General features: G+C 40.9%; 4 protein-coding genes across 8 annotated transcripts in view; 1 reads left to right on the top strand and 3 right to left on the bottom strand.

Moving 5' to 3' along the window:
* Positions 1-18,117, bottom strand: part of LOC112266488 (ubiquitin-conjugating enzyme E2 Q2) — a 19,273-nt gene extending 1,156 nt beyond the window's left edge. Inside the window, exons 1-14 of one of the 4 annotated variants that reach the window (XM_042325089.1) lie at positions 17,891-18,117; positions 15,501-15,605; positions 8,511-8,633; positions 8,143-8,199; positions 5,632-5,718; positions 3,626-3,682; positions 3,228-3,312; positions 2,230-2,290; positions 2,037-2,127; positions 1,849-1,907; positions 561-609; positions 297-392; positions 133-199; positions 1-29 (exon numbers count right to left, since the gene is read on the bottom strand). The exon at positions 1-29 is cut by the window's left edge and continues 1,156 nt beyond it. In XM_042325089.1, coding sequence (XP_042181023.1) covers positions 1-29; positions 133-199; positions 297-392; positions 561-609; positions 1,849-1,907; positions 2,037-2,127; positions 2,230-2,290; positions 3,228-3,312; positions 3,626-3,682; positions 5,632-5,718; positions 8,143-8,199; positions 8,511-8,633; positions 15,501-15,605; positions 17,891-18,049 — 1,125 coding nt within the window. In that variant the 5' untranslated portion in view covers positions 18,050-18,117. Of the gene's footprint in view, positions 30-132; positions 200-296; positions 393-560; positions 610-1,848; positions 1,908-2,036; positions 2,128-2,229; positions 2,291-3,227; positions 3,313-3,610; positions 3,683-5,631; positions 5,719-8,142; positions 8,200-8,510; positions 8,634-15,500; positions 15,606-17,890 lie in introns of all 4 variants that reach the window. The other 3 variants (XM_042325031.1, XM_042325036.1, XM_042325151.1) reach the window with 3 other exon arrangements.
* Positions 18,118-38,494: 20,377 nt separating this feature from the next.
* LOC112266374 (secretory carrier-associated membrane protein 5) lies at positions 38,495-50,004 on the bottom strand. Of its 2 annotated transcripts, XM_024443906.2 has the most exons (8): positions 49,320-50,004; positions 48,508-48,615; positions 48,293-48,371; positions 47,850-47,969; positions 46,238-46,394; positions 45,685-45,786; positions 45,101-45,218; positions 38,495-38,984 (listed from the first exon to the last, which is right to left on the bottom strand). In XM_024443906.2, the coding sequence occupies exons 3-8, from the start codon at positions 48,297-48,299 to the stop codon at positions 38,787-38,789; spliced, it is 702 nt and encodes a 233-aa protein (XP_024299674.1). In that variant the 5' UTR covers positions 48,300-48,371; positions 48,508-48,615; positions 49,320-50,004; the 3' UTR covers positions 38,495-38,786. The 2 variants fall into 2 exon arrangements, with proteins under 2 accessions (XP_024299674.1, XP_024299598.1); XM_024443830.2 differs by lacking the exon at positions 48,508-48,615.
* A 3,666-nt stretch (positions 50,005-53,670) lies between these two features.
* On the top strand, positions 53,671-57,823 carry LOC112266290 (protein mono-ADP-ribosyltransferase PARP16). The gene is made up of 7 exons (XM_024443710.2): positions 53,671-54,083; positions 54,745-54,944; positions 55,196-55,333; positions 55,575-55,781; positions 56,019-56,190; positions 56,458-56,602; positions 57,477-57,823. Exons 2-7 carry the CDS (start codon positions 54,753-54,755, stop codon positions 57,610-57,612), a joined length of 990 nt encoding a protein of 329 aa, XP_024299478.1. The 5' UTR covers positions 53,671-54,083; positions 54,745-54,752; the 3' UTR covers positions 57,613-57,823.
* Positions 57,824-67,151: 9,328 nt separating this feature from the next.
* si:ch73-330k17.3 (IGFBP domain-containing protein) lies at positions 67,152-71,492 on the bottom strand. The gene is made up of 4 exons (XM_024418449.1): positions 71,091-71,492; positions 68,096-68,183; positions 67,640-67,856; positions 67,152-67,414 (listed from the first exon to the last, which is right to left on the bottom strand). The coding sequence occupies exons 1-4, from the start codon at positions 71,464-71,466 to the stop codon at positions 67,364-67,366; spliced, it is 732 nt and encodes a 243-aa protein (XP_024274217.1). The 5' UTR covers positions 71,467-71,492; the 3' UTR covers positions 67,152-67,363.
* Positions 71,493-72,089: the final 597 nt, after the last annotated feature.

Raw genomic sequence — 72,089 nt, 5'->3', positions numbered from 1 at the left:
GCCGTCTTCTTTAGGAGGTGTGTACCAGCCTGAACAAAAATAACACAGGAGGTTGCCATAGTACCCACTGGTGTATATATTATCCATATTATACATCATTTAACCTCCTATGGATTGATAGTTGGGACTTACCATTCTTTTCGTGAATCTGGACCAGGGATTTGTATGACTGTTGTGCTCTGGCAAGGTTGTACTGGTTCTGAAAGGAAATTAATTCATTAAAGCAGATCAGACTCATCTTCAACAACCTCATAACTCTGGTACCAATTAGCAGGATGTTGAATGCATTAGCCTACCTTATTGGCTCCAAACTGCACTCTGGCTTTTCCTTTGACTAAAGTGGCATTGATCTGCATGATCACAGACTCTATGGAATAGGCACTGCTCCAGCCCTGAAACAACGTATAGAAATACATCATTAGGCCGACTTTCACCTGGTCACTTCTGTCAGAAGAGAGCAACAAAGGAGAGAAGACAATTGAGCTAAGAGAAAGAGCCAACTTCCTCAACCACTTGGGTTAGGGATGAACATTGTGTGAATGGTTAAATATAATCCAGACCTGTTTTGTGAGAAGTTCCATACACAAGGCCCCTCCGCCAAGAACGTAACTGAAACAGAATGAATGAAGAGAAGTATTAGCTCAGTACCCGTTCAAGATGGAGAAGTACCAGGACCGGTCCACGTAACCAGATAACGATTAGGCCCATCTCATCCTTGTCATTTAGCAGACACTCAACGTACCAGTGTATTCAACATAAAGTAGCTATGTACGACAACTACATATCACAGTAGGTATAATAATTTGTTCTTAACTGACTTGCCTTGTTAAATAAAAAGGTTAAAAAAAATATATATATATATATTTTTTTTTAAAGTTGTTTTTAAAAAAAGGTCATGTTCCTTTTATCATCAAACTATTCTCATTGGTTAAAACAGTAGTTCAGAATGATTTGCATTTGTGATGGATAATGACACAATGAACCGATCCCTCCAAAGACATAAATGAACCGATCCCGCCAAGGACACAATGAACCGATCCCGCCAAGGACACAATGAACCGATCCCGCCAAGGACACAATGAACCGATCCCGCCAAGGACACAATGAACCGATCCCGCCAAGGACACAATGAACAGATCCCGCCAAGGACACAATGAACCCGATCCCGCCAAGGACACAATGAACCGATCCCGCCAAGGACACAATGAACCCCGATCCCGCCAAGGACACAATGAACCGATCCCGCCAAGGACACAACGAACCGATCCCGCCAAGGACACAACGAACCGATCCCGCCAAGGACACAACGAACCGATCCCGCCAAGGACACAACGGAACCGATCCCGCCAAGGACACAACGAACCGATCCCGCCAAGGACACAACGAACCGATCCCGCCAAGGACACAACGAACCGATCCCACCAAGGACACAACGAACCGATCCCGCCAAGGACACAACGAACCGATCCCGCCAAGGACACAATGAACCGATCCCTCTAAAGACACAATGAACCGATCCCTCCAAAGACACAATGAACCGATCCCTCCAAAGACACAATGAACCGATCCCTCCAAGGACACAATGAACCGATCCCTCCAAGGACACAATGAACCGATCCCTCCAAGGACACAATGAACCGATCCCGCCATGGATACAATGAACAGATCCCGCCAAGGACACAATGAACCGATCCCGCCAAGGACACAATGAACCGATCCCACCAAGGACACAATGAACCGATCCCGCCATGGACACAATGAACCGATCCCGCCAAGGACACAATGAACCGATCCCGCCAAGGACACAATGAACAGATTCCTCCAAGGACGTCACTGAGCAGCACTCACCCGCCAGACAGCACAGGAGAGACGACCCGTACGAACGGTGGGTCAAAAGGAAAGTTATCCTGCAAGAGTCAAACAAGAAGAAATATTTTTAGCTCAAAACCTCTTTCACGTCAAATAAAAGACAAATTAACATATAAAATAATAATAATAAATATATTTTTTTTAATCGATCAACAAATGAAACTTACTTTATATGAGAAACTGAGCAGAATGTAGTCCACCCCTTCCTTCTCCTTCATAACTTGCAAGTCACTATGTAACGGACTATCTGGATCTACCCTGTTAAAATAAATGACCGAATGATTAGACTATATTATCCAGACTTGGACAGCTAGGAAACTACACATCTCTATGAAATAATACCCGGATCGGAATACTTACGTTCTTATTTTGACGTGCCATTCATAAAGGCTGTCATTGACTAGCTCCACTGAATAAATACCTGGAAATAAATAACAAGATATATACAGGTGAACATCACTGTAAAAAAACAGGCGGATTTTGATGGGGATTTTTTTCTCTCCCAATTATGCCAATTAAATTTTCCAAGGAGCGTGGACATGGACCCTAAGGAGTTAATAAACATGTTATGATTGTTTTCATCAGCCCAGATCTACAAGCACTGAAGGGTTTGAACCAATGGGGAGGAGTAGACAATGAACAGTTTGAACCAATGGGGAGGAGTAGACACTGAACAGTTTGAACCAATGGGGAAGGGTAGACAAAATCCAGCTATTTTTATACAGCACATTTCAGGAATGCAACACAATGTGCTTCACAGGAGAAAACTAACACAAAAACAATGAAAATAAAAGCTGAAATCTTGACTACACAACAAACTAAATCATTACAAAAACTGAATGACTAAAAAAAAAAGGTGAGGGCCAACTGGGGAGGCCCAGACACTAAAGGGGGAGGCCCAGACACTAAAGGGGGAGGCCCAGACACTAAAGGGGGAGGCCCAGACACTAAAGGGGGAGGCCCAGACACTAAAGGGGAGGGCCAACTGGGGAGGGGTAGACACTAAAGGGGGAGGGCCAACTGGGGAGGGGTAGACACTAAAGGAATGGAGTATCTTAGTAGTGTCTGATCTGCATGCAATTTGACGAGTTGAGACATAAAAAGGGTATTGATAGAGAAGTGAACTCCTCTATTACAGTAAAATAATGTCTCAATGTGTTTGTGTCCATAACACCAATTATTTTGGACCAAACCTCAAATGTAAATAGTGAGTTGAAACCGCTTGTCAGAGGAAGGTATGATCTCTCAACTTAGTTGGCGTGAGGTTAAAACAAAAAGGGGAAAAAAGAAAAATCACACAAAAAACGAATTAATTCGATATATCGCGCCGTCCTAAACTGAACCAGGCCAGGACTCACCTGTCTTGTAACTCTGTGATCTGTAGATCTCCCTGAGTTCCTTCATGAGACGATCGGAGGCCTGAACGGAACCAGAGACGGCACCCTGAAACAGGCATCACAACATCACTGGGATCAGAACCAGGCTAACAGAGGACCATTTCTCAATCCAGTCCTCCGGGACCACACCTACTTTTAATCTATTCCAAAACACTCAACACACCTGATTTAGCCAATCATGGGCTTTATGATTAGTGAACTTGTTGAATCAGGCGAGCTAGTTTTTGGAATGGATTAAATTTTGCTGGTGGTCCCCAAGGACTAGGTTAAGAAAAAAAACAGAGACACTATATAACTGTAGAAATGTTCCCGTCCCCCCCTGAAAAAGAAGAAAGAAACCTTACCGAATGAGCACTTACGTTCAAGTGGTCCTGCCTCTGGTTCTTACGGATCTTCTCAAGGATGGCCAGGTTCTCCTTCAAATCAAATTGTATTTATATAGCACATTTCGTACCAAAAAAAGAAATGCAGTAGGAAGTGCTTAATTTAATAATAAAAAGTTAGATGAAAAAAATAATTTGTAAATATATATATATATATAAATAAGATAGTAAAACAATAGTAAAATATGTATGTATAATGTATAATGAAATGGTTACTTGCAAAAGGTATTGTGTAAAAAAACGTAAGGCATAAAAAAATAACATGTAGGGAAGACTAACACGCCTAACAGTCTAACACGCCACTGCATGTCATTTTCCAAAGAGACTAGCCTTTTCGTCAATCTCAACATTCAATATGCAACTGGGATTTATGGCTGAGTTGGTCATTGGTGGTTGGAAATAACATTTTGACAGGTTTCCACTGAAGCAATTGTAATGACAAGTCCACCACAACACACCCAAGAGTTTCCTGGGTAGTCTGTGTTCATTTTCATTGAGTATTTAAAACAGTTTGAGATCATTGTGAGGGGTCTTCGGCAGTGGTTGAATGGGAAAATAGGGACTTCCCAGGAAAAGGCAACAGTAACCAAGGGTGGCGGGGCTTAGCGAAGGGTCACAATTGCATTACGTATTTAGTTAGCGAATTTAGTTAGCGAATTTAAAGACATTAGCTAACAACTTTTGACAGACTGGTTTCGACAGGACAATATCAGCTACTTTTTAAAAACTGAAAAGGTTGCGAGCTGCTATTTTTGTATAGCTTTCAAATAAGCACATTCTTCTCCTCTACCCTGCAACACTTCACCAGGTCATTGGTGTACAAGAGATGTGTCCTGTAAATATACCTGGCAAAATAATGGTTAATAAATTATCAGGGGGGATTCCATAAAATTAGATTTTGTATTTCCTGAACTCTGTTTTCTCTTTTTTACATTTCCTGGTTAGGGATTTTTCCCAGTTTTTTTTAAACTATCAATATTACAATTATTTACAGAGAAACAGAGTATTCATAATGCCAAAGCCGTTTGTGTTCGTTTCCATTAATTCTACAATATAGCTAAAAGGTAAATCACTCAGTTCTGCTAACACTAGCTAGTCCTCTTGCACCATTGCGTCTTGTCTGAGCTCGTAGGTCTCGCAGCGTCCGTTTCCTGAAAAGGGCATCTGCTGGAACCAGACGCTATTGGCCTCTTTGGTAAACGACACGAAGTACAAGGAGTGGAACGTAATAGCTGAACAGACGCAACCAGGCTAGGGAAGACGGTAAAAAGAAAAGCGTTCCACAGGGCTGGTGGCCCATGTTGAGTCCAATGCTTCCCACAGTATGGTCAAGTTGGCTGAATGTCCTTTGGGTGGTTGGATTATCCTTGATACACAGATTTTTTTTGTTGGCATCCCCCCCCCTTCTCCCCAATTTTGTGGTATCCAATTGGTAGTTACAGTCTTGTCCCATCGCTGCTACTCTTGTACGGACTCGGGAGAGGCGAAGGTCAAGAGCCGTGCGTCCTCCGAAACACAACACAACCAGCCGAGCCGTGCTGCTTCTTGACACAATGCTCACCCGGAAGCCAGCCGCACCAAAGTATCGGGAGGAAACACCGCACACCTGGTGACCGTGTCAGCGTGCATGCTCCAGGCCCGCCACAGGAGTAGCTGGGGCACAATGGTACAAGGACATCTCGGGTGGCCAAACCCTCACCTAACCTGGACAACACTGGGCCAATTGTACGGCGCCTCATGGGTCTCCCGGTCGCAGCCGGCTGCAACACAGCCCGGGATAAAACCCGGGTCTGTAGTGACACCTCAAGCACTCAATGGCGCACATACACAATCCATGTCTCAAGGCATAAAAATCATTCTTTCACCTGTCTCCCCCTCTACAACTACACTTAAGTGGATTGAACAAGTGACATCAATAAGTCTGTCATGGAAAGAGCAAGTGTTCTTAATGTTTTGTAGACAGATGCATGCAGGGTAATTACCTTCTCTATTCCGTCATCCTCTGACTTCTTCCCGTCCACTGGCTCCTCTTCCTTCATCTCATAGTGGTCCAAGTCTTCAATGTCCTGCTGAACATAATCTACAGTTTTATTGCATATTGTATAGAAACACAAGAGAATGTATATACAGCACAAGAAGTTAATGATGAATGTGGACATTATCGGTCTCCATATCATTACACATAGTAGGGTTGGGCGGTCTTAAAATGACAGATCGTCCAATCCAAACATGGCAGGAATAGACGATAGGGGTCAATTGGCGGGAAGAAGGCAATATACAAGGACACATTGCTAGGCCTAAACAGTGTTAGACCTTGTTATTTTGGCAAGTCTAGGCGAAAGAATGATTTACGAATTGATAGGGCCTTTTATCTTTTGTCCATAAAAATACTTATATCACTTATTAAAAACAATTATATCCATGTCAAATTATTATTTTTTAATAGGAATTTATTTAACTTTCATTTAAAGGCATGTCAGTTAAGAAAAAAAAAAAATCTGATTTACAATGACGGCCTACCCCAGACAAACCCGGACCACGCTGAGCCAATTGTGCACCGCCCTAGGGGACTCCCAATCACGGCCCGGATGTGATGCAGCCTGGAGTCGAACCAGGGACTACAGTGACGCCACTAGCACTGAGATAGCGGTGCCTTTAGACCGCTGCGCCACTCGGGAGCGCAAGTCATGTGTCAAGCTACATTATTAATAACATAACGCAAGACAACAGCCTAACCATCTAATAGATTGTACTCAGAAAATATTCACACCCCTCGACTTCTTCCACATGTTGTTGTATTACAGACAGAATATAAAATTGATTACATTGAGATTGTGTCACTGGCCTACACACACACACACACACACACACACACACACACACACACACACACACACCCCCATAACGTCAAAAGTGGATTTATGTTTTGCAGCATTTTTACAAAAGAAATACAAATAAAAAGCTGAGTGAATAAGTATTCAACCCTTTTGTTATGACAAGCCTAAATAAGTTCAGGAGTAAACATTTGCTTAACAAGTCACATAAGTTGCCTGGACTCCCTCTGTGAACAATAAGTGGTTAGCATGATTTCTGAATGTCTACCTCATCTCTACACATGGGTAAAACATTTTAAAAAGACATTGAATATCCATTTGAGCATGGTGAAGTTATTAATTACACTATGGCTGGTGTATCAATACACCCAGTCACTAGAACACAGATAGACGTCCTTCTTAACTCAGTTGCCAGAGAGGAAGGAAACAGCTCAGGGATTTCACCATGAAGCCAATGGTGATTTTAAAACAGAGTTTAATGGCTGCGATAGGAGAAAACTCAAGATGGATCAACAACATTGTAGTTACTCCACAATACTAACCTAAATCACAGAGCAATTTTTTTTGCCTGTACAGAAAAATAGTCCAAAACATGTTTGCAATGTTCCAAAGTAAAACTGCAAAAAATTTGGCAAAGAAATGTACTTTTTGACCTGAATACAATGTGTTATGTTTGTGGCAAATCCAACACATCACTGAGTACAGCTCTTCAAGATGTTCAAGCATGGTGGAAGCTGCATCATGTTATGGGTATGCTTGTTTTTGGCAAAGACTATGGAGTTTTTTGGGCTAAAAAATAAAAATAGAGCTAAACACATGCAAAAAAAACGTGAGGAAAAATCTGGTTCAGTCTGCTTTCCAACAGATACTGGGAGACAAAATACACCTTTTTAGAAGGACAATCGGCTTCATAATGTACAGTAAGACAAATACACACTGGAGTTGAATACCAAGACGTCATTGATTGTTCCTGAGTGGCCTAGTTACAGTTTTGACTTAAATTGGCTTGAAAAGACTTGAATATGGCCGTTTAGAAATGATCAACCACCAACTTGATAGAACGTGAAGAATTTTTTTAAAGAATAATATACAAATATTGTACAATCCATGTGTGCAAAGCTCTTAGAGAATTTACCCGGAAAGACTCACAGCTGTAATCGCTGCCAATGGTGCTCCTACAAAGTATTGACTCAGGGGTGTGAAAACCTATGTAAATTAGATATTTCTGTATTTAATTTTCTATAAATTTGCAAAAATGTCTAAAAACATGTTTTCACTTCATCATTATAGGGTATTGTGTAGATGGGTCAGAAATATTTTGATTATATTCATTTAGAGTTCAGGATGTAACAACAAAATGAGGAATAAGTCAAGGCTTATGAAATACTTTCTGAAGGCAGTGCTTGCATTGAAAATGTAAGCTACGGCAAATAGGCCATTTGAAAACATCACCCTGCTGTGTGCAGAACAGCGCTGTGCTATTGTGCTGCCAGACTCCGGAGGTGCAGTCAAATTCCAATATGCTAAACCCTGTTTGTGACATCACGATGGCCGTCACCATCGACGATGGCTGTCAAGCGTCCGTCGATCGATGACGCAACCGTAAAACCGCCCAACCCTGGTACATACGTAGGTAAACATGTACAGACACACACACACCTCGCCCATTTCTTCTTCATCCTCCTCCTCGGATGTCACTTCATCCGCTGGTCCATGCTATACGGGAGAGTGGGAAAAAGAATATACAAAAAAAGAAGACTGTTTGTATCAATGGAGTATGGAATGTTTCCCAGGCCCAGAATACGAGGCTTGCCTTGTTACGGCTGTCGCCATCCACAAATCACTATATTTCGATTTAAATCTGATGCAAATAATGTTAGCCAGAAATATGTATCTAAAAATGTGATTCAAAACCAACTGAATATCGTCTGGCTTCAAAACTGTGGGTTCCACCAATTCTAGATTATTTTTTATGAGGTTGTCAGGCTTACCATAGAAATATATTTGAATTCTAAAATGAGCCCTACCTTGCGCTCTGGGTTGATGGGCCCAGCAGGGAGTGGCTGATCTAGCATCTCAACATCTGGGTGCTGTGGCAGGTTGTACAGCCGACACAGGTCACAGATGAGACGCTTTAGCTGCTGTAGGAGCTGGGAGAGAGAGCGAAAGAAAAATAATAAACAGGTCAACTATCATTCTACAGCAGCTACAATATCTCTGAACCCTTTTTCACAATAATACAATACCAACAACATTTACTGTAAATAATCAAACACTTTTGAAGGAGGTATTATGATTTCCATGAGAGTCAGAGCAACTTAGTCAGTGTTCTTTGTGGCTCAGTCGGTAGAGTAACTTGTAACGCCATGGGTCATTAGTTTACATTCCCGCTGGGGGACACCCATACGGGGGGGAAAAATGATGCACATATGACTAAGTCGCTATGGATAAAAGCATCTGCTAAATGGTACGTACTGTGCCTTTGGAAAGTATTTCATACCCCTAGACTTTATCCACACTGTGTTGTGTTACAAATTGGGATATCATTTTCTTTTCTAAAAAAAAAAAAAAAAAAAAAAAAAAAAAGATCTACACAAAATATTCTAAATGGCAAAGCCTGAGAAAAATTCATTTTTAAATTATAATTTTTTTTAAATGTATACATCTTGATTAGATAAGAATTCAACCCCAAGTCAATACACGTTATAATCACCATAGTCAACGAGGACAACTGAGGTTATTATATTTGCACATTATTATTTTTTTTTTTACTCTTCAAGCTCTGTCAAGTTGGTGGTTGATCAAATCAAATGTGATTGGTCACATACACATATTTATTTATGTTCCTGGCCCCAACAGTGCAGTCGTATCTAACAATTCACACTAATCTATCTATCTATCTATCTATATCTATATATATTAAAATGATTAAAACAGTACGTAAACTTTACACATACAAAACATTATGAACATCTTCCTAATATTGAGTTTATTGAAGGAACTCTGGAGCTCTGTCAGAGTGACCATCGTTTTCTTGGTTACCTCCATGTCCAAGGCCTTTCTCCCCCGATTGCTCAGTTTGGCGGGGCGGCCAGCTCTAGGAAGAGTCTTGGTGGTTCCAAACGTCTTCTATTTAAGAATGATGGGATGCCACTGTGTTCTTGGGGACCTTCAATGCTGCAGAAATGTTTTGGTACCCTTCCCGAGATCTGTGCCTTCGACACATCCTGTTTTGGAGCTGTATGGACAATTCCTTCGACCTCATGGCTTGGTTTTTGCTCTGAGATGCAGTCAAATGTGGGACATTATATAGACAGGTGTGTGCTTTTCCAAATCATGTCCAATCAATTGAATTTACCACAGGTGGACTCCAATCAAGTTGTAGAAACATCAAGGATGATCAATGGAAACAGGATGGACCTGAGCTCAATTTCGAGTCTCATAGCAAAGGGTCTGAATACTTATATATAAGGTGTTTTAAAAAAAGTTACCACCCTCTGGAGAGCCCTGCGGTTGCGGGCGGTGCAGGTTGCTCTCCATGGTTCATCTGTACAAGTTTGTGAGGGTCTTAGGGGCTAAGCCGAATTTCTTCAGCCGCCCGATGTTGAAGAGGCGCCGTTGCACCTTCTTCACCACACTGTGTGGGTGGACTATTTCAGGAGGTCAGTGATGGGTACGCAGAGGAACTTGAAGATTTCACCTTCTCCATGTGTTGTTTCCTACCTTCACCACATGGGGACAGCCCATCAGGAAGTCCAGGACCTAGTTGTACAGAGCGGGGTTCAGACCAAGGGCCCTGAGCTTAGTGATGAACTTGGAGGATACTATGGTGTCGAAGGCTGAGCTGTAGTCAATTAACAGCATTCTTACATAGGTATTTTTCTTGTCGAGATGGGATAGGGCAGTGTGATGGCGATTGCATCGTAAGTTGATCTATTCGGGCGGTATGCAAAAGTAGGTGTAGGGTGTCAGGTAAGGTGGAGGTGATATGATCCCTAACTAGCCTCTCAAAGCACTGCGTGATGACAGAAGTGCATGCTACTGGGCGATAGCAAAGGTAAATTAAATGACTTTCTTGGGTACAAGAACAATGATGGACATCTTGAAGCAAGCGTGGACAGCAGACTGGGATAAAGAGAGATTGAATATATCCGTAAACACTCCAGCCATCTGGTCCGCGCAGGCTCTGACTACGTGGCTAGGCATGTCGTAGGGCCGGCAGCCTTGCGAGGGTTAACGAGCTTAAATGTCTTACTCAAGTCGGACACGGAGAACAAGAGCCCACAGTCCTCGAGAGCGGGCCAGGTCGGTGGCACTGTGTTATCCTCAAAGCGGGTGAAGGTATTTAGCTTGTCCGAGAGCAAGACCTCAGTGTACACGACGTGGCTGGTTTTCCCTTTGTTATCTGTGATTGTCTAGAGTCCCTGCCACATACATCTTGAGTCTGAGCCGTTGAATTGCGACTCCACTGTCTCTGTACTGACGTTTTGCACAACCAGTGTTGAATAGACCTTAGCATGGGTACTTCCTGTTTGAGTTTCCTATAGGGAGGAGCAGAACGAAGTCGTGATCTGATTGTCCGAAGCGAGGGTGGGGGTAGGACCTTGTAGCCATCCCGGAAAGGAGAGTGGTCCAGAGTTTTTGAAGCACCAATACTACAGGCAAATGTGTTGATAGAACTTCGGTAGCGTTTTCCTCATTTTCTTTGTTAAAGTCCCCTGCTACAATAAATGCAGACTCGGGATGTGGTATCCAGTCTGCACAAAGTCCAGTGATGTTCCTTGAGGGCCATTGTGGTATCGGCTTGAGGGGGAAAAAATACACGGCTGTGACTATTGTCGAGGTATTCTAGGTTGGGTGAACAAAAGGACTTAAGTTCCTGTACGATATCACAATCACAGCACGAGTAATTATTCAACATACACCTTCGCCTTTCTTCTTCGCAGAGAGTTCTTTATATCTGTCTGCGCGATGTACTGAGAACCCAGCTGGCTGTATGGACAGGAACAGCATATCCGGAGTGAGCCATGATTCTGTGAAACAGAGTATGTTACAATACCTGATGTCTCTCTGGAAGGAGATCCTCGCCCTGAGCTCGTCTACTTTATTGTCCAGAGACTGAACATTAGTGAGTAATATACTCGGAAGCGGTGGATGGTGTGCACGCCTCCCGTGTCGGACTAGAAGTCCACTCAGAATAGTTCTCCGCTGGTGGTGTCATGGAGCAGCCTCTGGGATGAGTTAAATTGCCTTGGGGGGTACGAACAAAGGATCCAATTCGGGAAAGTAGTATTTCTGGTCGGAATTCTGGCGATTTACTGCCACTCTGATATCCAAAGGTTATTTCCGGCTGTACGTATTAACACAAAAACATTCTGGGCTAATGTCAGAATTAACACACAAAACAAAAATACTGCAAAGTTGACATTTTCAAGCCGATTTATGTCAAAACTAACTAAGCCACCCGGGAATATTTAACATTTGCCTTGATAAGCACCTCTAGTGTACAAAACATTAGGAACACCTGCTCTTTCCATGATATTGACTGACCAGGTGAATCCAGATGAAAGAGGGGGATTCTAAGTTGACTTTGTTTTAAGAACGTCATACCGCGGATCATTTAGCTATTTGATGTTGAATTGTAGTACCGCTTTAGCTATTTTTTAAAAAAAATATTAAAAAAATAATAATAATAATAATTTTTTTTAAGAGTTCATAAAATATTGAATTTGTACTTTACTACTGTAGCCCATAGAAATGCATTAAATAACAAACACCTAATTAGAAAAAAAACGACATCGTAAGGATTACATTTTTGAAGTGTCTGTCCAATATCTAAGAGAACCTGTATAAGAAAATTCAGGAAAGATTTGTTAAAAAAAAAAAAAATGTATCCCTTATTTTAGTTGGCAAAAAACTACCTCCATTCGTCATTTTTTCCCCCCTTCACTACCTCCATTTATGGGGATCTTTGTTACTTAGATTAACGCACCAACTCTTGACTAGAGGGTCTGAATGTCACCTGTTAAATTCACTTTAATCCGTGTAGATGAAGGGTAGGAAACAGGTTAAGGAAGGATGTTTAATCCTTCAAAACAATTAAGACATGGATTGTGCATGTGCGCCATTCAGAGGTTGAATGGGAAAGACCAAAGATTGAAGTGCCATTGAACGGGGTATGATAGTAGGTGCCAGGATGCATCGGTTTGAGTGTGTTAAGAACTGCAACGCTGCTGGGTTTTTCATGCTGAACAGTTTCCCGTGTGTATCAAGAATGGTCCACCATCCAAAGGACATCCAGCCAAGTTGACAACTGTGGGAAGCATTGTAGTCAACATGGGCCAGCATCCCTGTGGAACACTTGACACCTTGTAGAGTCCAAGCCCCGACAAATTGAGGCTGTTCTGAGAGACAGGGGGGTGCAACTCAATATTAGGAAGGTGTTCTTAATGTTTTGTACACTCAGTATATTTTTAGCAATAAGGCCCGAGGGGTAGTGTTATACGGCCAATATAGACGGCTAAGGGCTGTTCTTAGTCAAAGCCCTTAGCTGTGGTATATTGGCCATATCGTGCCTTATTGCTATTATAAACTGGTTACCAATGTAATTAGAACAGTAAAAATGCATGTTTTGTCCTACCTGTGGTATACGGTATGATATACCACGGCTGTCAGCCAATCAGCATTCAGGGCTCTAACAACAGTATATAATTGGACTCAAGTTTTAGGTTATTGTCCTGCTGACAGGTGAATTTGTCTCCCGATGTCTGTTGAAAGCAGACTGAGCCAAGTTCTGTTAGGATTTTGCCTGTGCTTAACGCTATTCAGTTTCTTTTATGCTGAAACTCCTTAGTCCTTGCCAATGACAAGCATATACATAACATGATACAGCCACTACCATGCTTCAAAATACGAAGCGTGGTACTCAGTGATGTGTTGTATTCTGTATAGGGCAAATCCAACACATTGTAAACAGGACAAAAAGTTTATTTATTTGACTTGTTGCAAACGGGATGCATGTTTTGGAATATTTTTATTCTGTACAGACTTCCTTCTTTACACTATAATTTAGGTTAGTATTGTGGAGTAACTACAATGTTGTTGATCCATCCTCAGTTTTCTCCTATCACAGCCATTAAACTTACTTTTTGAAAGTCACCATTGGCCTCATGGTGACTAAGCTTTCAGATTAGCAAATCATGTCACGATGACTTGGTTATTAGTACAGGCGAGCGAGAATGATTTCTCTTTGTCATGGAAATAGTTGCAGTGTTCAGCTGTATATAGTCAGCTACCTAAAATCCTTTTTTTGTGTGTGTGTGTGGGGGGGTGGGGGGCATGTTTCTGCCGATGTAATTCATATGGAAACAGCCCAAGCTGCTTGCTATAGCTAGCTAACTAGTCAGTCAAGAAAAGTTGTATGTTGCTGTAAATTAGGGTTGTGCACACTAAGCATCAACCTTCACTAGCTTGCTAATACAGACAACCAGCTATCTAGCCACCGAAATGAAGGCTAGAGTCATTTGTTTTTATCTTTTTGGTGTAGGTTATGGTTTGTCATGTTTGCTAAGGTGAAGATATCCATAGGCTATACATTGACTTGGTTTCCTATTATTTGTCAGCATAGCTGTTAGGGTAGTAGAGACCCGTGCAGTGGAGCTCATATGATCAGTTGGATATTTATTTACAGCTAACAAGTTGCTTGTTTTGTCCCGTTTCTACCGACACAATTCATTTGGAAACTGTCCCAGATGAGTAACTACTCAGCTAACATTGGTGAACTCTGTAGTTAGTCTGTCAGTCAAGAAAATGTGAATTAACTGGAGGAGAGAGGGAGAGAGAGGGGGAAATGGGAGGCGTGTAACGATCACAATATTATTATTATTACATTAATGGTTGAGAAAAAGAATGAGGAAGGAAGACCGTGTAAGAGGGAGAGATTATGTTCCTGACCACAACTGTATCCTAATTATCGCTTCTCTCCTCTCCCCCGTTACTCTGTTCCTCCAGGTCAGTGGAAGTCAGGGAAACTGATGTGGAGAGTCAGCAAAAGGCAGCGAGGAAGAGGAGTTAGAGATGACTGAATGCACCTCTAATATGTGTTGCATTCACTGAATTGTCAAAGTAGGCTATTTCAAAAAAAAAATTGTGTCAGGCCTGGTCTGTACTAAATCTTATTGAGAGGTTCCCTACATTTTGAAATAGTCTGAATTTTTACAGAAGTAAGAATTGTTGTCAATCAAATAGGCTACTTTGTGTGGGTTTTGAAATACTTTGAACAGTCACATTTTGGATAATTATACTTCTAAATATTAATTACATGTAAATAAGTATAATATATTATACTTGGTGCATTCTGACTGTAATTTCGGCAAATTTACTACATTTTAAATACGGTAGTTTTGTTGAGTAAATTGTTTTTTTGATAGTGTCTTTACACAATGTAAGACAAAATGAGTGTTATTCCTATTGACAAGAATGTGGTGTCATTAAAGACGAGGTCGTGCTCTTTAAAAGTAAGTTAACTTGGAATTGTCATTTGTTTTTGAGCCATGTCTGTTTGAAATGTGTGAGAAAATGAGCTTTATCTTAAATTCTCAGTAATCTGCAGCACACATAGTCCATGCAACTTAAGCACATTTTTACTCCTGAACTTATTTAGGCTTGCCATAACAAAGGGGTTGAATACTTAAGACATTCATTTTTTTTATTTTATTAATTTCTAAAAACAACATTCCACTTTGATCAGTGGCACAAAATCTCAATTTAATAAATGTTATATTCAGGCTGTGAAAAAGTCCAGGGGTGTGAATACTTTCTGAAGGCCCTGTAGTGTCAACTGACCCTATTTACAGTAACTTAGCAACCAATTTTGTACGTGCTATTAGGGCCTATGCCTTCCAAGAGAGCTGGTAGCTACACCCTGCAGCACATTTTATGTTGGTGTAAAGAGGGAGGTCCAGAGTCTACACACACACACACACACACACACACACACACACAGGTGAGTGACTTACCAGAGAGGTGCCCTTTCTGACATCTTCCAGGCGCTCCAACACCTCTGTCAGACTTGGGTCATCAGAGTCAACAAACCAGATTGGGGGTATAGAGGGGTATGACTCCTGGGAATGAGAGGTTGAGAGAAAAAAAACAGGAGAGAGGTGGTGACCAGTTGATCACATTACTAGGAAAAGCTGTAATGGAGCAGTGCTGAACTGACACACCATCTAGCCATCTATCTACACTGAACGAAAATATAAAAAAACACAACAACTTCAAAGATTTTAAATTGAGATACAGTTCATAAGGAAATCAGTCAATTTAAATAAATGAATTAGGCCCTAATCTATGGATTTCACATGACTGGGAATACAGACTTGAATCTGTTGGTTACTGATACCTTAAAAAAAAAAAAATGCTCGACAGGTCACATCTGGTGAGTATGCATGCCATAGAAGAAATGGGACATTTTCAGCTTCCAAGAACCGTGTAAAGATCCTTGTAACATGCTGCCGTGCATTATCAAGCTGAAACATAAAGTGATGGCGGGTGGATGAATGGCACGACAATGGGCCTCAGGATCTCGTCACGGTATCTCTGTGCATTCAAATTGCCATCAATAAAATACAATTGTGTTCGTTGTCCGTAGCTTGTACCTGCCCATACCATAACACCATCACTACCATGGGGTACTCTGTTCACAACGTTGACATCAGTAAACCGCTTGTCCACAGAACGCGGTCTCCCCGGTACAGTTGAAACTGGGATTCTTCTGTAAAGAGCACACTCCTCCAGTGTGCCATTTTGCCATCGAAGGTGATCATTTGCCCACTGAAATCGGTTAAGACCCTGGTGAGGACGACGAGCATGCAGATGAGCTTCTCTGAGACGGTTTCTGACAGTTTGTGCAGAAATTCTTCGGTTGTGCAAACCTACAGTTTTATCAGCTGTCAGGGTAGCTGGTCTCAGACGATCCCGCAGATGAAGAAGTCGGATGTGGAGGTCCTGGGCTGGTTACATGTGGTCCTGTGGTTGTGAGGTCAGTTAGACATACTGTCAAATTCTCTAAAATGACGTTGAGGTGGCTTATGGAAAAGAAATTAACATTAAATTCTCTCAACTGCTCTGGTGGAATTTCCTGCAGTCGGCATGCCAATTGCACGCTCCCTCAAAACTTGAGACATCTGTGGCATTGTGTTGTGTGAAAACTACACATTTTAGGGTGGCCATTATTGCCCCCTGCATAAGGTGCACCTGTGTAATGATCCTGCTGTTTAATCACCTTCTTGATATGCAACACCTGTCAGGTGGATGTATTATCTTGGAAAAGGATAAATGCTCACTAAAAGGGATGTAAACAAATTTGTGCATAACATTTAAGACAAATAACCTTCTTTGAGTATGAAAAATGTCTGGGATCTTAATTCAACTCATGAAACATGGGACCGTCACTTGACATGTTGCATTTATATTTTTGTTCGGTGTAGCGAGATCTACAAAACATAAATAACTGGTTAACTGACATTTCTTAATGTATTTATTTATTATTCTTTGGATTGGTATTTGTATTGTGAGGTATTGCTACACTGTTGGGAGATAGAAACAAACCATTTCGCTACACCTGCAATAACATCTGCCAAATATGTATACACGGGTCAATACTATTTGATTTGATTAGCTAGATAGCTGTAGCTACTTCAGAATAAATAAATGCTAGATCACATTCGGGGAAAACATCCATAGCTACACAACACGCACTAACCAGCTAGTCACGAAGTCACGTGCGCTGACTTGTAAACGTTACGTCCTGATGTTTTATTTGTTGGCCGTTAAAAGCCGTTAAAAGCTCATCCGAGTTGTTACGACATCAATTAGCTAAACCCAAAGCTCATACTAAAAACAACCATTTTCACACGGGGACTATTATTCCGCATTAGTCAGCAATTGCGTGTTCACATGTCACGTTACCTTGTCTTATTGTATAAGCAACAACAAAAATATATATATATATATATTTTAAAAAATAAGCTACAATTAACAGCTAGCTTTCATTTTATAGGTTGGTTGAGGGTCAAATGTATTTTAGTTGGGGTTTGTTTTTTTTCTCAGACGTATTAGCCAACAAGCTAACATTAGCTAGCTAGTCTATAACAACCAACTAACTAAACGTTTACCACATATGAGCTTGTTTGTTGTTTGCTAAATAGCATAGCTAGCTATAGCTGAACATATGACCCGTTATTAAAGTATAAACAAACTGAATTCTGAACACATTCGTAATTTAATTATCTAGTTAGCTAGCTGATTTGTGACACAAATTATGTGTTCGCGTTGAAAATGCCAAATTCGTCATGTTTATCCTCTCGTCCTGTGCTAACAGGCTAGCTAACGTTAGCTTATTTCTTACCGTGATGTTGCAATGTATAATCAGGAGTTTTTCACCGGTTACATTAAACTGACAACTAAGCTCATCAGGCTTCCAATCGATAATTCTGAAACGTTCGTGGTTTGGGTCAAAAATTGACTCCAAAAACTTCAATTCGGCCTTCAGACCCGAAACCGACATCTTCCACTCATCTCAAGCCAGGCAGTCCGCGGGGGAGGGGACAAGTTGAGGCATATTGCGACCGCGCAGTCGGGACTGGATCTCGCACCGTAGCGTGAGGGCACAACAAAAGGGTGCAGTGCTGGTTGGGAAATGGAATATCATAAAATCCTATGTTTCTGAATACATAGCAAGTCAAATAGATATCTATGTATGGTCACTATTGATTATAGATATCAAATTATGTAAACAAATAAAATACATTTAAAAAACATTGTCGAATGTGTGTGTGTGTGTGTGTGTATTTTTTTTTTTTTTGCCCAATGCTGAGGCAGTGCAGAACACAAACATATTGAGAAGACATAGCTCCACACCATCCTGAAAGAGCATCAGGTTCACAGTCCTATCCGATAAACCAAATTCCTCTGCTAAGTATTTTCATCATACCAGTATTGTGACTATTCACAAAACTGCCGATGACACAACAGTGTCATCACCGACAACAATGAGACAGTTTATAGGGAGGAGGTCAGAGACCTGGCCGTGTAGTGCCAGGACAACAACAACCTCTCCCTCAACGTGATCAAGATAAAGGAAATAATTGTGGACTACAGGAAAAAGAGGACCAAGCACGCCCCCATTCCATTCGACGGGGCTGCAGGGGAGCAGATTGAGAGCTTCAAGTGCCTTGGTGTCCACATCACCAACAAACGAACATGGTGCAAGCACACAATGACAGTCGTGAAGCGGGCACAACAAAACCTATTCCCCTTCAGGAGACTGAAAATGGGTCCTCAGATCCTCAAAAGGTTCTACAGCTGCACCATCGAGAGCATCCTGACTGGTTGCATCACTGCCTGGTATGGCAACTGCTCGGCCTCCGATTGCTAGGCACTACAGTGGGTAGTGCAAACGGCCTAGTACATCACTGGGGCCAAGCTTCCTGCCATCCAGGACCTCTATACCAGGCGGTGTCAGAAGAAGGCCCTAAAAATTGTCAAAGACTCCAGCCACCCTAGTTATAGACTGTTCTCTCTGCTACCACACGGCAAGCGGTACCGGAGCGCCAAGTCTTGGTCCAAGAGGCTTCTAAACAGCTTCTACCCCCAAGCCATAAGACTAGTGAACATCTAATCAAATGGCTACCTAGACTATTCACATTGCCCCCCCTCCACACCACTGCCACTCTCTGTTGTCATCTATGCATTGTCACTTTAATTAACTCTACCTACATGTACATACTACCTCAACTAACCCGTACCCCCACACATTGACTCTATACAGGCAACCCCCTGTATATATTATTTTTTACTGCTGCTCTTACTTGTTACTTTTATCTCTTATTCCTATCTGTATTTTTTTCCAACTGCACTGTAAGGTCACTGTAAGTGTGAATACGATACCTGTTGTATTCGGCACATGTGACTAATAAAACTAGATTTGATTCAGCAAGACAGACCCTAGATAGAATCAGAAATATAGGCCTACGCTAGCACCTTGATCAATACTCAGTTCCATAACATTACACATAAGAATCTACGGGGAAGACTTATTTTGTACAGGGCAGATTTGTTAAGAGGCCTGACACTCGATCCGAACATTAACACGCATCACTGGAAATATGGGTTTGGAAGTATAAAGACGACAAAAAAATAAATACATGGTGATACATTTGTACACACCTTGATAGGGTTAGGCATCTATAACTGCTACAGTGTAGTTTAGTAGGATGGAGTCATCTGTAACTGCTACAGTGTAGTTTAGTAGGATGGAGGCATCTGTAACGGCTACAGTGTAGTTTAGTAGGATGGAGGCATCTGTAACTGCTACAGTGTAGTTTAGTAGGATGGAGACTTCTGTAACTGCTACAGTGTAGTTTAGTAGGATGGAGGCATCTGTAACTGCTACAGTGTCGTTTAGTAGGATGGAGACTTCATATCTGTATGGATCTGTAACTGCTACAGTGTAGTTTAGTAGGATGGAGGCTCCATAGCTGTATGGGTCTATAACTGCTACAGTGTAGTTTAGTAGGATGGAGGCATCTGTAACTGCTACAGTGTAGTTTAGTAGGATGGAGGCATCTGTAACTGCTACAGTGTAGTTTAGTAGGATGGAGGCATCTGTAACTGCTACAGTGTAGTTTAGTAGGATGGAGGCTCCATAGCTGTATGGGTCTTTACCAGCTACAGTGTAGTTTAGTAGGATGGAGGCATCTGTAACTGCTACAGTGTAGTTTAGTAGGATGGAGGCTCCATAGCTGTATGGGTCTTTACCGGCTACAGTGTAGTTTAGTAGGATGGAGGCATCTATAACTGCTACAGTGTAGTTTAGTAGGATGGAGGCATCTGTAACTGCTACAGTGTAGTTTAGTAGGATGGAGGCATCTGTAACGGCTACAGTGTAGTTTAGTAGGATGGAGGCTCCATAGCTGTATGGATCTGTAACTGCTACAGTGTAGTTCAGTAGGATGGAGGCATCTGTAACTGCTACAGTGTAGTTTAGTAGGATGGAGGCATCTGTAACTGCTACAGTGTAGTTTAGTAGGATGGAGACTTCTGTAACTGCTACAGTGTAGTTTAGTAGGATGGAGGCATCTGTAACTGCTACAGTGTCGTTTAGTAGGATGGAGACTTCTGTAACTGCTACAGTGTAGTTTAGTAGGATGGAGGCTCCATATCTGTATGGATCTGTAACTGCTACAGTGTAGTTTAGTAGGATGGAGGCTCCATAGCTGTATGGGTCTTTACCGGCTACAGTGTAGTTTAGTAGGATGGAGGCATCTATAACTGCTACAGTGTAGTTTAGTAGGATGGAGGCATCTGTAACTGCTACAGTGTAGTTTAGTAGGATGGAGGCATCTGTAACTGCTACAGTGTAGTTTAGTAGGATGGAGGCTCCATAGCTGTATGGATCTGTAACTGCTACAGTGTAGTTTAGTAGGATGGCGGCATCTGTAACCGCTACAGTGTAGTTTAGTAGGATGGAGGCATCTGTAACTGCTACAGTGTAGTTTAGTAGGATGGAGGCATCTGTACCTGCTACAGTGTAGTTTAGTAGGATGGAGGCATCTGTAACTGCTACAGTGTAGTTTAGTAGGATGGAGGCATCTGTAACTGCTACAGTGTAGTTTAGTAGGATGGAGGCTGTATGGATCTGTAACAACTACAGTGTAGTTTAGTAGGATGGAGGCTCCATAGCTGTATGGGTCTGTAACTGCTACAGTGTAGTTTAGTAGGATGGAGGCATCTGTAACTGCTACAGTGTAGTTTAGTAGGATGGAGGCATCTGTAACTGCTACAGTGTAGTTTAGTAGGATGGAGACTTCTGTAACTGCTACAGTGTAGTTTAGTAGGATGGAGGCATCTGTAACTGCTACAGTGTAGTTTAGTAGGATGGAGGCATCTGTAACTGCTACAGTGTAGTTTAGTAGGATGGAGACTTCTGTAACTGCTACAGTGTAGTTTAGTAGGATGGAGGCATCTGTAACTGCTACAGTGTAGTTTAGTAGGATGGAGGCTCCATATCTGCATGGATCTGTAACTGCTACAGTGTAGTTTAGTAGGATGGAGGCATCTGTAACTGCTACAGTGTAGTTTAGTAGGATGGAGGCTCCATATCTGAATGGATCTGTAACTGCTACAGTGTAGTTTAGTAGGATGGAGGGATCTGTAACTGCTACAGTGTAGTTTAGTAGGATGGAGGCATCTGTAACTGCTACAGTGTAGTTTAGTAGGATGGAGGCATCTGTAACTGCTACAGTGTAGTTTAGTAGGATGGAGACTTCTGTAACTGCTACAGTGTAGTTTAGTAGGATGGAGGCTCCATATCTCTATGGATCTGTAACTGCTACAGTGTAGTTTAGTAGGGTGGAGGCATCTGTAACTGCTACAGTGTAGTTTAGTAGGATGGAGGCATCTGTAACTGCTACAGTGTAGTTTAGTAGGATGGAGGCATATGTAACTGCTACAGTGTAGTTTAGTAGGATGGAGGCTCTATAGCTGTATGGATCTGTAACTGCTACAGTGTAGTTTAGTAGGGTGGAGGCATATGTAACTGCTACAGTGTAGTTTAGTAGGATGGAGGCTCTGAAACTCAGAACTGAGAAATCTCAGACTCCAGTGATTTCAGACAACTGGGAACTCAGAAAAAAAAGAGCTCCAACGGGGAAAATAAGTTTTGAACGGTCATCCAACTCAGAATTCCAGGTCAGGAACTCAGTTGGGCATCTATCTAGAGCTCCGACCTGAAGATCACTGATGTCATGAATCAACCTTGTTTTTTCTGAGTTCCCAGTTGTCTTGAAAGAACCATAAATCCAGAGAATGTCAGACTTTGACAAAGCTTGATGACAAAATTTGCCCACAGGAAGGACCGTCACGCCACCATCCTATTCAAGTGAGCACAGCACAACAACTTGAGTCCAAAAACGTCTGGTATGCATGCTGGTGCATAAATAATGTAATATGCCAGGGAGATATGTAAACTGGAGCTAAGAAAGTAAAAGTAAATGTACAGTGCATTCGGAAAGTTTTCAGAACCCTGGCATTTTCAATATTTTGTTACGTTACAGACTTATTCTAAAATGTATTAAATACATTTTTTCCTCATCAATCTACACACAATACCTTAAGGACAAAGCTAAAACTGCTTTTTAGAACTCTGTGCTAATTTACTACAAATAAAAACAGAAACATCTTAATTACATAATTATTCAGACCGTTTGCTATGAGACTCGAAATTGAGCTCAGGTGCATCCTGTTTCCATTGATCATCCTTCAGATGTTTCTACAAGATCTCAAGGACCACCTGCGGTAAATTCAATTGATTGGACATGATTTGGGAAGGCACAAACCTATTTATATAATGTCCCACAGTTGACAGTGCATGTCAGAGCAAAAAGCAAGCCATGAGGTGGAAGGAATTGTCCATAGAGCTCCGAGACAGGATTGTGTCAAGGCACAGATCTGGGGAAGGGTAGCAAAACATTTATGCAGCATTGAAGTTCCCCAAGAACACAGTGGACTCCATCATCCTTAAATGGAAGAAGTTTGGAACCACCAAGACTCTTCCTAGAGCTGGCCGCCTGGATAAACTGAGCAATTGGGAGGGAAGGGCATTGATCAGGGAGGTGACCAAGAACCTGATGGACACTCTGACAGAGCTCCAGAGTTCCTCTGTGGAGATGGGAGAATCTTACAGAAGGACAACCATCTCTGCAGCACTCCACCAATTGGCATTCATGGTAGAGTGGCCAGACGGAAGCCACTCTACAGTAAAAGGCACATGACAGCACGCTTGGAGTTTGCCAAAAGGCACCTAAAGGACTCTGACCATGAGAAACAAGATTCTCTTGTCTGACGAAACCAAGATTAAACTCTTTAACCTGAATGCCAAGTGCCACATCTGTAGGAAATCTGGCACCATCCCTACGGTGAAGCATGGTGATGGCAGCATTATACTGTGGGGGTGTTTTTCAGCAGCAGGGACAGGGAGAACAGCCCGGATCGAGGGAAAGATAAATGGAGCAAAGTACGGAGAGATCCTTGATGAAAACCTGCTCCAGAGTGATCAGTACTTCAGACTGGGCGAAGGTTCATCTTCCAACAGGACAACAACCCTAAGCACATAGCCAAGACAAAGCAGGAGTGGCTTCGAGACAAGTCTCTAAATGTCCTTGAGTGACCCAGCCAGAGCCCGGGCTTGAACCCGATCGAACATCTCTGGAGAGACCTGAAAATAGCTGTGCAGTGATGCTCCCTATCCAACCTGACAGAGTTGAAAGGATCTGCAGAGAAGAATGGGAGAAACTCCCCAAATACATGTGTGCCAAGCTTGTAGCATCATACCCAAGAAGACTCAAGGCTGTAATCGCTGCCAAAGGTGCTTCAACGAAGTACTGAGAAAAGAGCTGGAATACTTGTGTAAATGTGATATTTTTGTTTTTTCCATTTCTAATAAACTGTTTTTTCTTTCTCATTATTGATTATTGTGTGTAGATTGATAAGGGGGAAAACAATTTAATACATTTTAGAATTTGTATTTATTTTACCTTTATTTAACCAGGCAAGTCAGTTAAGAACAAATTCTTATTTTCAATGACGGCCTAGGAACAGTGGGTTAACTGCCTGTTCAGGGGCAGAACGACCGATTTGTACCTTGTCAGCTCAAGTCATTTTTCCAACAATTGTTTACAGACAGATGATTTCACTTATAACTCACTATATCACAATCCAGTGGGTCAGAAGTTTACATACACTAAGTTGAATGTGCCTTTAAACAGCTTGGAAAATTCCATCAAATTCACAGGCAGGTTATTTCACTTATAATTCACTGTATCACAATTCCAGTGAGGCAGAAATTAACATACACTAAGTTGACTGTGCCTTTAAACAGCTTGGAAAAGTCCAGAAAATTATGTCATGGCTTTAGAAGCTTCTGATAGGCTAATTGACATCATTTGAGTCAATTAGAGGTGTACCTGTGGATGCATTTCAAGGCCTACCTTCAAACTCAGTGCCTCTTCGCTTGACATCATGGGAAAATCAAAAGAAATCAGCCAAGACCTCAGAAAAGAAATTGTAGACCTCCACAAGTCTAGTTCATCCTTGGGAGCAATTTCCAAACGCTCAAAGGTACCACGTTCATCTGTACAAACAATAGTATGCAAGTATAAACACCATGGGACCACGCAGCCGCCATACCGCTCAGGAAGGAGACGCGTTCTGTCTCCTAGAAATGAACGTACCTTAGTACGAAAAGTGCAAATCAATCCCAGAACAACAGCAAAGGACCTTGTGAAGATGCTGGAGGAAACCTGTACAAAAGTATCTATATCCACAGTAAAACGAGTCCTATATCGACGTAACCTGAAAGGCCGCAGAGCAAGGAAGAAGCCACTGCTCCAAAACCGCCGTAAAAAAGCCAGACTACGTTTTGCAACTGCACATGGGAACAAAGATCGTACTTTTGGGGGAAATGTCCTCTGGTCTGATGAAACAAAAATAGAACTGTTTGGCCATCGTTATGTTTGGAGGAAAAAAGGGGAGGCTTGCAAGTCAAAGAACACCATCCCACCCGTGAAGCACGGGGGTGGCAGCATCATGTTGTGGGGGTGTTTTGCTGCAGGAGGGACTGGTGCATTTCACAAAATAGGTGGCATCATTAGCAAGGAAAATTATGTGGATATATTGAAGCAACATCTCAAGACATCAGTCAAGAAATTAAAGCTTGGCCGCAAATGGGTCTTCTAAATGGACAATGACCCCAAGCATACTTCCAAAGTTGTGGCAAAATGGCTTAAGGACAACAAAGTCAAGGTATTGGAGTGGCCATCACAAAGTCCTGACCTCAATCCTATAGAAAATATGTGGGCAGAACTGAAAAAGCGTGTGTGAGGAAGGAGGCCTACAAACCTGACTCAGTTACACCAGCTCTGTCAGGAGGAATGGGCCAAAATTCACCCAACTTATTGTGGGAAGCTTGTGGAAGGCTACCCAGAATGTTTGACAAGTTAGACAGTTAGACAATTTAAAGGCAATGCTACCAAATACTAATTGAGTGTATGTAAACTTCTGACCCACTGGGAATGTGATGAAAGAAATAAAAGCTGAAATAAATCATTCTCTCTACTATTATTCTGACATTTCAGTGGTGATCCTAACTGACCTAAGACAGGAAGTATAAAGTATAAATGTCAAGAATTGTGAAGAACTGAGTTTAAATGTAGTTGGCTAAGGTGTATGTAAACTTCCGACTTCAACTGTATATTGACTACGTCCGTCCTAGCTTGCTTATTAATGTCTTAATCGAAATGACAGGATTGCCTTTCATCCGCTTGCCATCCCCATATGCCACAGTTTGTACATCTCAATTGTCAGTAGAAACCACATTTGTCACACAAGTCTGCCAAATCAGCTACTTTTTTTTCTAAAAGGCAGTAAATTAGACTGAATTAACTGTGTTACTGCCTGACAAGGCTCTGCTGAGTGTGGAGGTGGTAGCAGTGGTAAGGATTCACTCCATAGTGCTGAAAAGAAAGCTCTGCTGTTGGGGCACCGTTTGTCACTGTTTTAGTGCAATTCATGTATTGTTTTGTGTTGTGTTGTGTAATGGCTTTGCTGGCATGCATCTAAGAAAAAGGGGGAATTTGAAACACAAAGATTAACATGCTAAAATTGCCACTGATAAAAATGTTTTAAATGCCATTAATCGTATTGTTGTTTCTAAGTACCATGGTTGTATTTTTATCTTTTAATGTGACAACTGGTTTAGCATATATTGTATTTTTTGCTGTGAGATATTTACCAGGATTATTTGTCATTAAGTAGTATGTTTTATTTGAGTTTAACCTGTAGTTGTTGGCTCTCTTTCTAATTTGACTAGGCAAGTCAGTTAAGAACAAATTCTTATTTACAATGATAGCATTGGAACAGTCGGTTAACTGTCTTGTTCAGGGGCAGAACGACTGATTTTTACCTTGTCAGCTCGGGGATCCGAGCTTGCAACCTTTCGGTTACTAGTCCAACGCTCTAACCACTAGGCTACCTGCCACCCAATAGTAAAAGATTGTATTCCTGCTTAAATTCCTCAAAGAATTCTCCCTCCTTTACTTTGTAAATTTCTTATGGGCTTTTTCTAATAGTTTCTTTAATTTAAATTTTATAAATCAGATTGAATTTTTGCAGAGTATGAGATTATCATTCCCCCTAATGCGTGCCTTAAAGACATCCAAAATTATATCGGGTTTGTCCACTATGTATACATTTCTTTTGGTAAAGGTTATAATTTTTTTGTTTTAGTATTTAATAACATTCGGGTCCATTCTCCAAATTCTGTCACAAAATGTATTTTCTGTAGGTGTAATTAAGCATGATACTGGAGAATGATCCAATACCACTATATCATTCTCATTGTTTAAACCCAGTAAAATGTTGAGCGCATTTTGGGAAATAAAAATGTAATCAATTATTGAATAGCTTTTCTTAATTTGAGGGGGAAAAAAGGAATAGTATTTTGTAGTTGGAAATAATAATCTCCAGGTGTCCAGTAAATGATTTGTTGAGATTAACATTTTCAGCCTCTTTGGAGGCTTCATAAATTTGAATGTATTTGTTACTACATCTGTCAATCTTATCAAATGTATGATTTAGGACACTTAAATCATACATTTAGGCTAGAATAATAGTTCCTGTCTGGATTTAATCTAATATAGCTTGAATTCTATCTAAAAACACTACATTTTGCACCTAGTGGGAATTGCAATGAAATCAATGTGTATTTTTCACCATGTAAGGTACAATTCAACATTAGAAATCAGCCTTCTTGGTCCATATGCTGGAATATACGGGAAAATTGTGTATTCTTATTTTACCAATTGTCCATTCATTCTAAAGGAATCAGTCTAGGCCATCTCTTCCTCTTATGTCTTAATTATATTAAATTATAACTTTTCCTTCCAATAAGTCTCACGTGTTCTTTCACTAGAGTGGTGAGTTTGACAAATGATCATAGTCGCCAACCTTATAATATATACATGAAGGGGAGATAAATCAAGTCTGCTCAGACGACTCCCTCAACTACAGTGAGACTGGAAACACGTGTCCTTTCATGACACAAATGTCGGTAAATGTGGAGAGATAGTTTGTGTATGAGGAGGACTTGACTCCAATTGCAAGCTGTCCTTATAGCCCCTCACATATGCCCAAATCTATGGCGCAAACCTATTTGTCTGCCATCAAAGATAGTATAAAACTAATATAAAACCTTCAACAGATACTAAAAGGAGTAAGTGCCAGTCAAACGTTGTAAAAGTAGTTGTCATACAGTGCAGTTTTTAAGTCTCACCACCAGATGTCACTATAATCCCTTCATTACAATATAATAAGGTGTCATCATGGGAAATTGTGTGCCTTTCTCTCTCTCTCTACCTCGTTATCTCATCATTGACATAACTTCTCTCTCTCCCTCTTGTTATCCCACCATTCGCTGCTCTCAGGAGTAGACGAGGAGATAAAACATTAGCATGTCATTCAAACAAACTTTTTTGTTGTTGCTGACACTGCATGTAAATGTGTTTTTTTTGTTCAGTGTAGTAAAGTGCTTTACAGTTTATCTCAATTGCTTGAGTACAAATTTCGTCCATATAGAATTTACTTTTTCAAAACAAACACATTGACCAAAATGACACATTTCCTTTTGTAAAATGCATTTAAGAGTCTCAAAACTGTCCAGATGTGACACTTGGCATTCAGGCCAAAGAGTTCAATCTTTGTTTCATCAGACCAGAGAATCTTGTTTCCTCATGGTTTTGAGATTTCTATAGGTGCCTTTTGGCAAACTCCAAGAGGGCTATCATGTGCCTTTTACTGAGGAGTGGCTTCCGTCTGGCCACTCGGCCATAAAGGCCTGATTAGGGAAGTGCTATAGAGATGGTTGTCCTTCTGGAAGGTTCTCCCATCTCCACAGAGGAACTCTGGAGCTCTGTCAGAGTGACCATCAGGTTCTAAGTCACCTCCCTAACCAAGGCCCTTCTCCCCCGATTGCTCAGTTTGTCCGGGTGGCCAGCTCTAGGAAGAGTCTTGGTGGTTCCAAATTTCTTCCACTTAAGAAAGATGGAGGCCACTGTGTTCCTGGGGACCTTCAATACTGCAGAAATGTTTTGGTACCCTTCCCCAGATCTGTGCCTCAACACAATCCTGTCTCGTAGCTCTATGGACAATTCCTTTTAACCTCACGGCTTGGTTTTTGCTCTGACATGCACTGCCAACTGTGGGACCTTATATAGACAGGTGTGTGCCTTTCCAAATCATGTCCAATCAATTGAATTTACCACATGTGGACTTCGATCAAGTTGTAGAAACATCTCAAGGATGATCAATGGAAACAGAATGGGCCTGCTCTCAATTTCGAATCTTATAGTAAAGGATCTGAATACTTATGTAAATAAGGTATTTCTGTTTAACATTTTTTATAAACTTACAAACATTTCTAAAAAACAGTTTTCGCGTTGTTATTATGGGGCAGTTGTGTGTTGATTCATGAGATAAAATAAGAATTTCATCAGTTTTTAGAAAATAAGGCTGTAAAGTAACAAAATGTTGAAAAAGTCAAGGGATCTGAATACACTGTATTATCACAGCATGGGCTGTATACTTCTTCCCAAAAAACTATTCTACCAAAGGTGACCAATGCAGAAATAATGTAAAGCAAGACCATGAATATGCAGAAATATAAGGCTTTATTTGACTTTTTTCTCCATTTTGTCCTTCACACATTCTCTGACGTTGCACAGTATACACAGAGAATACAAAATACACCAAGCTAACAAATCATCGCAAAAAAACACAGCAATGTCAAACAGGCAACACAAATACAGTATACGTCACATTCAATCCATTTGTTGTTGTCGATCAGGCCACATGTTTTCATCAACATCACATTTCCTCGATTGCAATGCCGCGAGGAAAGAAATGTCCTAACATGTTGCATCCACGTTTGGCAGCCCTCTGCGGGGATTTCCAAACAACCCGGCAATCATTGCGTCTTGGAGGGGCATATTAGCGAGACATATTTCCCTCAGATTACACAGATCCACAAAGAATTCAAAAACAAATCCAATTTTGATAAACTCCCATATCTACTGGGTGAAATTCCACAGTGTGCCGTCACAGCAGCAAGATTTGTGACCTGTTGCCACAAGAAAAGGGCAACCAGTTGTTGAACAAACACCATTGTAAATACAACCCATACTTATGCTTATTTATTTTCCCTTGTGTACTTTAACCATTTGTACATTGTTACAACACTGTATATATATATATATATATATATAATATGACATTTGTAATGTCTTTATTGTTTTTGAAACGTCTGAATGTGTAATGTTTACTGTTCATTTTTATTGTTTATTTCACTTTTGTATATTATCCACCTCACTTGCTTTGGCAATGTTAACACATGTTTCCCATGCCAATAAAGCCCCTTGAATTGAATTGCTAGTTTTCCCCCGATATCCCAGTTGTCTTAAAACGCTTTGAAGCCGGAAGTCGGAGATTTACGAGTTCCCAGTTGTTTTGAACGCTGCATTATACAGGGACACACTGGGCGCGTTCGAGCGGATCACTTTTGTCAAGTCGGTGACAAAGTGTGTTGCTTTCTGGGGATATTGCCCGACTAACTACATGGACTTTACAAAAAACGTGATCAAAGGTCATAACGTTTAGACGGCGTACCATTGCAAGTTTCTGCAGTTGCTCTTCACCAACTTCATCCTGCATTGTGGGAGGTTCTATTGTCAACCAATTATGGTTGTTTGACCAAACAGGAACCAGTTTGTCGCGATTTACATGTACTGTGGATATATACAAATTTTGGTGCGTCGCCCCGCGGACCTCCCGCGCCGGTTACGACAGAGCCTAGACGCGAACCCAGGGACTCTGATTGCACAGCTGGCGCTGCAGTACAGCGCCCTTAACCACTGCGCTACCCGGGAGGCCAACATTTTTGTTTCTTGAAATACATTTTCGATTTCTACCTCAAATGGAGCACACTGTTAATAATAATAGTATTCAATCATAAATTAAATAATGTCATGCCTGATGCACATGTATCAACTAAATAGCATGTTTTTATTTGTTTGGGCTAATGCCTTTTACCTGAGTACATAAATCGGTGATCATTGAGCAGCTTCGCTGTGTGAGCGAGCAACTAACGCGGCGCAATTCGCGGCCATTTGCGCAGATGCAGGGGGTGCGGGTGACTCCACCTCATGACTAGAAGGGATCCAGCTTTTGTCAAAATAATATTGACATTTTAGTTAACCCTTACCCCTTTCCTAACCTTAACCTAATTCTCCTAACCTGCTGCATAAACTCTCCTAACCTGCTACGAAAAGTCAAATCTGACATTATTTTGACAAAAGCTGTACCCCTTCTAGCCATGACCGTCAGTCCACTACCGTTGACGGCGTCATTTATGTTGACAGTTGGGACCACTGGCCGTAGTGGGAAAAGTACCTAGTTGTCATAAAAGTAAAGATTTCTTAATCGAAAATGATTCAAGTAAACGTGAAAGTCACCCAGTAAAATACTACTTGTGTCCAAAAGTATTTGGTTTGACATATACTTAAATATCAAAGTGTAAATGTAATTGCTAAAATATACTTAAGTATCAAAAGTAAACATAGGAAAAATAAAACATTCCTTATATTAAGCAAAGCACCATTTTCTTGTATTTCTTTAATTTACGGATAGAAAGAGGCACATTCCAACACCCAGACATAATTGACAAATGAATAATTTGTGTTTAGTGAGTCAGCCAGATCAAAGTCAGTAGGTATGTCCAGGGACATAGCCACGGGAAGTAGTTTGGGGGTGAGGCTGCTGCGGGTGAGGCGGATGCAGGAAACAAATTGCCCACGCTGAAGATATCGGTCCGCTAATACAGGACTAGTGCCCAGTGCACTACAGACTCAGTGCACTATTTTTGTGAAAATGTTTGAACTAAATGTGTTAGAGTGTTTACCAGTATTTGTAACTTGAGTTTGATCATTGTCTGCACAAAATAGTTAATCTGATAATACTTGTGGAATATAAAAATACATGCTTGATATATGTTTTCCAATTTCTTGAAATACTTATTTCTATGTGAAAACTGAAATGGTCTATTCATTCCTTTTCCATCTTAGTAGACACCCTTATCCAGAGCAACTTACAGTAGTGAGTGCATTCATCCATGTGACTTACTTGTTGTGTGTAAGTACTGACATGTATGTGTACCTGATACACACACAAACACACACACACACACACACACACACACACACACACACACACACACACACACACACACACACACACACACACATTTAAAACATTAACATGTAGTGTATGTCAATTGTAAAGTATTTTTAGTTATGTGTCGGCCCCCTGTAAGACTAGCAGTCGCTATTGGCGTCGGATAACAGGGATCCTAATAAATAAAATAAAATAAATGTTTGTACTTTTCCCCATGGGAATTAAACCCACAACAAGCCTAGCATTGCACACGTCATTCTCTACCAACTGAGCCATATCATTACAAACCACTTGATGTCTCCATGTACTCAATTACTGTACATTGTAGGTTAACCCATTGTTTTATCGTCATGGTGATGAAAAGTCTACAGGTAGAAAACTAGATGACCAGCCTATGTACAATACACTAATGTACATTTAAATTAAGTGGTTTGAAAGGATGATAAATTAATACTGCACAAAAAAATTGGTTGTTTTCCCATGTTATTTGATCAAGAAAAATATTTAATTTGATGTGGATGTTTGATGACAGAGTTTTGTTATTTCTAGATTCCATTAGAATGACATCACAGAGAAAGGAACAGGGCAACAACTCTCACAATTCCAACTATTGAATCCTGCTAAATTCTGTTTTTAATTATACAACTACCTTTTTTTGCCAAAGCAGAGATGCTACAGACGTCTATATCGGTCGGATAGTACTAGTAAAGGCCCAGTGCACTACATTTGTGAAAATGCAGCACACTCAGCACCCCTACTTTGCACGGCTATGACCAAGGATGTTCTCTTCATAAGTGCGTGAATTTGACTATTTTCCCGTCCGTATTCAACATTTTATGAGTAGGACTACTTTTGGGTGTCAGCGAAAGTGTTTCTTTAGGAATGTAGTAAAGTAAAAGTTGTCAAAAAATATAAATAGTAAAGTACAGATACCCAAAAAAACGACTTAAGTAGTACATTAAAGTATTTTTTTTACTTAAGTAGATTACACCACTGACCACTGTTTGGGACACTCTTCAGCTATGAACCCAGCATACGGTTAGTTCTCCAAACCTGCCACATTATGGATGATCAGTCCTTGTATCCATAGCTCAGTCTATGAATTTAAACATTGTTACATTTCTCCAGCCCCCCCCCAGCTGTTTACCAACAAAAAGGCAGGGCGAACGGATCCCAGATTGTCCCTTCAAATCTAAAGTGAATATTACTAGAGCTTTTACAATGCAGCCAAAAACATTCTTACCTTTCTATTAACAGAATACATTTTTTTCCTCTGCATCTTGGTTTTAGTTGTACTCTCGAACTTTGACTCTCTGCCATAATGTAACAATGAACAGCAAGTGACTGTGTCAGCAAAACAGTAGAAGAATCAGGAAACAAGCAGCCAATGAATGGCTGGGTTTGCCAGAGAACAAGAGAGAAAGAAGGACACAGAGAAGAGTGGTGGCTTTTTCCACAATGAAGGTATCTGCCGACGGAATGATCTACAAATAACCTAGCATCATAAATAACTACTCATTATTATTTTTAGATCAGTCAATCAGTCACAATTAGACAGACAGAGATAATGTGTTACAGAGAGAGAGAGAGAGAGATTCAGACAGACATAATGTGTTACAAGGAGAGAGACAGACAGACAGAGATAATGTGTTACAGAGAGAGAGAGAGAGAGTCAGAGAGACAGACATCATGTGTTATATATAGAGAGAGAGTCAGACAGACAGAGATAATGTGTTACAGACAGAGAGAGAGAGAGTCAGAGAGACAGACATCATGTGATATATATAGAGAGAGAGAGTCAGACAGACAGAGATAATGTGTTACAGAGAGAAAGAGTCAACCAGACAACCAGACAGTCAGACATAGACAATGTGTTACAGAGAGAGAGAGTCAGACAGACAGAAAATAATGTACTTTTTACTACATAAATCATCCCTGACACCCAAAAGTACTCGTTTCATTTTGACAGGGAAATGGTCCAATTCACACACTTATCAAGAGAACATCCCTGGTAATCCCTACCGCCTCTGATCTGACCGACTCACTAAACACAAATGCTTTGTTTGTAAATTATGTCTGAATGTTGGAGTGTGCCTCTGTCTATTCCCCCCTCCCCATTTTTGGTTTGCTTAATATAAGGAATTTGAAATTATTTATACTTTTGATACTTATGTACAATTAAAACCAAATATTTTAGACTTTTACTCAAGTAGTATTTTACTGGGTGACTTTCACTTTTACTTGAGTCATTTTCTATTAAGGTATCTTTACTTTTACTCAAGTATGACAATGGGTTACTTATTCTACCGCTGACAAAAAACACTCAGTGACACGATATGCAACAAATAACTGTTTACTATCCATCAGGGAAATATCAAATTAATCTAAAAATGGAACACAGTCTCCTGAATGATCATATAACATCACTATCCATATGATCATAGCATGTACACCTAACCTGTATAGACCTGTGTGGCACAGCGGTCTAAAGGCACTGCATCTCTGTGCAAGAAGCATCACTACAGTCCCTGGTTTGAATCCGGGCTGTATCACATCCGGCTGTGATTGGGAGTCCCATAGAGCGGCGCACAATTGGCCCAAGTTTGGATGGTGTAGGCCGTTATTGTAAATAAGAATTTGTTCTTAGCTAGTTACATAAAAAATATATATATATTATATGTATCCATGGCAATGGTATTAACATTAACCTCACCTCATATCATTTATATATCCATATTGTTATTGTAGTACAGGATACATATTAACACGCATACAGAAAGTAGATCGGGGGTCAATGAGAAATGACTTTCAAATGCTGCGAAGCAACATACATGACCCAAAAACCATGGAATGGAATACTGCTGTCTGTCAAACGGACCTCAGTTCTGGTCTCCTAGGATGCATCTGAAATGGCATCCTATTCCATTCAGTTAAGACCAGGTTAGCATCTCAAATTGCTTCCTATTCCCTATACAGTGCACCAGAAGTAGTTCACTACATAGGGAATAGGGTGCCATTTCAGACAACAAAAGAGCATTGTATTGGTAAGCTTGGACACAGCTGTGTTTAACATCAATAAACCAAAACATACTGTTATGTCCCTTATGTACACGACATTGGCACACAGTCTGGTCTGACTCACAAATTCACCAGAACCACACCTATTGACTTACTACAATCAGAAACGTTGTTTTGTTCTGTTGCACGTACAGTGAAGAACCAAGGCTTCTGTCTACCTAACAGAGCATGTTACCACAGACGGACACGGTAAACGTAAAGGATTGTAGCCTGGTTTAACCAGATTGGATGATGCGCTCACCACTGTTTCGCTATCAACGGTGAAATGTATTGACATCAGGAGATCAGATGCCAGGCTAAAGGGATTATAGTCTACTGGACTAGATACTGAATACAATGTTATTTTGTTGGTGCAATATTATTAACAATCCATTTTTATCATCCGCAGATATATATCTTTACAAATGTGCCCTATTCTGCTCTTAATGGCAAGGGCACATGCTATTTAAGCGAGGCCAATGTACAGTATATAAACTGAGGTTTATCATTTTATAGTTACAAGTTGATCTGTAAATTCATGTTTTATATCGCTCCAGTGTGTTTAAGTGAATACAGCGAGCACGGAGTCGAAAATTCTGGTTTGAGCAAAAAAATATATAATATATTATTCAATGATGAGAATAAAACCCATTAGAAGCCTTTTATACACCTATAATACCAACGACTGTGGAGAGACAGAAAGAGCAGAGCTGCATATACACTCACATACCTTCTAGAACATATACACTCTGCCTCACATACCTTCTAGAACATATACACTCTGCCTCACATACCTTCTAGAACATATACACTCTGCCTCACATACCTTCTAGAACATATACACTCTGCCTCACATACGTTCTAGAACATATACACTCTGCCTCACATACCTTCTAGAACATATACACTCTGCCTCACATACCTTCTAGAACATGTACACTCTGCCTCACATACCTTCTAGAACATGTACACTCTGCCTCACATACCTTCTAGAACATATACACTCTGCCTCACATACCTTCTAGAACATGTACACTCTGCCTCACATACCTTCTAGAACATATACACTCTGCCTCACATACCTTCTAGAACATATACACTCTGCCTCACATACCTTCTAGAACATATACACTCTGCCTCACATACGTTCTAGAACATATACACTCTGCCTCACATACCTTCTAGAACATGTACACTCTGCCTCACATACCTTCTAGAACATATACACTATGCCTCACATACTTTCTAGAACATATACACTCTGCCTCACATACCTTCTAGAACATATACACTCTGCCTCACATACCTTCTAGAACATGTACACTCTGCCTCACATACCTTCTAGAACATATACACTCTGCCTCACATACCTTCTAGAACATATACACTCTGCCTCACATACCTTCTAGAACATATACACTCTGCCTCACATACCTTCTAGAACATATACACTCTGCCTCACATACCTTCTAGAACATATACACTCTGCCTCACATACCTTCTAGAACATATACACTCTGCCTCACATACCTTCTAGAATTTATACAGGAAAAGTACAACAACAACAACAAAAGTTTTGAGAAATATTTAAAATAAAATCATATTGAACATCATCACACAATCAGACAAGACAATTCACTGTTTTTTTTGTTTTTTTAAATATCTGGCATTCATGTACACATCTTCACATTTGTTTCAAGTCTAATATTGTATTACACATTTTTGTAATATCCATCTTTTACATTTTCAGAGTTAACTTTCTTGAGACTAAAACATTTTCCATTGCAGTCAAATGTAGCTATGCGGTAGTTCCATCTCTAAATGAAAACATCGATACTCATAAAGGCTACAGTTATTTTCTTCCCGTTTCAGTTCATAAAATGAGATGTTTGTATAAACAATATTCAATGTTTTCTATATATACTATAATCACATCTATACTCATGTACTAACGTTGACAGCCACATTTTATGTTTTCACTTGTAAAGGTTAAACTCCACCATTACCCAGCAGGCAAAACTGTTTGAAATGATGTCACGATGACATCATTACAACCAGATTTGCCCCCTGGGTAATGTAGTCTTTTTTATTTATTTTTTATTTTTAAAGCATTTGCTTCACAGGGTTCACTTTAGGATTAGTGAGAGGATTGACCAATGGGAATAAACATTCATAACATCTAACATCTGTCCATCTACAAATAGCAAATACTATATCTTCAATGGGGAATTAAGACTACGTTTTGTAAATCTTCCATTGTTTCCATAATTCCCTTCTGCCCCCTATAGACAGAACTATCTGCCCCCTATAGACAGAACTGTCTGCCCCCTATAGACAGAACTATCTGCCCCCTATAGACAGAACTATCTGCCCCTTTACAGACAGAATTTTTTTTGTTTCACCTAGTCTAAATTCTTAACTGGGTTACAGTAGTCATAGACTTATCTGGAATGTTCCATCCTATACGTAAGACCTTAACACTGTACATGTGTGCTTAAATTGGTTGTTATTTTTAAACATCTATGAATTATTTCACTTATAGTCAACAGAATAACATGCTCGCTCAAAACACACTCCCCATAACCTGAAATAAATCTGAAAATGTTGAGGAATTGAACACCTCTAATATGGCTAATGTTGACCAGACGCCAACAGAACGTCTGGTATTTCTACTGTAGACAGACTAACATATAGCTATTAGCAATCTAGCAACTAGCTAAGATCTAAAAAAAAACAGATGAATACAATAAAGTCATTTTATGTCTAAAACAAAGTAGATGTCTATTCCTGAGAATCTAAGTGATACAAAATCAAAATGGACAAAATTGTGATTATCCTTTTTAAATAGGATTAAATTCGATCTTTCTGCATTTTTGTCATGTCCATGTGGCAAAACTGCATCCTTGACAATAATACAGTACTGCAAAAACAAGTATAAACTGTTTTTCAAAAACATGACAGAACATCACAAGCCTACCCCACTAGGTCCCTGTGTGGATCAGTTGGTAGAGCAGGGCACTTGCAATGCCAGGGTTGTGGGTTCAAATCCCATGGGGGACAAGTACAAACATAAATTACAAAAAAATGTATGCTCACTATTGTAAGTTGCTCTGGATAAGAGTGTCAAATGTACTAAAACTAATATATTTTTTTGAAATGTTGCAATGGCTCTAGTAAGACAGTGTTGGGTTCTTCTATTCAAAGCTAATGAGCATTACAGGGCAGTGCAAGTGTCTGTCTGGCACATGGAAGCAGAGAAATTAATCTTGTGTGTGCGTGTGTGTGTAATATGTTATTACTATGTGTAATAACTATGTGCATGTTTGGAGTGCTGGTCCATGTTAGGAGATAGGTGTTCTGAGTTTTGTAAAATTATTATTCCTACATTTAGGAAAAACCTTTTGAAGCAAAATCAAAACAGTATGACACATTTTAATATATACAGTGGGGAGAACAAGTATTTGATACACTGGCGATTTTGCAGGTTTTCCTACTTACAAAGCATGTAGAGAGGTCTATAATTTTGTATCAAATTAATTACTTAAAAATCATACAATGTGATTTTCTGGATTTTTGTTTTAGATTCCGTCTCTCACAGTTGAAGTGAGAGATGATAAAAATTATAGACCTCTACATGCTTTGTAAGTAGAAAAACCTGTAAAATCGGCAGTGTATCAAATACTTTGTCTCCCCACTGTATTTATTTTTGTTATCTAAGAATTATCTGAATGTAATCGTGAATTGTGGTTCTCATTTGATGATCATCCCTTTTCATCTCCCCAGTCTGTCCCTCACCTAGCCTGGGAGGCTCGGTTTCTGCTCTCATAACAACTGACGCGAGATCAGAAACAGACTGTCACCCTGGCTATTCCTCACCCCTTCTCTCCCACCCTCTCCTCCTCCCTGCCCTACATGCCCGGGTCGTCATAATTGTAGGTGGGTGCCTGTGAGTACTGGGGCTGTTGCTGCTGCATGGCTCCCTGTGCCACCCCCACGGCGGCCTGCTGCGCCGCCTGCTGGACGTGAGGGTTCTTCCAGGCCCCGGTGGTCCACTCCTCCTGGGCTTTACTCATACTGCCCCCAGTGCCACGATACATGTTGTGCACCTGGAGAGAGAGTCAGGGAGATGGTGTTAGCGTGAGTTGTATTACTGTAGCACAAACAGAGGACACAATAAAGAGTACTGTCTTTGCTCATGTTGTGCCTGGTGCTACAACACATGTTGTCCCTGCTACAGTACATGTTGTCCCTGGTGTTACGGTACATGTTGTCCCTGGTGTTACGGTACATGTTATGCCTGGTGTTACAGTACATGTTGTCCCTGGTGTTACGGTACATGTTGTCCCTGGTGTTACGGTGCATGATGTCCCTGGTGTTACGGTACATGATGTCCCTGGTGTTATGGTACATGATGTCCCTGGTACATGTTGTCCCCGGTGTTACGGTACATGATGTCCCTGGTGTTACGGTACATGTTATGCCTGGTACGATGGTACATTATGTCCCTGGTGTTACAGTACATGTTGTCCCTGGTGTTATGGTACATGTTGTCCCTGGTGTTACGGTACATGTTGTCCCTGGTGCATGATGTCCCTGGTAGATGATGTCCCTGGTGTTACAGTACATGTTATGCCTGGTGTGATGGTACATGATGTCCCTGGTGTTACGGTACATGTTATGCCTGGTACGATGGTACATTATGTCCCTGGTGTTACGGTACATGTTGTCCCTGGTGCATGATGTCCCTGGTACATGATGTCCCTGGTGTTACGGTACATGTTGTCCCTGGTGTTACGGTACATGTTGTCCCTGGTGTTACGGTACATGATGTCCCTGTCCCTGATGTCCCTGTTGTTACGGTACATGATGTCCCTGGTGTTACGATACATGATGTGCCTGGTGTTACGGTACATTATGTCCCTGGTGTTACGGTACATGATGTCCCTGGTGTTACGGTACATGTTGTCCCTAGTGCTACGATAAATGTTGTGCCTGGTTGTTACGGTACATTATGTCCCTGGTGTTATGGTACATGTTATCCCTGGTACATGATGTTCCTGGTGTTACGGAACATGTTATCCCTGGTGTTACAGTACATGTTATCCCTGGTGTTACAGTACATGTTGTCCCTGGTGTTACGGTACATGTTATCCCTGGTGTTACGGTACATGTTATCAATGGTGTTACGGTGCATGTTGTCTAGTGGTTAGAGTGTTGGACTAGTAACCGGAAGGTTGCAAGTTCAAATCCCTGAGCTGACAAGGTACAAATCTGTCTTTCTGCCCCTGAACAGGCAGTTAACCCACTGTTCCTAGACTGTCATTGAAAATAAAAATTTGTTCTTAACTCACTTGCCTAGTAAAATAAAATTATTCAGGTGCAAAACTTTCACTGGGGATGGGGGGGCATGTCCCCCTCACATTCTGAAATTGCATTTTTGTCACCCGTAGTTTTATCATAGGAATGTGATACAAAACGAGGCAACGGTGTGCTTTAGGACCATGCGGACGCCTCCGAGCTGTTGGGTAGGCTGTTTGGAGTGTTTATCCGACTGGATAACATTTTTAAAAATGTCCCCCCTCACTTCTAAAACCAAAGTTGCGCCCCCTGCCCTTATTTACCAGGTAAGTTGTTGTGCATCTGAAGAGAGAGACAGACTGAGAGAGAGATTTATAGAGTACTGGTCCGGTGCCACAGTACATGAAGCAACACAAACATAGGCATAGACACACACACACACACACACACACCACACACACACACACACACACACACACACACAAAAGTACACATGGATTTTGTACTGTAGATATGTGGTAGTGGCCTGAGGGCACACAGTGTGTTGTGAAATTAATGGGGATCCATAATAAACCCCAAGAAGAGTAGCTGCTGCCTTGGCAGGAACTAATGGGGATCCATAATAAACCCCAGGAAGAGTAGCTGCTGCCTTGGCAGGAACTAATGGGGATCCATAATAAACCCCAGGAAGAGTAGCTTCTGCCTTGGCAGGAACTAATGGGGATCCATAATAAACCCCAGGAAGAGTAGCTGCTGCCTTGGCAGGAACTAATGGGGATCCATAATAAACCACAGGAAGAGTAGCTGCTGCCTTGGCAGGAACTAATGGGGATCCTTGTGCTTCCTGGAGAGAGTCAGGGAGAGATTGAGATTGGTGTTTGAGATATATTTATATTACCTGAAGTATAACACAGTATAGGCCATATATATTACTTGTCCATCAACTATGTAGTCGACAAGTCAGGGATATTTATGAAATATTTTTTACTCTTTTATATTTAGGGAATCTATTGGGCTCCCGAGTGGTGCAGTGGTCTAAGGCACTGCATCTCAGTGCTAGAGGTGTAGCTACAGTCCCTGGTTCAATTCCAGGCTGTATCACACCCGGCTGCGATTGGGAGTCCCTTAGGGCGGCGCACAATTGGCTGGGGTAGGCCGTCATTGTAAATAACAATTTGTTCTTAACTGACTTGCCTAGTTAAATAAAAGTACACTTTTTGTTTTTACAGGGATATTAATTAACATTTCAGTGTTCACACCAATGAAGGGTAAATGTGCCTGAGTTAGCAGAAGAGATCATATTCACCCGCCTGTAGTACCTGAGATGTGAGTCATATTACAGCCAAAGTCAAACTAAAGCTTGTAAGAAAGAAATACGGTCTTTGCTGTAAATTAGATCCGGGCCTGAATACATAGTGTCTACAGTAGGAGTGCTGATCTAGGATCAGATCCCTCCTGTCCATTTCCTGTCTTATTCATTCTGATATAAAAGGCTAAACTGATCCGAGATCAGCACTCCTCTACTCTAAGACACTTTATGAATGTGGGCCCTGATCTCCTGTTACTATAGCAGCCCATCAAGTTGTTGTCCTCTTCAGGTCAAAGACACTAAAGGATGCAGAGAGATCTGATCTCCTGTTACTATAGCAGCCCATCAAGTTGTTGTCCTCTTCAGGTCAAAGACACTTAAAGGATGCAGAGAGATCAGATCTCCTGTTATTATAGCAGCCCATCAAGTTGTTGTCCTCTTCAGGTCAAAGACACGAAAGCTATATTTCCTGGAGAACGTACACCAAGAAAATATGGTCAGAAAGATAAGATGATACAATTGTGGGTTTGTCTTGACAGTTTGCTATTGCCTCAACAGACAAGAGCAGTACTAGAAGTACAGTAGTAGTTAGGAGAAACTGTTTTTTTCAGTTGAATCATATTTTGGAAGTTTACATACACCTTGGCCAAATACATTTAAACATTTATTCTAGTAAAAATTCTCTGTCTTAGGTCAGTTAGGATCACCACTTTATTTTAAGAATGTGAAATGTCAGAATAATAGTAGAGAGAATGATTTATTTCAGCTTTTATTTCTTTCATCACATTCCCAGTGGGTTTACATACACTCGATGAATATTTGGTAGCATTGGCCTTAAATTGTTTAACTTGAGTCAAATGTTTTAGGTAGCTTTCCACAAGCTTCCCACAATAAGTTGGGTGAATTTTGGCCCATTCCTCCTGACAGAGCTGGTGTAACTGAGACAGGTTCGTAGCCCTCCTCGCTTGCACACGCTTTTTCAGTTCTGCCCACACATTTTCTATGGGATTAAGGTCAGGGCTTTGTGATGGCAACTCCAATACCTTGACTTTGCTGTCCTTAAGCCATTTTGACACAACTTTGGAAGTATGCTTGGGGTCATTGTCCATTTGGAAGACCCATTTGCGGCCAAGCTTTAATATCTTGACTGATGTCTTGAGATGTTGCTTCAATGTATCCACATAATTTTCCTTGCTATTTTGTGAAGTGCACCAGTCCCTCCTGCAGCAAAGCACCCCCACAACATGATGCTGCCACCCCGTGCTTCACGGTTGGGATGGTGTTCTTCGGCTTGCAAGCCTCACCCCTTTTCCTCCCAACATAACAATGGTCATTATGATCAAACAGTTTTATTTTTGTTTCATCATACCAGAGGACATTTCTCCAAAAAGTATGATCTTTGTCCCCATGTGCAGTTGCAAACCATAGTCTGGCTTTTATATGGAGGTTTTGGAGCAGTGGCTTCTTCCTTGCTGAGCGGCCTTTCAGGTTATGTTGATATAGGACTCATTTTACTGTGGATATAGATACTTTTGTACCTGTTTCCTAAGTCATCTTCACAAGGTCCTTTGCTGTTGTTCTGGGATTGATTTGCTCTTTTCACACCAAAGTACATTCATCTCTAGGAGACAGAACACAACTCCTTCCTGAGAGGTATGACGGCTGCGTGGTCCCATGGTGTTTATACTTGCATACTATTGTTTGTACAGATGAACGTGGTACCTTGAAAATTGCTCCCAAGGATGAACCAGACTTGTTTTTCTGAGGTCTTGGCTGATTTCTTTTGATTTTCCCGTGATGTCAAGCAAAGAGGCACTGAGTTTGAAGGTAGGCCTTGAAATACATCCACAGGTACACCTACAATTGACTCAAATTATGTCAATTAGCCTATCAAAAGCTTCTAAAGCCATGACATAATTTTCTGGACTTTTCCAAACTGTTTAAAGGCACAGTCAACTTAGTGTATGTAAACTTCTGACCCACTGGAATTGAGATACAGTAAATTATAAGTTAAATAATCTGTCTGTAAACAATTGTTGGAAAAATGACTTGTGTCATGCACAAAAGCACAAAGTAGATGTCCTAACCGACTTGCCAAAACTATAGTTTGTTAACAAGAAATTTGTGGAGTGGTTGAAAAACGAGTTTTAATGACTCCAACCTAAGTGTATGTAAACTTCCGACTTCAACTGTATCTACAGAAACCACACTGCACATATTGCTAGAGTCCATTATACTCTAGTCAGAGTGAGAAATGTGTTGCCAAAGTCCATTATACTCTAGTCAGAGTGAGAAATGTGTTGCAAAGTCCATTATACTCTAGTCAGAGTGAGAAATGTGTTGCCAAAGTCCATTATACTCTAGTCAGAGTGAGAAATGTGTTGCCAAAGTCCATTATACTCTAGTCAGAGTGAGAAATGTGTTGCCAAAGTCCATTATACTCTAGTCAGAGTGAGAAATGTGTTGCAAAGTCCATTATACTCTAGTCAGAGTGAAAATGTGTTGCCAAAGTCCATTATACTCTAGTCAGAGAAATGTGAAAGTCCAATATCTAGTCAGAGTGAGAAATGTGTTGCAAAGTCCATTATACTCTAGTCAGAGTGAGAAATGTGTTGCCAAAGTCCATTATACTCTAGTCAGAGTGAGAAATGTGTTGCTAAAGTCCATTATACTCTAGTCAGAGTGAGAAATGTGTTGCCAAAGTCCATTATACTCTAGTCAGAGTGAGAAATGTGTTGCCAAAGTCCATTATACTCTAGTCAGTGAGAAATGTGCAAGTCAGGGCTTTAGAGTAAAGTGTGGAAGTTATGGTAGAACATTACAAGATAATGTTTTAATATTGTTTTATGTATCAAATACTTTGATTAGTACTCTCTGATCTGTGTCTGTGGGACTGAGTTGGGCCTCTTCCATTGAATGATTAGTGCATGTGAAAGGCTGGCCTGTCTGCCAGGGCCAGGTTAACCTTCCAGTTTCTCTCTCACATGCAGATGAACACTGGACTTGTGAGGAGGATCCAGTGTCCCATTGTTGCATTAGTATCTGTGTGTTATTAAGGAGTGCCAAGCTGAGAAGATGACCCTGTATAAACAAGCAGTAAAATGACCTAGAGACAGAAACCTGGCGACATGTAAATCTTGCTGTCTGTTACTCGATAACACAACGTACCTTTGTATAATTCTACACATCTGTTGATTGTCATGAACATTCAGGAGGATGTACTTTGCCTTGAAGAGCTGTAACCTAAATCTGCTGGTGGGTTCTCAGCGATCCCCTTCGAATGATTGTTGACCAGCTCCATTATTGCTGTATGTTTGTATGTTTGACTGTACGTTTATTGTTTACTCCATGTGTAACTCTGTGTTGTTGTTTGTGTCACACTGCTTTGCTTTATCTTGGACAGGACGCAGTTGTAAATGAGAACTTGTTCTCTACTAGCCTACCTGGTTAAATAAAGGTGATTTTTTTTTTTTTTTTCATAATTAAATAATAAAGTTTGCTTGTTTTGAAGAAATCTAAAAGTCTCTCTCCTTTGGACAGAAATATTCCACAACAAAGTGAAAATGTATGTAGCACACACACACACACACACACACACATATAGTACTATGGTACCTTGGTGAGCCCGGTGAAGGAGAGGACAGCCATGGCAGTGAACATGATGGTGGGGATCAGCATGACTACAGCGGAGCCTATATTGGTGCTGAAGAAGGTGATGGTAGCCAGCCAGCCACTGGAGGAAAGGAAAGAGGAAGAAAACCACAACAAGGTCACAGCAAGGTCACAGCAAGTCCACGCCTCTTCTAAAGGCAGGCTTTCCCTAATGATAACAATACTATCAGCTGTTAGGCCTACGGACGAAAATCAGGTCAATCAATCAAGCAAATCAATCAAACTGTATAGCCCTTTTTTACATCAACAGTGGTCACAAAGTGCTTTACAGTAACCCGATCTAGAACCCCAAAGAGCAAGGTGAAGAACTATGGAGGAACCTTTCCCTAGAAGGATGTAACCTTGAGCGGAACCGGAGGGCCATACTATCAAAGCCAATAGGCGTGACTCTCCCACAAAAAAAAAAAAAAACATGGGTGTTTTATCAGGCTTTTTCCAAGTAAATGGCCTTCATCAGACTGAACCTAGAAGGAAGAAACCTTGAGAGGAACCAGCTTCCCGAGAGGACACCCAGGCTCCATCCTTACCAGATACCCCAGCCTGGAATGCCTATACACTGGATGATGCTGATCACCACCTGGGCCATGAACACGAAGAAGAACGCCATGAAGTTGAACGAGCTGTCAGTCCTACAAGGGGGGGGAGAGAAGTAAATCCAATCAGAAATCCAGGATTTAACCTAGACAGTGGAGGCTGCTGAGGGGAGAGAACGGCTCATAATAATGGCCGGAACAGAGCAAATGGAATGGCATCCAACACCTGGAAACCATGGAAACCATGTGTTTGACGTATGTGATACCATTCCACTGATTCCACTCCAGTCATTACCACGAGACCATCCTCCCCAATGAAGTTATCACCAACCTCCTGTAACCACTGTATATCTGGGGGGGAATAGCCTGAAGAAAGGGTTTACTCATGTCTCTCTGCCTCATCTAATGTAACACGGGCTGTGTTCAGTAAGTCAGAACGGTGTTCCAACGTTTAATTCAACAAAGACAGTACTGAACGACCAAAACATTGGCGAACGTTAAACCATACTGAACGCACCCCAGATGTCAGAAAGAAGGATGTACTTACTTGAAGGCCTTGTAGATGGGTCTGAACCAGCACACGTAGGAGCAGGGGGTGAACAGGATGAGCCACAGAATAGCCATGCCAAAGTTAGTGGCTCCGCCCCCGCCGCACATCCATGCCAGGCAGCCAATCAGATTGACCGCCAAGGTGGCACTGTTGACTGTAATGATCACAGGTGGTCAAAAAAGGTTAAATAATGATATTAACGGTGGACTTGCATTATTTACAATGCAGTAGCATTGGTCTTGCTTTTAAAGGTCAATTAAAAACAAATTCATATTTACAATGATGGCCTGGTGTTCAATTAGGGCATGCAACGGTAATGGAGAATGAGGGTGTCTGAATGGACAAGTCCAGGTCGTCCCTCTCTGTTTCAGTCTGTTTTCAACGGTTTGGTGCCAAATAAACAGGACCATCATGTTACTGTTTTTCCATTTCCTGTTAGTACAATTACATTGTCTGGGACGGGGACCTTGTGTAATTAAAGTACAACAGCACCGTCTGTTATTGGATGATTAATCTAGCAAAGTAAAGTTTAATTGGTTGCTTCAGATTTGTATGAGAGTTCGCAGAGACAGTAAAGGTAACTTTATGATTTTGTATCTTCGGTATAGGGGAGAGATCTCTATGTCCCAAATATGAATATTGAACGATAAAGAAAATATGCTGTAATTTGTATGATTTGTATTAAAAAAAACACAAAATTAAAAAGCTATCTATTCAACACACAATACAGTGACTACTAGGCTAAAGGGCACAAACTAATGATAAACTATTGGGATTATTTATAACATATATGTCACAGGACTTACTTATACAATCCCCAACCTGAGTGATAATGCAAATGAAATGAAAATGATAATGAAAGGTATACGATCATCCATCTATAAAGATTACCATTAAACTATTAGCTGCATTTTCAGCTCTTGTTGTCAAGCCAACGGTATAGATGGGAGGCTTTGAACTAGCGGATGTTGATTTAGATGAAAAACCATGTCAAGTAACAATTCTTGGCTGGATGCCTGAAAGTCTTATCAAAGAGAGCTTCAAACCAGCTACACCCGCCTTCCTGCTATACCTGTGTTTGTTTCCCATAATGCTTTGGGTGACGTTAAAAGTCATCTGAAAAGAAAGGCCAAACAGTAGCAGTAGCACTTAACAGCTTGCCGTTATGACGTCACTCAAGCAATCTACACAATAAATACGCAAAGGACTTGGTTAGAATGGGCCGGCGCTGCCCGGCACAGCACCAGAACCTCTAATCTTCTACTGCTTGAGTACTGACCAACTCTTGTAGAATATTAGCTCTAATACTTGATGACTAAAACCCAGTTTAACCAAGTTCAGAACTAAAAAGCATTCTCGATGGAAAAAATGGTGTATAAGGCTTGCTTAATCTGTCTGGGAAACCCTATTTAGTGCACTACTTTTGACCAGGACCCATAGGGTCAAAAGTAGTGCACTAAATAGGGAATAGGGTGTCATTTGGAAGACATCCTGTGGTTAGAGACTGAGTCATCTGTGTCGGTTTCCCAGACAGAACCCTATGGGTCCTGGCCAAAAGTAGTGCACTAAATAGGGAATAGGGTGCCATTTGGGATACCAACACACTCACAGATCCATAGGTAGTAGAGCTTCTTGCAGATGGAGCGGTGTACATCTGGGATCTCATTGAAGTCCTGATAGAAACACGGCTTCAGAGGGATGAAGCCAGGCAGGGGAGGGAAATTGTTTTCTGTGGGGGATAAAAGTAAGAGGCTCAGAATTTAACTTACTTAGTTAGTCAAATTTTGAATTAAAAACAAAAATCCAAGATAAAATATTAAAGTTAAAAGTATAAGCATTCAACCTGATCAACACACAAATTATATTAAAACAGTCAGGTTAAGCATTGTGTGCTATAATTGCATGATAGTAAAATGCTTATTAGCTACTTACTACTAATGACGTATATATCTTACAAAAGAGTAGCATGATTCAATATTCAATACAGAAATCACACTCTACAAAATATTCCCACTACTATACCATCCTTGTATGTATAAAGACTGTTCTTACCTGCCATTACAATTTGATATTTTCCTCCAGTTGGAAATAAATATAATTCAGACTAAAACTCAACACCTTAGAAATTATCCTGAAAAGAATATTACATTGTATCAGTATTTCAGCAAAGGAAAGTATAATTTTATGATCATAAACACCATAACTGCCTTCATATTATTCCAAGCAACAAACCGGTATGTAGGCTATCGGTAAGAAATATGAAAAACCTTGAGCGCCCAATGCATGGGTCGGTTAACAGTGAAATTACGCCAAAACCGACTCTCCCTCCCAGTGTGCTTTGCGCTCGTAGCCTTTATAGCCCACCGCCCCCGCACCTACAATATGGGATTACAATGTAACATGTTACGTCGATTATGCATAATATTCTATGGCTACAAACCCTCCATTCTGATAGCCTCCTGAATACGGCCATTGTTGTCAGTGAGATATACATTGTAGACTGCATAAAATAATCTGTCATTTATTTGAATAAAGTTTGACAGTGTGATGATGGATATTTACGATATTTGCAGCTACCGTTCAAACACTCATAGTTTGAGGGTGTTTGGATGAAGGGCATTTTCCCAGCATATATTTTTGCACCAAATGGGCCTATACCACCAGACTGATAACAAACGATGTTATGAGAGCACGAATCAATGCAACATTTTACGTTTCTCCGATGTTGTTATTCATTTTAAAGGATGAGCAGGATGCAAGATTCCGCTGTTTGTAAGCTACAATTGCATCGTGATGAGCACTACTGTCAATGGTGAAAGGGGCGCCCTTCAGATGAGTAACCGTAGTAGAGACCTAGCCTACGACACGATGGAGTATTTTCAGCAGGACTCAATAAACAAGTCAAACGATTGTACCATTCCTGCCGCATGATTATTCTACATTATATTAATGCACGGAGCATTTAGTAAATCTATAATTCTCCCAATCGTGTAATTGAAACAGAATGAGTGAATGAAATGAAATGAAATGTAAATAAAACGTTATGGATTCGTTACTTTGGAAAGGATCTATCGCTTACCTCTTTTTTTTTCTTCCAAAACCAGGAATGCTGTTACTATGCAACGTTCTTCAATTGCATTATATGACGATATTCTTTATGAAACACAACACACGCTGAAGAAATTAAAACGAGAGACGTAAATTATATATTCGATTAAAATCTGCAAAAACCAAACCAGAGTTTGGGGGTAGAAAGCTATTCCGTGACGTCACGTTTCTCCTCTCTCTTTACGCACATACCCGTCCTACTAGGAAATGGTTTGAGGAAACGGAATCGTTGCTGAACAGAACTGTCCAACAAGAAAACTGCTTACTAGCGGTATTTCACTCTCACTATCTTAAAGGAAAGGTTCACCCATTTTCAATGTTATATTGTTTTTGTGCATCTCCGAGTGATGCTCTATTGATTCCCTGGGTAGTTTCATGTTTTCACGTGTAATTTATTGGCGTTCAAGCAGGTAGAAATTCGTCCGGTATGATGTAGCACTGTGATAAAGTCTCTCCCGCTACACTGAAAGTTCATTGGAATAGTACTTTTAGATCGCGAAAACATCTAGCATTCCTGTCACTGATGTCAGATTTCAATACTGGCCGATGTCATAACTCGGAAGGATGTCTTCTCTCGAATGAGCCATTGATCATATTTTTTTTTGCGATATTCCTACCTAGAGAAATCTAGCACATTTGTCCTATTTGTCTACCAGAGATATTATCCAAAGAAGATGGGAATCTAATGAATGAAGAAAGTTTTAACGCCCCACCCAGCAGACATTCGACCAATCGTGTTCACGTTGTCATGCTACGTAACGCGGTTGCTAAGCTTTTCGTCAAGCAACGCCTTCTCAATATCAGTGTATTTTGTCGAATAACGTGCCTATTTTCCACGAAAGTACGTAATGTCACGATTCCAAAACTATATGATATTACACATAGTAAGTTAATTATCTCACATCTCGGAAAATATTTGTAATGTTAAGTTCTTGTTGACGAAATTCGTGATAATGTTTTTTTTGTTGCTAGCGCTCAATAGACTCCCATTCAATCATTGAAGGAGAGCGCCCCTTGTCCCAGAATCACACATAATGCACCGCGCGGCCCTTTGACGTGGCATGGGAAACGTTTCCCATCTCCTCAGAAGTGCATCTGCTGTTGCGAATGATCTGCAGTTTGAACACGGTGAGATTGTAGTCCTAAATTGATAGTGCAGTTTGTTTAGGCGATTCTATTGCTAACTAGCTACTTTACATGCTGATATTGCAAAAACAAAAAATATTGTTTTCACATATTAGCGTTAAGCCTGCACTACTATAGTTTAAAATGTAGATGATAGCTGTTGAGGTGCATAATATGCTACAATTCTCTTTCTCTCTCTCTCATTTATATACAGTACCAGTCAAAAGTTTGGACACACCTACTAATTCCAGGGTTGTTCTTTATTTGGACTATTTTTACATTGTAGAGTAATAGTGAAGACATCAAAACGATGAAATAACACATATGGAATCATGTAGTAACCAATTTTTTTTAAACAAATCAAAATATATTTTATATTTGAGATTCTTCAAAGTAGACATCCTTTGCCTTGATGACAGCTTTTGCACACTCTTGGTATTCTCTCAACCATCTTCATGAGTTAGTCACCTGATGATCTCCACATGTGACACCTCCTTCTCCACATGATCTCCACATGATGATCTCCACATGTGTGGTTCCCAATGTGAATCATGGAGAAGGAGGTGTGATGGTGTGGGGGTGCTTTGCTGGTGACACTGTCAGTGATTTATTTAGAATTCAATCACCACAATCACCGACAACCCAATTGAGGTAGTTTGGGATGAGTTGGACAGCAGAGTGAAAGAAAAGCAGCCAACGAGTGCTCAGCATATGTAGGAGCTCCTTCAAGACTGTTGGAAAAGCATTTCAGGTGAAGTTGGTTGAGAGAATGCCAAGAGTGTGCAAAGCAGTCATCAAGGAAGAATCTGTTTAACACTTTTTTGGTTACTACATGATTCCATATCTGTTATTTCATCATTTTGATGTCTTCAAGATTATTCTAATGTAGAAAATAGTAAAAAATTATGAAAAACCCTTGAATAAGTAGGTGAGTCCAAACTTATGACTGGTATTTTACTGGTATTATATATATACAGTTAAAGTCGGAAGTTTACATACACCTTGGCCAAATACATTTAAACTCAGTTTTTCACAATTCCATTTAATCCTTGTAAAAATTCCCTGTTTTAGGTCAGTTAGGATCACCACTTTTATTTTAGGAATGTGAAATGTCAGAATAATAGAAGAGATAATGATTTATTTCAGCTTTTATTTCTTTCATCACATTCCCAGTGGGTCAGACATTTACATACACTCAATTAGTATTTGGTAGCATTGCCTTTAAATTGTTTCACTTGGGTCAAACATTTCGGGTAGCCTTCCACAAGGTTCCCACAATAAGTTGGGTGAATTTTGGCCCATTCCTCCTGACAAAGCTGGTGTAACTGAGTCAGGTTTGTAGGCCTCCTTGCTTGCAGACACTTTTTCAGTTCTGCCCACAAATGTTTTATAGGATTGGGGTCAGGGCTTTGTGATGGCCACTCCAATACCTTGACTTTGTTGTCCTTAGGCCATTTTGACACAACTTTGGAAGTATGCTTGGGGTCATTGTTCAGTTGGAAGACCCATTTGCAACCAAGCTTTAACTTCCTGACTGATGTCTTGAGATGTTGCTTCAATATACCCACAATTTCCCTGCCTCATGATGCCATCTATTTTATGAAGTGCACCAGTCCCTCCTGCAGCAAAACACCCCCACAACATTTTTTATTTCACCATTATTTAACCAGGTAGGCCAGTTGAGAACAAGTTCTCATTTACAACTGCGACCTGGCCAAGATAAAGCAAAGCAGTGTGACACAAACAACAACAACACAGAGGTACACATGGAATAAACAAATGTACAGTCAATAACACAGTAGAAAAAAGGGGTGATGCTGCCACCCCCGTGCTTCACAGTTGGGATGGTGTTTTTGGGTTGCCCGCCTCCCCTTTTTTCCTCCAAACATAACGATGGTCATTATGGCCAAACTGTTCTATTTTTGTTTAATCCGACCAGAGGACTTTTCTCCAAAAAGTACGGCCTTTGTCCCCATGTGCAGTTGCAAGCTATAGTCTGGCTTTTTTTATGGCGGTTTTGGAGCAGTGGCTTCTTCCTTGCTGAGCGGCGTTTCAGGTTATGTCGATATTGGACTCATTTTACTGTGGATATAGATACTTTTGTACCTGTTTCCTCCAGCATCTTCACAAGGTCCTTTGCTGTTGTTTTGGGATTGATTTGCACTTTTTGCACCAAAGTACGTTCATCTCTAGGAGACAGAACGCATCTCCTGCCTGAGCTGTATAATGGCTGCATGGTCCCATGGTGTTTATACTGAACGTGGTACCTTCAGGCGTTTGGAAATTGCTCCCAAGGATGAACCAGACTTGTGGAGGTCTACAACTTGTTTTCTGAGGTCTTGGCTGATTTCTTTTGATTTTCCCATGATGTCAAACAAAGAGGCACTGAGTTTGAAGGTAGGCCTTGAAATGTATCCACAGGTACACCTCCAATTGACTCAAATGATGTCAATTAGCCTATCAGAAGCTTCTAAGGCCATTCCATAATTTCCTGGAATTGTCCAAGCTGTTTAAAGGCACATTCAATTTGGTGTATGGAAACTTCTGACCCACTGGAATTGTGATACAGTGAGTTATAAGTGAAATAATCTGTCTCTAAACAATTGTTGGAAAAATTACTTGTGTCATGCACAAAGTAGATGTCCTAACCGATTTGCCAAAACTATAGTGTGTTAACAAGACATTTGTGGAGTGGTTGAAAAACTAGTTTTAATGAATTCCAACCTAAGTGTATGTAAACTTCCGACTTCAACTGTATACATAATCTCAAGAAGCAGCCCCTGCATAGAGGCACATTTCCAGTAAAATACACTGTGGGACTATTCCAACTTCCCCCAGCCCACGCCACCCAACGTCCTCCATCATCCAACCCTGTGAGCAACAGACACAACTCTGGAGACACTCTGCAAGACTAGTTATCTTTTAATCGTGTGTCTTCAATACGTGGCCGGATACATGGTACCAGCAGAGGGTTTCGACAAGTTACCACAGACACAAAGTCAAAATGTACTATATTGTGAAAATGCATATTAACAAAAATGTCATTTTTGGTCTTAATTTAAGGTTAGGTAGGGTTGGGCATAAGGTTGGCAGTGTGGTTAGGTTTAAAATCACATTTTAAGAAGAACAATTATAGAAATGGGCGGGGTTTATGACTTTGTAGATGTGGCAACTAGTGATGTCCCCAGCAGAGAGGAAGAGGCAAAGCGAGAGGATTTACTCAGCCCAAAATCTGTCAGTGTGAGATAAGTGTTCTTGTTTTACCTTAGTGGAGATAAGCCTTTTTTTCTATTGAGGTCTATAAGAGTTTCGAATACCGTAAGGCTTAATTGATCGAATAGAAGTTTCGCAATGTTTAGTCTGTTAAAATGTACTGATATAATTGGAGGCACGTGGAATTCTGACAACTTTGAGAAAAACGACTTTGTTTTGCCTGTTGTTCACACGCGTATCTGCCCTCTCATCGACTAGAATTGTCCCAGCTGTTCGCGCCTGCCTTCGATCACTGAGCACATTTCCATTGTTTAGAGCGGTCACTCAGCTATCTTGTCAATATATTACATTATCTTCGTTACCAGGCGAACCAGCGGTTGGTAACGGGCTCACTCAGGTAGGTTTATAAAGCGATACGTTTTTAATATCTCATCTAGTTATTACAAGTTGACAAGTACATAAAGACGTTTTAGTATTGTTTGTGAGCCAGATGTATTGCTCTCTGTCGGATATGCTAATTAGTTTATGCTAAGCTAACGTTAGCTACCCAGCTAGCTACCAGCTTCATCTAACGTTAGTTAACTTATCTTTCATCTTTATGACTGACCCAAGTTTTTTTAAAGATAGCCTAAGCTACGTTTGTACAGTAGCGTTGTGTCTCTTTAAACGAAGTGTATTCATTATTTAACATTGTCATAATGAACCAACAGGTTTTGTTGACATATGGCACAACTATATAAACATTATTAGCTAACTAGCTATAGCCTGTGGCTGGCTACACATCCAATTTGCACTCAGCCTTTGGTGGTAAAGATTAAGTTAGTTAACTAGGTTAATGCCTTTCTGCATGCTTTTCTGAATCAATTCTGATTAGAAAGGTCCAGCCACATCTCTATGCAAATCTGATAGTGGTCCCTCCACATTTTAATGGTTTTACACAGTAGCAGTTCTCACACAGTCAATATTATGTTTATACGTGTCCATTATTAGCTGTCAGTGATGTCGTGTCCGTGTACACTTGGGACCTGCGACGCGTCTCTTATCTCCATTGTCTACAGTGTTGGAAATGCAGCCGCCACTCCCACCAGATGAAGTCAGGGAGCTGGTGTGTTCCTGTCTTCACAGGGACCCAGTAGCTGCTGACCTGAGATGCAGCTTGTTTGTTGCTGCTGCTCAGAGCTACAAGAGGGACTCACTGCTCAGACCCTACCCCCCCAGATACATCAGAGACACTGACACCAAGGAGTTTGATGAGCTGGTGAGGAGTTAGACAGGACAGGAAACACTGATATTTTCTCATATCAAAAGATAATTTTTCACTTATAATTTAAACCTTCAGATGCAGCCTTTCTGCTAGAATTTAAACACATTATTCAGCGTCACTGTGTACCACACCTGTCCAGTTGGTGATGCAATGTACTGTAATCAGTACTGTACTGTAATCAGTACTGTACTGTGTTGATGTAGCCGGCTCTCCTAGGTTATAGACTCCTCTTGTGTTCCTCCCAGCTGTCAGATGTGAGCAGTTTGCCTGGTGTGAGGGAGCTGGTGAGATTGAGACCTGGCAAAGCTGACCATCATCTGGCCCTCACTCACTGGGTTCTCTTCTCCAAGAGCTTCGCTGTGAAGACACTACAGAAAGACGAGGTAAAGGCAAAGTCAATAACATGATCACCTCACTATCAACATTCTCAGATTATTGGATGTTCCTGTCAGCTCAGCATTACCATCTTATAACCTACACCTAGTGTTCACGTCAAAGGGGTTTGGATCTCTTGGCGTAACTGCTAAGGTATTCTGCTGACAGTTGCTGGTCCCGGGTTTTAGTCCTGGCCAGGGCGGCCCTTGAATATCCTTGTTCCCTTTCTCCTCTCTGACCCTTCACCAGTATGTCAAGCTCTGTAACCTGACAGAGGCTGAGGGGATCTCCACGCCGGTCCCGGACTTTCTATTTGAGCTAGAGTACTGCGACCAGATGAACGTTAAGTTTGAGAAGACGCGGGCGGGACGCGACCTCTTCTATGCATTCCACGGCAGCCGACTGGAGAACTTCCATTCTATCATACACAACGGACTACACTGCCACCTCAACAAGGTCAGTGCAGAAATGTGGCAGTCCCACCAGGCCTGTCATGATGGACATGATCTTTGGTTCCCAGTAGCCCTACTTGAGTATGGTTGATATGTTCACAGATAATTGTTATGTTGAGTCAATAGCCAATATTATCTATAGCATCATTTGAACTTGCAGAGTAAAATCTAATAATTTGTCAGACCATTATTTTATTTTTTTGACTGACTGACTGTTGTGTTTGGTGATTTTCCCCCACAGACATCATTGTTCGGAGAGGGCACCTACCTCACCAGTGACCTCAGCATGGCGGTCCTCTACAGTCCCCATGGCAACGGTTGGCACGACAGCCTCCTGGGACCGTTGCTAAGCTGTGTCGCCATGTGTGAGGTCATTGACCACCCAGACGTCAAGTGCCAGGTAAAGAGGAAAGGTACGTTTGCACAACCTCTAGGATACTTCATAACAGATGAGTGGAGACCCAGTACAGGCAGAGGTGGATATGACTTTCCTCTGAGTCTGGTTCCTCTCAAGGTTTCTTCCTTCTAGGGAGGTTTTCTTCTGCTTGCTCTTAGGGGTTTTTTATGTAAAAAAAAAAAGAAAGGGCTTTTTGATTAATTTGATGGACAATGCTACAGAAATGTAAACAACAGCTACCTCCTAAACCCTGTCAATAATTATTTCCCTAAACCTGTTTCAGACTCGGAGACCATTGACCGGCAGCGATCCAGAGCCAGGAACAGTGAAGGAGGAGAGGTCCCTCAGAAGTACTTTGTGGTCACCAACAATCAGCTGCTCCGAGTCAAATACCTGCTAGTGTACTCTCAGAGAAGACACCTGTCCAGGTTAGTACCTGCTAGTGTACTCTCAGAGTAGACTTTTGTCCAGGTTAGTACCTGCTAGTGTACTCTGAGAAGACTTCTGTCCAGGTTAGTACCTGCTAGTGTACTCTAGGAGAAGACACCTGTCCAGGTTAGTACCTGCTAGTGTACTCTCAGAGAAGACACCTGTCCAGGTTAGTACCTGCTAGTGTACTCTGAGAAGACTTCTGTCCAGGTTAGTACCTGCTAGTGTACTCTAGGAGAAGACACCTGTCCAGGTTAGTACCTGCTAGTGTACTCTAGGAGAAGACACCTGTCCAGGTAAGTCACCTGTATAGATGGAGCACTACTGTTAAAGTCCAACACCTCTTTGACAAACTGCTAACTGGATGCACAAATACGGTCAGATATATTGGCACCTTGCTCTTTACAATCGAGCAGAATGTTCTGTTTTTTCTTTTCAAAATTGGTTCAATGTTACCTGCAATTTACCACATGTGAGATGATAAATTACACAGTAAACAAGAATCTTTGCCTCCAATGAAATGTATTTGAATTTAGAGTAATTTAGTCGATTTTTACTTCAATCTCAATTTCACTTTAGATTATTGTTTTTTTGTTCCTGTGCATTTGTAAATCAAACAAATACATTTTTTCAACTTCAAGTGATTGGATAAAAAATAGAGAATCATGCAAGTGTGCCTTTTTATTTTACCATCTGTGTTATCTTTGCTGCCCTCTAGTGGTGTCTTGGTGTGTTGACTTTCCAGCTTGGCGTCAGCAGCCACTTCAGATTTTCATTGCCGTTCCAACTCCTATATGCGTTTACTTCTTCTGTAGTGCAGATGTAGTCTTTTGACTTGTGTGATGTGATTTTTTTTTTTTGTGATGTTTCCAGACATTCCCAGGGCAGGTCGTGGCTGGTCAGACATCACTTTGCCATTATGATGAGTCTCTACCTACTGCTTCTCATCTTCATCGGTACCTTCAACTCCACCACATTCCTCTCCTTCTGGAACCGGCTCTTCCGGTGACGTCATGGTGCTTTTCCACTTCAGCCCAAGATGGTCCAGCCTGAGGCTTCCTATGGGCTTAAACCCTGGGGTTTTACGAGGGAAATTGTTTCCTTTCCAACCCTTGGGCTTGACCCTAAGGCACGAGTGTGAAACTCATTCCACGGAGTGCCGTGTGTCTGCAGGTTTTCGCGCCTCCCTTGTACTTGATTGATGAATTAAGGTCACTGATTAGTAAATAACTCCCCTCAACTGGTTGTCTAGGTCTTAATTGAAAAGAAAAACCAGCAGACACTAGAGCCTCCATGGAATGAGTTTGACACCACTGCACTTCAAACTTGGGAAGAGCAGTGTGTCAAGTTCAACAACCTGTGAAATTTCAACAGTTTCTTATGAGAAGGAATAGTTCATCTAGACATGGACCATTCTTCTCATTCATAGTGCCTTCCCTAACACAGAGACAGACCGGACGGACAGACAGCACAGGAGACAGACCGGACGGACAGACAGCACAGGAGACAGACCGGACGGACAGCACAGGAGACAGACCGGACGGACAGCACAGGAGACAGACCGGACGGACAGCACAGGAGACAGACAGACAGACCGGATGGACGGACAGCACAGGAGACAGACAGACGGACCGGACGGACGGACAGCACAGGAGACAGACGGACCGGACGGATGGATGGACAGCACAGGAGACAGACGGACCGGACGGATGGATGGACAGCACAGGAGACAGACGGACCGGACGGATGGACGGACAGCACAGGAGACAGACCGGACGGATGGACGGACAGCACAGGAGACAGACCGGACGGACAGCACAGGAGACAGACCGGACGGACAGCACAGGAGACAGACCGGACGGACAGCACAGGAGACAGACAGACAGACCGGACGGATGGACGGACAGCACAGGAGACAGACCGGACGGATGGACGGACAGCACAGGAGACAGACCGGACGGACAGCACAGGAGACAGACAGACCGGACGGACAGCACAGGAGACAGACCGGACGGACAGCACAGGAGACAGACCGGACGGACAGCACAGGAGACAGGACGGACGGACGGACAGCACAGGCGACGTGGACAAACACCTTAACACTGTTCCTATTTCATGTGTTTTCCATCTTACATCCCTTTGTATGTACAGTATACATGGTTATCACAGCTATGGTTATAACACCCTCACATGCTGACAACATCGCCCGCGTCTCATGAGCGAGCGTTGCAAAAATACGTGTACACATACATGTTATTCAATCATTGCAGCCACACTGTTCACGCGTGTCAACGAGCGTCTTGGGAAGACGGCCAGCGCTTTGTGACGCTTGACGTGCTGTGAGTCTCTCCTCTCCCATCTCCTCATTGGTTTTTAGGAGCATATACTCACATGGGTGATTGAAAGATGAACTGAGGTCCACTATCCACTCCAGTTGGTGGTGGTAAATGCACCTTAAAGTTGGTTGCCAACTGCCATATTTATTTGTATTTATTTCAACCTTTATTTAACCAGGTAGGCAAGTTGAGAACAAGTTCTCATTTACGACACACAACAACACAGAGTTACACATGGAGTAAAATAAACATACAGTCAATAATACAGTAGAAAAATAAGTGTATATATACAATGTGAGCAAATGAGGTGAGATAAGGGAGGTAAAGGCAAAAAAAAGGCCATGGTGGCGAAGTAAATACAATATAGCAAGTTAAACACTGGAATGGTAGATTTGTAGTGGAAGAATGTGCAAAGTAGAAATAAAAATAATGGGGTGCAAAGGAGCAAAATAAATAAATACAGTAGGGGAAGAGGTAGTTGTTTGGGCTAAATTATAGATGTGCTATGTACAGGTGCAGTAATCTAAAATCTGAAGAAGAAACCTGAAGGAGGAGAGATTACTAGAAACTAACAAGGTTTCCCCTTTTATCTGTGGATTAATTATCGGAGTAGAGGACCTTGGGCATTTCAGGTAAAATCACAACCCAAGGTTTATATCCCAGGACAAGCTAGAATAGGACAAATTAGCTAGCAACAGCAAGCTAGCTAGCTAGCTAGCTAAATTGCCATATGTTTAATGCTTTTTGACCTGGGTGGACAAAATCAACATGCGCGCGATTGCGGACGCACGCGGAGCGGTGTGGTCAGCACATAAGACTGTTTTCACATGAAGGAAACCATGCTTTGAGTCATTTCCTGTTGAAAGTAAACGTTACCATGGACTACTGTGTAATATCGCTGAGTCTAGCCTTTTTAATCACTAACAAACAGGTTTTGAGGTCAATTTCAGTACATTGAAATTTCATATTTCCTTCATTAATATGTAATTTAACAGACGCTTTTATCCAATGCGACTTAGTCATGCATATGGTTTACATATGGGTTGTCCCGGGAATCAAACCCACTATTTTGGCATAGCAAGCGCAACAGAGGACCATTGAAGAGAATAGGAATTTCAGTGTACTTCCTAAAATAACTGGAATTCAAATGGAATTGAACCTAACAAAAATACAGAGCATTCGGAAAGTATTCAGACCCCTTGACTTTTCCCACATTTTTTAAATGTTAGAGCCTTATTCTAAAATGCATTACATTGCCCCCCCCCATTCTACACACACACACACACAATAACCCATAATGACAAAACAAAAAAACAGGTTAATAGAAATATTTGCAAATGTATAACATTTGTTAAACTATTCAGACCCTTTACTCAGTACTTTGGAAGCGATTACAGTCTTGGCTCCAATCAGTTGAATTTACCAGAGGTGGACTCCCAAGTTGTAGAAACATCTCAAGGATGGTCAATGGAAACAGGATGCACCTGAGCTCAATTTAGAGTCTCATAGCAAAGGGTCTGAATACTTATGTAAATAAGGTATTTCTGTTTTTTTTTTGTTTTTTTTGAATACATTTGTAAAAATGTCTAAAAACCCTGTTTTCACTTTGTCTTTATGGGGTATTGTGTAGAATGATTTAAAAAATAAAATAATGTTTTAATCCATTTTAGAATAAGGCTGTAACATAACAAAATGTGGAAAAAGTGAAGGGGTCTGAATACTTTCCGAATGCACTGTAAAACAGTTCAATTGTGCTCAGTTTAAAAAAATGTTTTTATTGTTGAACAACTACTTACATTTTGCGTGCATCTGCCTTACGCTTAGCGAATATAAAATACTGCTAGGATTGTTGCTTTCATCAGTAATCACTGCTATATCAGTCTGCAATAGTGTACTTCTGGGTTGTGTTCATTAGGGCACACAGTAGCAAAACGTTTCGCAACAGAAACAAAAGTGTTTCTTATTGGACAAGGAGTCCTGTCAATGTAGTCCTTGTATCTGTACATCTTTGTGGTCAAACGTCTTCGTTGATCTGTTGTTGTTGTTTTTTTACCTCATGACAAGTGAAGGACTTTCCCTGGTTGTTATTAAACAATTTGAGTTGGCTTATGCTTTGCTGTTGTCCTTTTTATAATGAAAAACCACTTAAATTTGTCAAGAGGACCCTAATTATTGAAGAGCTGTTATATATTCTTTATACATCATTTAATTGTTTTTATTTGTTTTGGGAATATCTTATAACAATCATCAAATAAAATGTGCTTTTGTATCGCTTATGACATTTTCATTTCTTACAGTTGGATCTTAATCGTAACAAATACATTTGCGATTTTTTTTTTCTCCCTTTTTTTGAGACGATTAAATGTTTATTTAACTTGTGGATTATAGCTGCAACATACATCAAGATTAGCTAGTAGGCTGTATCTCATGAAATATCACATCTCAACAGCACTTTACAAACTATACAAGTTTAGACAAAGCCAGCGTAGCTAGTGGACTGTTTCTCTTAAACCCAAAGGATTTGAGGTTGGGAGTATTCAGATATTTCTATGTAAACAAAAAGTGAAAAGAATTCTAGATACTCTTGGTGTAGATACTGTTGGTGACTGTGGCCTGTAAATTAACATTTACTGGTTTGTTGGATGATCCACTACTTGGCCAAAAGTATGTGGACACCTGCTTGTTGAACATCTCATTCCAAAATCATAGGCATTAACATGGAGTTGGTCCCCCTTTGGTATAACAGCCTCCACTCGACTGGGAAGGCTTTCCACTAGATGTTGGAACATTGCTACAGATACGTGCTTCCATTCAGCGACAAGAGCATTCGTGAGGTCGGGCACTGATGTTGGGTGATTTAGGCCTGATTCTCAGGCGGCGTTCCAATTCATCCCAAAGGGTTGAGGTCAGGGCTCTGTGCAGGCCAGTCAAGTTCTTCCACACCGATCTCAACAAATCATTTCTGTATGGGCCTCGCTTTGTGTACAGGGGTGTTATCATTCTGAAACAGGAAAGGACCTTCCCCAAACTGTTGCCACAAAGTTGGAAGCACAGAATCTTCATTGTATACTGTAGCGTTGATTTCCCTTCACTGGAACTAAGGGGCCTAGCCTGAACCATGAAAAACAGCCCCATACCATTATTCATCCACCAAACTTTACAGTTGCCATTATGCATTCGGGCAGGCAGTGTTTTCCTGGCATCCGCCAAACCCAGATTTGTCTGTTAGACTGCCAGAGGGTGAAGCGTGATTCATCACTCCAGAGAACACGTTTCCACTGCTCCAGAGTGGTGACGAGCTTTACACCAGAAATTTTACGAACTGACTTGTTAGAATGGTGGCATCCTTTGACTCTGCCACGTTGAAAGTCACTGAGTCCTTCAGTAAGGCAATTCTTCTGCCAATGTCTGTCTATGGAGATTGCATGGCTGTGTGCTCGATTTTATACACCTGTCAACAACAGGTGTGGTTGAAATAGCCGAATACACTAATTTGAATGGGCTGTCCACATACTTTTGTCTATATAGTGTACATCTATAGGTGTAGACAGAGAGTAGAATGTGGATGTTATCCTGTGGAGAGATGAGAAGAAGCAGAAATGCATTCGAAACACTTGTTTGTTGCATAACTTCTTATTGGTCTGTGTGTTCCTCCATATTGTAACTTTATCATGCTGCCTGTCCGTGGGAATGTTTTATGACAGCTGGATCCCTGAAGGTCCATTCTTATCTGTGTTTATTATCAGTGGACAACAGGACCAATACACGGGCTTGATAACAGTGGCGGCTAGCTTTGTTCACCGAGGAGTCTGCCATACACAAGCTATTATGTAAATATATCACTGCCTGTTCTATCCCTGTCCAGATAAAACAAGTGTCACGGTCTTCCTCCTCTTCATCTGAAGATGAGAGGCGAGAAGGATCAGAGGACCAAAATGCGGCGTGGTATGTGTTCATGGTGAATATTTAATTAAAGAAAGTACTGAACACTGAATACAAAAACAGTAAACCAATAACGACCGTGAAGCTACAAATGAGACCTATGCTGACACAAGCAAGTAGCATAGACAATCACCCACAAACAAACAGTGCAACCCAGGCTACCTAAGTATGATTCTCAATCAGAGACAACTAATGACACCTTCCTCTGATTGAGAACCATACTAGGCCGAAACATACAAATCCCCAAATCATAGAAAAACAAACATAGACTGCCCACCCAACTCACGCCCTGACCATACTGAATAAATACAAAACAACGGAAATAAAGGTCAGAACGTGACAACAAGGCTGTCCCTGTCCAGATAACACAAGGCTGTCCCTGTCCAGATAACACAAGGCTGTCCCTGTTCAGATAACACAAGGCTGTCCCTGTTCAGATAACACAAGGCTGTCCCTGTTCAGATAACACAAGGCTGTCCCTGTTCAGATAACACAAGGCTGTCCCTGTCCAGATAACACAAGGCTGTCCCTGTCCAGATAACACAAGGCTGGCCCTGTCCAGATAACACAAGGCTGTCCCTGTCCAGATAACACAAGGCTGTCCCTGTCCAGATAACACAAGGCTGTCCCTGTCCAGATAACACAAGGCTGTCCCTGTCCAGATAACACAAGGTTGTCCCTGTCCAGATAACACAAGGCTGTCCCTGTCCAGATAACACAAGGCTGTCCCTGTCCAGATAACACAAGGCTGTCCCTGTCCAGATAACACAAGGCTGTCCCTGTCCAGATAACACAAGGCTGTCCCTGTCCAGATAACACAAGGCTGTCCCTGTCCAGATAACACAAGGCTGTCCCTGTCAATGTTCTTGGATATGAGCTATTGGAGAGAAGAAGAAACCCTAGTTTAGTCAGTGAGGATGTATTTAATGAACATGCTTTTGAATCGTAGTAATAATATGGAAATATGTTGTGCAATCTTGTATCAATAGTTTACTTACAAACTGAAAATATTTAGCAAAGGGTCGGTTTGCAAAACAATTTATAGCTTAGCATTTTATGACTTTAAACAATGATATTTCTCAACTGATATTTTAATCAATAAATACAGTATGTTCCCTCGGACCAGATTTATTAAACATTTGCATTAGAACAAAGTTAGTTCCAGAAGAAAGTTAATAGCTGAAAACTAATCTAATCACTAATCTGTCAGTTTTTTAATTTTTAATTTATCAACCTTGATGTACCTTCGGTGCCCTACATTCCCTCTGGAAAATAACCTAAACATCCAAACTAGGTGCATAATATATATATATTTTTTAATGCTTTCAGACTGTGTCCTACTTAACTGTGGTTTATCAGATTTCACAATGTTTTTATTAATACCTTTTGGAATTAAAATTGTTGCGGAGAAGCAGCTGACATCATCTTGATTTATTTGTTTTATCGCCGTCCTTAAATTTGATCTTCTGTGGTCTTTTAGAAACCTGTGATTGTAACTGAGATATCAAAAATGTCTGTGGAATTACTGATAACTCGGCTGCTCAATGAACACCTACTTCTCACAAAAATGACCACCTGTACTTGTGAATTTTTTTTTTTTTTCTTCTCCCTTTCTTGATGACTATTTCTTCACCAGAAGCCACTTTATATAAGCCAGACAGACATCTGAAGGACATTCAGAGAACAAACAGCCTATTGTTGGGCCAGACAGTATTCCTGTCTTCTACTGACTTTGTTATTGTAGGCTCATAAAGACGGTTATTCAGTAACCTCTATGCAGGTGTACAGTGTGTTCAGAAAGTGTTCACACCCCTTGATTTTTTCCCACATTTTCTGTTACAGCCTGATTTATATATATATATTTTTTTTTTGTCACTGACCTACACTCAATACCCCATAATGTCAAAGTGGAATTATGTTTTTACACTTTTTTAAAACAAATTTATTAAAAATGAAAAGCTGAAATGTCTTGATGTCAATAAGTATTCAACCCATTTGTTATGGCAAACCTAAATAAGTTCAGGAGTAAACATTTGCTTAACAAGTCACATAAGTCGCATGGACTCACTCTGTATGCAATAATAGTGCTGGCTGCATCATAGTGCTGGTTGCATCATAGTGCTGGTTGCATCATAGTGCTGGTTGCATCACAGTGCTGGCTGCATCATAGTGCTGGTTGCATCATAGAGCTGGTTGCATCATAGTGCTGGTTGCATCATGGTGCTGGTTGCATCATAGTGCTGGCTGCATCATAGTGGTGGCTGCATCATAGTGCTGGTTGCATCATGGTGCTGGTTGCATCATAGTGCTGGCTGCATCATAGTGGTGGCTGCATCATAGTGCTGGTTGCATCATAGTGCTGGCTGCATCATAGTGCTGGCTGCATCATAGTGCTGGTTGCATCATAGTGCTGGTTGCATCATAGTGCTGGCTGCATCATAGTGCTGGTTGCATCATAGTGCTGGCTGCATCATAGTGCTGGTTGCATCATAGTGCTGGTTGCATCACAGTGCTGGCTGCATCATAGTGCTGGTTGCATCATAGTGCTGGTTGCATCATAGTGCTGGCTGCATCATAGTGCTGGTTGCATCATAGTGCTGGCTGCATCATAGTGCTGGTTGCATCATAGTGCTGGTTGCATCACAGTGCTGGCTGCATCATAGTGCTGGTTGCATCATAGTGCTGGTTGCATCATAGTGCTGGTTGCATCATAGTGCTGGTTGCATCTTTTTTTAAACAAATGTATTAAAAATGAAAAGCTGAAATGTCTTGATGTCAATAAGTATTCAACCCATTTGTTATGGCAAACCTAAATAAGTTCAGGAGTAAACATTTGCTTAACAAGTCACATAAGTCGCATGGACTCACTCTGTATGCAATAATAGTGCTGGCTGCATCATAGTGCTGGTTGCATCATAGTGCTGGTTGCATCATAGTGCTGGTTGCATCACAGTGCTGGCTGCATCATAGTGCTGGTTGCATCATAGTGCTGGTTGCATCACAGTGCTGGCTGCATCATAGTGCTGGTTGCATCATAGTGCTGGTTGCATCATAGCGCTGGCTGCATCATAGTGCTGGCTGCATCATAGTGCTGGTTGCATTATGGTGCTGGTTGCATCATAGTGCTGGCTGCATCATAGTGGTGGCTGCATCATAGTGCTGGTTGCATCATAGTGCTGATTGCATCATAGTGCTGGCTGCATCATAGTGCTGGTTGCATCATAGTGCTGGTTGCATCATAGTGCTGGCTGCATCATAGTGCTGGCTGCATCATAGTGCTGGCTGCATCATAGTGCTGGCTGCATCATAGTGCTGGCTGCACCATAGTGCTGGCTGCATCATAGTGCTGGCTGCATCATAGTGCTGGCTGCATCATAGTGCTGGTTGCATCATCTTATAGGAATGCTTGTAATCATCAAGGACTGGGGAGTTTTTCAGGACAAAAAATAAACGGAACTAAGCACAGGCAAAATCCTAGAAGAAAACCTACTTCCTTCTGCTTTCACCAGACACTTGGAGATTAATTCACCTTTCAGCAGTACAATAACCTATAAAAAAAAACAAGGCGAAATCTACACTGCCGTTGCTTACCTAGAAGACAGTGAATGTTCCTGAGTGGCCGAGTTACATTTTTGACATACATCTATTTGAAAATCTAGCAATGATCAACAATCAATTTGACAGAGCTTGAAGAATTTAAAAAAGAATCATGGGCAAATGTTGCACAATACTGGTGTAGAAAGCTCTTACTTACCCAGAAAGCCTCACAGCTTTTATTGCTGCCAAAGGTGCTCTACAAAAAGTATTGACTCAGGGATGTGAACACTTAAGTAAATGAGATATTTCTGTATTTTATTTTCAATAGATTTGCTAAAATGTCTAAAAACATGTTTCTTAGCTTTTTCATTATGGGGTGTTGTGTGTAGATGGGTGAGAATATATATATATATGTTTATTTTTTAAATAAATTTGAATTCAGGTTATAACACAACACAATGTGGAATATGTCAAGGGGGTGTATGAATACATTCTGAAGGCTCTGTATAAAACTTTATCAGAGAGGATTAGAGTATTGCTCTGTCTAAATTCACTCCCTCAACCTTAACCTCATCGGTCTAAAATCTATTACAAATCGAGAATGTACTCAGAAAGATAGGATACTCAGATGTGTGTTGTTATTGTACCCCAAAAAGCTTTAACAATAAGCACATGGATATTTGATCCACTACATTATACAATTGCGCGTGTTGGTATATGTAAAGACACGTTATAATCTACAAAAAACAAACATTTTTATTCACAAAATTCAAGACGCAGTCAATTTATCACATTGAAAAATGTACACAGGCAATGTATATAACACACAAAAAAAAAATATTATTGTCAAGTTATTCAAATAATGTATTTGAAAATAGCTGCCATTCAGTATCTGTAACACACTGTATCAGTGAACATTTTAGTCAGGAGTTTCTTCTCAAAGCATCAGTTCAGACATCCAGGCACCAAGCACACAAAATACCCCTCCGCATTACTCTGTTGAGAAAAGATGTATCCCATTCAAAAGGTGAAGAAATGTATTATTCCAAAGCAGATTGTGAATGTTCAATCTATTATTAGTAATGTAAAGCATTTACCATTGCTACCCTGGAGTAGATACCACCACGAGAAATTGCTATCTTTTATGACATCATATCTATCATACAGTTAGAATTCTGGGTACGATTAGTCCGTTCGCAACTTGACACGCTTGCAGCTCACCTGTAGGTTGTGGTGGCAGATGGGGTGGTGGTGGTGACGGTGGGGCTCGGCCAGGTGGTTGTGAACACACCTCCCAAAGCGGTGCAGGCAGGTGGGGTCTGAGGGGGCACAGGTTTGTGGGCAGGAGGCTGAGGATGGGGGTTTCAAGACCAGACAGCTGGAGCATGATGTGTGCTGGCAGGTACCATGACACTCCTGCTTCTCCAGGGACACTGACCTGCCGCAGGGAGAGACAGTAATTCATACAGCTTTTAAACGACACGAAAAGGGTAGAACATGGGAGGAGGCAAGTGATGAGAACTGAGAGGTAGAGTTGGGGGGATCAATTCCGTTCCAATTCAGACAGATTTTCAGGCCAGGAAAACAGGTAGAAACTCTGAGGGGAGGGAGAGAGGGAGAGAGGGAATGGACTGCGGGTTTGGACTGAGATGTCCCGGTCCAGATATATTCACCCACCTGGCAGAGCACACCTCATTAGGATTGGCCTGACAGTACTCCCAGGTGCATTCTGGGCGACAGGACTCCACATCCAGGGTCTCCAGCACTGCCAAGAAAAAAACTGCTTATGAGACAAAGGACGGTAAACGACCTAAACCATACATTACTATTCATGTCATATAACCTAAACCATACATTACTATTCATGTCATATAACCTAAACCATACAACTTAAACCATACATTACTATTCATGTCATATAACCTAAACCATACATTACTATTCATGTCATATAACCTAAACCATACAACCTAAACCATACATTACTATTCATGTCATACAACCTAAACCATACATTACTATTCATGTCATATAACCTAAACCATACATTACTATTCATGTCATATAACCTAAACCATACAACTTAAACCATACATTACTATTCATGTCATATAACCTAAACCATACATTACTATTCATGTCATATAACCTAAACCAAACAACCTAAACCACACATTACTATTCATGTCATACAACCTAAACCATACAACCTAAACCATACATTACTATTCATGTCATATAACCTAAACCATACATTACTATTCATGTTATATAACCTAAACCATACATTACTATTCATGTTATATAACCTAAACCATACATTACAATTCATGTCATATAACCTAAACCATAAATTACTATTCATGTTATATAACCTAAACCATACATTACTATTCATGTTATATAACCTAAACCATACATTACTATTCATGTCATATAACCTAAACCATACATTACTATTCATGTCATATAACCTAAACCATACATTACTATTCATGTCATATAACCTAAACCATACAACTTAAACCATACATTACTATTCATGTCATATAACCTAAACCATACATTACTATTCATGTCATATAACCTAAACCAAACAACCTAAACCACACATTACTATTCATGTCATACAACCTAAACCATACAACCTAAACCACACATTACTATTCATGTCATACAACCTAAACCATACAACCTAAACCATACATTACTATTCATGTCATATAACCTAAACCATACATTACTATTCATGTTATATAACCTAAACCATACATTACAATTCATGTCATATAACCTAAACCATACATTACTATTCATGTTATATAACCTAAACCATACATTACTATTCATGTTATATAACCTAAACCATACATTACTATTCATGTCATATAACCTAAACCATACATTACTATTCATGTCATATAACCTAAACCATACAACCTAAACCATACATTACTATTCATGTCATATAACCTAAACCATACAACCTAAACCATACATTACTATTCATGTCATATAACCTAAACCATACATTACAATTCATGTTATATAACCTAAACCATACATTACTATTCATGTTATATAACCTAAACCATACAACCTAAACCATACATTACTATTAATGTCATATAACCTAAATCATACAACCTAAACCATACATTACTATTCATGTCATATAACCTAAACCATATAACCTAAACCATACATTACAATTCATGTTATATAACCTAAACCATACATTACTATTCATGTCATATAACCTAAACCATACAACCTAAACCATACATTACTATTCATGTCATATAACCTAAACCATACAACCTAAACCATACATTACTATTCATGTTATATAACCTAAACCATACATTACTATTCATGTCATATAATCTTAACCATACATTACTATTCATGTCATACAATTTAAACCATATAACCTAAACCATACATTACTATTCATGTTATATAACCTAAACCATACAACCTAAACCATACATTACTATTCATGTTATATAACCTAAACCATACATTACTATTCATGTCATATAACCTAAACCATACAACCTAAACCATACATTACTATTCATGTCATATAACCTAAACCATACAACCTAAACCATACATTACTATTCATGTCATATAACCTAAACCATACATTACTATTCATGTAAAACTTGTAAAACTACAACTAGTAATAGTGTATAAAACAATGAAGGGGACCCCTATGAGCATCCAACCTATATAGAGCTGTCTGTAGTGGTCAGATTTTGCTATCTCTCTGTGATGTCGGATATATTAAATGGGAGAATCTACAACAATTGAATCCTTAACTATACAGACGATAGTAACAGATAGGACCATAAATATCAGCATGAGATTAGACAACGGGTAGGACCATTAATTTCACCATACGTCTAGATAACAGGTGTAATTATGTGTTAACTGTTAACAGGAGAAAGTATCTTTGATTCAAAGGATTCCTTCACCGACACTATCGCATTTCACAGCTCGTAAATAAGAATAGCCTCGTTGGTGCCAATTTCTGGTGCGTACGTCTCCACAGCTCAATTGATTACATCTCAGGTATTGAATGTACGTCGTATCATTTAAAAATTCATTACACGTCAGGGACCATGGACGAGCAGCAGACCGTGATTCAGAAGCACAATTGCAGCGCTTTTCATTCAAAACCAATGAGATTTTATCATGCATCGTGTATCTAAAGCAGCGGCGAAACTTTGTTTTTAGAAGTTTGGAGGACACATAAATATAAATATATAATAATGCTTTTATCCATCCAGTCGGATTAACACTCCTAATAGCCTACCCGACCAATCGGAGGCGCCCCCATGGTCCTAAAGCACACAGGCTCGTTTTGTATCACATTCCAATTACAAAACTGGGGGGGACAAAAATCTAATTTCAGACATGTCCCCCCCTGTCCCTGTCCCCAGTGAAAGTCGCACCCCTGTAGTAAAGTATTAGAATGCCTGCAGTTCTATCATCTGGGTCCAGGGATATTCTCCTCCTTGATTTCGCGACAGTGCACTCTGCTCACAGTGAACATGTTTTTTAGTGCTCAACCACTTAAAGTGATCAAATTGTCCTGCACAAATGTGATCACCATAAGAGAAGTGCATTGAATGACATGGTGTTGTCCGTCAGTGTAACCTACCTGCTTTACAGATACCTTTACGTTCCCCTACGTCTGGTATTCCCTCAGCAGCCGAGACAGACTCCTGGTAGACACACACCAGCCCCTCGTCACACTTGCCCAGGTAGTCCCAGGTCCCACCACAGCTCTCCCCAGCCGTCCTGGCACAGGCTGGGCAGCAGCCACAGACCCCCGTGGTCAGGCCACCTTTACACTGGAGCTTCAGGGCCCGGCGGTGGGTGCAGTGGATCCTCTCACAGGGCGGACAGTGGAGGGCCTGGAGGGTCTGGGACTGGGCCTCGGATCGGTGTGAGGTCTCTGACCCTGACACCCCCAGTGATACTGCTACTGCTACTACCAACAGCCACATCTGTGTATGACAATGACTGATGATCATTCTGGCGGTGTCGCATATGAGGTGAGAGGACTTGGTGAGGATCTTTTATGCAGTCGTCATTGGCAACACCTAGGCAGTTTACAATCCACCACCTCTCCACCCCCAGTAGCAGCCAATGAATGGAGGGGTATTATTACAGTAAGGTTGCTGTGTGTGTATAGTGTGTGTGTGCGTGTGTGTGTAGTGTGTGTTATCCATCAACCCCCTTATCTTCACCATCTCCTTCGTTGTTGTTTGTTCATTCCAAATAAATCTTTCTTTCGCAGTGATTTTGTAGTAGATTAGCTTGATCCAGGTCTGCTGTACAAGACTCTTACAAAGACCCTTTGTAATACAGGTCACATGACGACAACCAAATGGGGCAATTCAGTGGGATCAGATAGTCACCTTCTTACAAGGCCAAAAGGACAAGATTAGACATTGGCAGGTTATCTGAACAACCCTCTGTGCTTTCTAGAAGTCTGGAGGTCCCGTAATAAACGTCTAGCGAGTCGTGTGCCTTAAAACGAATATGTACACGACGTCTCTGAGGTCAGACCCTTGACCTGACCCTTGACCTGACATCAATCAACGGGCTGCTCTGCTGCAAGAATGATGAAATATCAACAGCTGAGAACTATTAT

Source organism: Oncorhynchus tshawytscha, linkage group LG01 (genome assembly GCF_018296145.1).
Source record: "Oncorhynchus tshawytscha isolate Ot180627B linkage group LG01, Otsh_v2.0, whole genome shotgun sequence".
Lineage (NCBI taxonomy): Eukaryota > Metazoa > Chordata > Actinopteri > Salmoniformes > Salmonidae > Oncorhynchus > Oncorhynchus tshawytscha.
This window is presented reverse-complemented; position numbering and strand designations above follow the sequence as displayed.

Bases quoted from the DNA above. Each gene is read 5' to 3' on its own strand.
- LOC112266374 (XM_024443906.2), bottom strand. The intron at 45,787-46,237 runs GTAAGTACATCC...CCCCCCTTGTAG, and splicing joins CCCATCTACAAGGCCTTCAA to GACTGACAGCTCGTTCAACT. The intron at 38,985-45,100 runs GTACCATAGTAC...CTCTCTCTCCAG, and splicing joins CCTTCACCGGGCTCACCAAG to GTGCACAACATGTATCGTGG.
- LOC112266290 (XM_024443710.2), top strand. From the start codon at position 54,753: ATGCAGCCGCCACTCCCACCAGATGAAGTCAGGGAGCTGGTGTGTTCC. The intron at 54,945-55,195 runs GTGAGGAGTTAG...TGTTCCTCCCAG, and splicing joins CCAAGGAGTTTGATGAGCTG to CTGTCAGATGTGAGCAGTTT. The intron at 56,191-56,457 runs GTACGTTTGCAC...AACCTGTTTCAG, and splicing joins GTGCCAGGTAAAGAGGAAAG to ACTCGGAGACCATTGACCGG.
- si:ch73-330k17.3 (XM_024418449.1), bottom strand. From the start codon at position 71,466: ATGATCATCAGTCATTGTCATACACAGATGTGGCTGTTGGTAGTAGCA. The intron at 68,184-71,090 runs GTAGGTTACACT...TTTTCTTGGCAG, and splicing joins TAAAGGTATCTGTAAAGCAG to TGCTGGAGACCCTGGATGTG. The intron at 67,857-68,095 runs GTGGGTGAATAT...TCCCTGCGGCAG, and splicing joins AATGAGGTGTGCTCTGCCAG to GTCAGTGTCCCTGGAGAAGC.